Below are 72089 nucleotides of genomic sequence, written 5' to 3' on the forward strand. Positions count from 1 at the left end.
TATTCATCAAGCACATAAATGTAGCTGAAGCATTAGTCAAACCGAATGGAACTACAACAAACTCATAATGCCCATACTTGGTTCGGAAAGTTGTCTTGTAAATGTCCTCCTATTTGATGCATACCTGGTGGCATCTAGATCTCAGATAAATCTTTGAGAACACTGCTTCTCACTTCAACTGATTGAACAAGTCATCAATTCTCGGTAACAGATACCTATTCTTGATGGTTACTTTGTTTAACTGCCTGTAATCAATGCACAATTTGAGATTACCATCTTTCTTCTTCACAAACAATACTAGTGTGCCCTTAGGTGATACACTTGTCCTATTGTATCCCTTGTCCAAAATTTCCTTCAACTGCAACTTCAACTCTACCAACTAGGTGTGATCATCCTGTAAGGTGATTTTGATGTTGGAGCTACCCCTGGCACTAAATCAATAGAAACATCTACTTCCTTGTGAGGTGGCAGCTCTGAAATCTCCTTAGGAAACACATCTTGAAACTGTTGTAGAAATGGGTACCTACTCAAAACATCTACATCATCAACCTCCTTACCTTTGTCACTAGAAATGTGCACTACGAATAACACACACCCTTTCCTGTGACTATGCTTTTCCTACATAGTTGTCACCATCCTAACTGATGTGGCTTTCTTATTTCCCTATAATACTCTTGGTTCCCCATTTTCAACCACACACTCAATGGATTTGTCATAGCAATCCACCTTGGTTCTATGAAGGTACAAACAATCCATGCCCAACAACATATTGTGTGATCCCAATGGTAATACATCCAAATGTGTTGGGGTAGGCATACCATTCAAATCAAATGCACAAGATCTTACCCAATGGTGAACTCACTGCTTTGTACTTGTAGCCAACTACACTAACCAATATTCTGCATGCAATTCCTTACTCAAATCACACTTATCCACCAAGTCAGTACTAACATATCTATAATTAGATCTAAGGTCAATCAAAATAGAAATAACTTGGTCACAAAGCTTACCATCCATCTCAATGATAGATATATGATGGTCTGCATGTTTGTTATCCAATGCTGCATAAATATGAGGAACGCTCTAACCAACATCCCCAATAGCCTGTGCCTCTTGTGCACTATAGATTTAAGGCCTACCACCCTAATTCTATGAACAATCTCTCTTAAGGTGCTCCTTACCGCATGTCCAACACTCCAACCAACCAATACCCTCACCTCTATGTTGTTGTTGTGACCGATGTCCTTGTTTAGCTGCATTGAACCTCTTTTGTGGTGCCACATTTTCTTTCTCGTCTACATTCTAATGCCTTTCCCTTTTTGTCTTCCATTTACCTTTTCCTTTGTCTTTCCCTTTCCATCCTTTCTAAGATTCATTCTTGCGCTTTGATTGTTCATAGCAATGCTTCAATTTCCCAATAAATTCCTCAAGTGACCGAGGCTCATCATACTCAATCTGATCTCTAAATGCTAATGGAAATCCACTGAAAAATCATTGAACTTTAGCCTTCTCATCTTTAATATATGGTACATACCTCAATAGCTCCAGGAACTTAGTCGTGTACTCTTCATTTGTCATTGATCCCATCTTTAGCTGATAGAATTCTTTGGCCTTAATATCATAGTACCTTTCTGACAATTAATTCTTTCTAAAAATCCTCTGGAACTCATGCCAAGTCAATTCATCGATCCTGATGTCTCTAACCTACTTCACATCTTCCCACCAAATGTCTACTTTACCTCTCAAGCTAAAGATATTTATTCTAGCCTTCATATTATCTGTGTACTCATGAAACTCAAGGAACTTCTTCATCCCAAGTATCCAAGCCTCTGCATCTTTCATCTTCTTCTCATCTCCATCAAAAGTAGGTGTCTTTTCTTTCTTAAAATCATTTGGAAATTATCTCCTATCACTCCTCTTGTAAGGATGATAACGATGACGATCATGATGCCTATCAGAATCATAACTAGAATAATACATATCCATCACCTCTCATATCCGGAGTATCCAACAATCTGCCATCTCTAATCGTGTCATCTCTATCCGACATGTGACCACTATGAGACCTATTTCCATATGAACCATTAGTTATGTCCTCCTATCCATGGCTAATCCAGAGTGGCCCTGTCACTGCAATTCTGACAAACTTTGCAGGTGTATAGCATTAATCTCTACTTGTTTCTCTTTTGCCTGCATGATTTTTTGATTGTCTGCCTTACAAATCCTTATTTCTTCCTTCAAGCTTCTCAATGTGTCTACCAAATCAGAAGAGTTCCCAACACCACGTTGCTCGTCTAATTCATAGGGAGAGTCTTTTTAGTCTACCATCTTGCTAGCAATTTTGATCTCTTTCCTGCAAGGAATACTATGTCAGCTAAACCAAATCACAAAAAACCAAAGTACCTTAGTGAAATTCAGGGAGGATATCTCATCTACAAGAACAACCAATCAATGTACTACATGTATAACATAATCATGACAACATATATACATATAATACATAAGCACATAACCATGTAACCATCAGTATAGCTAGAGTCTAATCGTCAATGCATGACCATATTAACTACATGTACCATGACCTCATGCATGACAACAAAAACCATACCAACGTATATTGACAATATGCAAGCACAAACAACATGTAACCAATCATACACTCATGACGACATACTTCATAACAACAACATCCTCTTTCACATGGCGACATCACTACAACCATGAATGACACCATGCATATGCAACAAGCACATAGACCACAAGGATGATTAACACATGTGAAAACGACATGAATGCATGACCAACACACCGTCCATCCAGTCTGATGGGTGAACCATGATCTTATACCACTCTGTAACACCCTCCTCCCACATCTACCCAAGTAACCGGCCAATCAAGGTAAACATGTGACGAGAAGTTACTACGATTGGATTCAACCTCCTATGTGACCTTAAGGAAGTGGAATTGATGGAAACACAACATAAAAACCTTCCACATCAGTTACAAGACTCCCAAGAACCATCCCAACCACTCAAGTAGCTAGCCCCTTGGTCCCACTGATGTTTTTGATCACTTGACCCTCGAACGCTCCCATCATATGGACCTAACAGTGTCCAAGAAGCTCTGGAATTTCTCATGACAAGGCATGCCAACGTCTAGGGACTATTTTTCTTAGTGTTGTGCCAGTGTCCCCGTGATTTGAGCCACTTTTTTAGGCCCAAAGCCCAAGTCACTACCCAAAATTGAATGACAGCTTCAGAACAAAAAGATAACAAGGAAACAATGATGCAAATGCAAATATTTGAATAAGCCCTTAACCAGGCCCCTACTAGCCATGACAGGAATTTCGTCCAAATATGTAATCTACAGGTGTAAACAACATATTTAAGCATATGTATCTCATGCTTATCTGAGAATCGCTAAGAAGCATTGTTCCCTTATATAATTTGTTGCATTATCATCTATTAGGTCACAGATACATTGTTCATTCATTTATAGGTAAAAACGTGATGAGAGCCATACATAGTCACTTTCATAAAACATATACATAACCAACATAATAGCGACATAAATACCAAGGAAATCACAACCATATGGTCTACATATAAACCCGTACCATGCTCATAAAAATACAAGGAGAATTAACCTCATATTCATGCTAAAAAATCCAAACCCGAGATGGGACTACCACATTCCACCTGACCATAGAAGGGCTGAGCCAAATCTCTCTTCATCCATTCACCCCCATGACGTATTCCAATCATGAATGTGGGACTCAAACCAAAATAACCAACCAGGGTATCCCGAGGCTAAACCACCTCACCCTCATCAATAGAAACTGGGATTTATCGTAATCCATCCCGGATCACTAGGCCAACACAATGAACATGTAATAACAAGATTTACCATGATCTCCACTAGATCACTAGACTAAAACAAGCATGGATGCCACCGAATTTCTCCACCTACACCATGAGGAATTTTCCTGTCTCCTAGTCTCTCAGGCTTTATCGAAATCCACATCGGATCACTAGAACCTAAATTAAGACCCACTCTCTAGGATTTACCGCATAGGGATTACTAGGCCCAACGGAGAGAAATCCACATCTTGGCTTTACCAAATATCCCACCATTCACCGACAAGGATTCCTAGGCCCATCAATGCACACAATCTTGGCTTTACCACAACCCATAGTCTGGCTCAGGGGTTACTAGGTTAGTGGATTTACCATGATCCACAGTCTAGTTCAGGGACCACTAGGCCATGTGTTCCAAGGATAATTGTAGGGGCGAATGTTCGCCCTTTGGCGAAATTAAGGGGTTTTAAATTTTTAGTGGGCGAATATTTTGTATCATAGTACATTTTTACAAATCACCTCAAATAGCCCACTTTATTTTAAGGGAGAGGGTAAAAAAGGTAAATTTAGCCCTTGAAATTAGGACTTACAACCTTCCATTCGCCCATTTTCAAGAATAGGTTTTATTTAAGTGAATCCTATGAGCCAAATATCATATTTATAAAAGAGGTATGGTAAATTAATAAAAATATAAATAAATGAGAGGTATGGTAAATAAATAAAACATTTTTTATATTTACTCCATAAGTCACCTTATATACATGTAAGGGTGTAAACAAATAAAAATATAAGTAAAGTGGAGGTATGGTAAATAAATAAAACGTATTTTTATACTTACTCAAAAGGTATGGTAAATAAATAAAAATATAAATAAACTAGACGTATCGTAAATAAATAAAACCTCTTTTTATATTTAGTCCATAACCCTCGTTCTATTTATGAAGGCTCAAGAAAGAGGTTTTATTTAAGTGAATCCTATGGGCCAAATACCATATTTGTAAAAGAGGTATGGTAAATTAATAAAAATATAAATAAACGAGAGGTATGGTAAACAAATAAAACATTTTTTTATATTTACTCCATAAGTCACCTTATATTTACGAACACTCAAAAAATGGGTTATATTTAGGTGAAACCTATGGCCAAAATACTATGGGACAAATACCATGGACTAGATTGTTATTAATACCATGCAAAAAACCACTATTAACCCTAATATTAGAATTAATAAAAATAAAAATGGCACATGGTATTGACCCATGGTATTCACCTCATTAATACCATGCAAAAAACCATTATTAACCCTAATATTAGAATTAATAAAAATAAAAATGGCACATGGTATTGACCCATGGTATTCACCAAAATGGCACATGGTATTGACCCATGGTATTCACCTGGAATGTAGCCTATTTAAATGGGGGAATTAATCCAGCATGTAGCTTATGCTAAGATTCACTAGGACTTTACAAAGTTTTATTATTTAGTGAAAGACTCACCAAGATCTTACAAGATTTTATAATTGAGTAAAATATTCGCCATGCCTGGTGAGAGATTCGCCAAAAAATTATATATACATATTATATTATTGATAAAATCGCCTTCCATTTTTCCTATATACCATGGAGATTCGCCCATTTATTATATTTATAAATTTAAGGGGGTTCTTAAAATTTTCCCTGATGTGTTCTATCATTCGAAGATCCACCTCACTCAACTTCGAATCCATCCGACAATCCAACTCAACCAAAACATGAGAACCCCATCACACCATGGCTATTCGGAAATGGCAAGGCTAGGCTGAAAACACTGTCACACCTGGAAAAACCCATGCCATAACAACAAAAGAACCACATGCAATACCATGCATGCCAAATCTATCAAGGAAAATACACATGCAAATCGATACCTGCAAAGAATATTGTTGTAGTTGCTTGATCCTGCTCTTCCTTGCTTGCTCCTTCCTTCCTCTTGCCTTCTTTTCCTTTCTTGACCCAATGCCAAAGTGATCCAAGAAAAATCTAAGTGTCCAACAGTGAGAGAGAGAGAGACAGAGAGAGTTAGAGAGAGAAAGAGAGAGAGAATAATGAGAGAGCTCCAAAACTGAACTAACAAAAGATTACAAACTAATCCTCATAAGCCTTTTTATCAATGAGGCCTCTATTTTCTTCATTTTCCCTTATTTTATTTCATTTTCCTCCTCACATGCAACATGTGACCTTTCACCTTCCTTTTCTACTAATTTCCTTTATTTTCATAAATAAATGTGCCAAAAATGCCATTTTTCATTTCCAAAGCATTTGTCATTGCCTTTGCCAATTTCCTTAGCCATAATAAACCAAATGAACAACCACTAGGATGTTTTGCCCAACATTCAGCTTGAAATAAGTGTCCCATAAACCGTGGTTATTATTTTTCCTTTATTAAATTTTATTACATGGAATTTTCACCAGGGTTGTTACATTAACACATGAATCTTATCCTTGATAAATTTTCTATTTCATTATAACCTGTTGAAGCCCCGAAAATCGGGTCAACAACAAGGGGGATACCCACCCGGTCCGGACCTTGGTTGGCAGCTCCTTATCCGTTTGGTATAGCGGGTCCGACTGGGGATAATGGGACCAGTTTCCCAATCTAAGGGTGTGTGTGTGTGTGCAAAGTTGGATGTTGCTGATCTAAGGATACTTAAAGCTAATCTAATTCAAACTTTTAAACTAACTTTATGCTATTATAATCTAATGAAAAACATCATATCTAATCTATGCTAACCCGGGGTGTATTTCTTCTATTATGCGATCTAAAAAGATTTCAGACAATAACTGGTAATAAAGATCATTCAGCTATCATAAGAATAGAAATCAATTAAGATGAACTACTTTGCATAAAAAGTTAGGCAAAACAGTTGTGAACAGCATATCGCATAATAAGTTATTCATATATCAAACATAAATAAATGACTCCACCGTACAAAAGTGCCAAATGGTAACTCACACATTCATGCAATAACATATAAACAACTAAAAACTGTATATCACTTTAAGAATATAAGCAGAAATGGTCAAGAGATAAAAGTACCATTTATGACTGATCCTACTCATAAGCTTCAAGCAACAATGGTTTATCTCTCCTTGCTCTAACATCTACTAAGAGTACAGAAGTGCAACATCAGTAGCAGATATCAAATGCAAACATTAATAAACCTTGATCCATCCATTCATCAAAACCCCCTCCGAGGGTGCAAAAGTGCATGTTCTGAGGACAAGTTTTTGACAAATTTCTGGACCCTTCTCCAAATGCATGAGAAGGGTTTAAATACTACTAATTAATTAACTTAATTACATAAATTTAGGATACGGTTTAAATGACCGCCCTTATTCTAAAGCAAAACTATTACTAAAAATTGAATCTAATTCCTAATTATTTCTGCATTTGCTCCTTAAATGTTGCAAGCATTGAACATTCGCCTAGGAAGAGTCAGCTGGTTGCCTTCTGCTTTTGTTTGAGCTACGAAAATAGAAATGGCAAGCGCTGGTACCACTTTTTAGTACACTAGAAGATATTTTTTGAGAATCATCCTCTGGTTGGGCGAATTTACTGCGTATATATTTGGCAACAACCCAAATTTCTCTCAAACTGCTTCTGCTTTTGCTATTTCGGTTTCCGGACTTGCGAATGACTAAGCAAGTTAGGGACTTTGCTCTCTGAACAATTTTCTTAGCGATGCGCGATTAGCGCTAGGCGCTAATCGCGCATCAAAAACTGCCTCTGTTCTTTATTCCGGGCTTTTCTGGTGCATTTTTCTTCTTTAGCGCCTTTTTCCTTTACCGGGTAGAAGTTTCGGGATTTTTGGTAAACATGCTGCTTTTGTGAGCTTTCTGACCCTGAATGTTGAATCACCTATCGACCTCAGCATCTGTTGAGTGATACTCTAGAATCTGTGGTTCTGTTGCATGCGGCATCCGTTTATGAAGGCATCTCTTCTCTGTTCTTCGAGCATTGACGCTTTCCCCTTTTCCTTAGATGTTTCCTGCTCATTGCTTCATATTATTTCCTGTTTTTCATTCCTGCAGTTCACGCAAAGGAAAAGAGTAATGATAATAAATACTGATACGAAAGCTCTAACCTCTATGAATGTATAAAATCATGACACCCATCGTGAACTGACTCTTCGAAAAACACAAAACCGTCCTTCATTAACACTTTGGCATATGTTCATTAATTTCTTTTAAGGCGCGCGCCTAATTTTGGTTTATAGACAACGTTTCTTGAATGTTGAGCCGAGGAAATTTGCGATGGGCGATAGCAGCATCGTGTTATCGCATTACCTAGATGTGTCATCGCAAATTTTTTCAGATCGGATTATCGCAGATCGCGGATATCGCAAGATCACAGCATCGCGGATCGCATGAGTCATTAAATCATTGTGTGCTGCTTATGCGATATTGCGTTATGCGACGTCGCACATCGGCCGTCGGAGATTTCTTAAGATTTTCATTTAAGAGCGCTTCTTAATGTGTGTGATGCGATGAATTTCGCGTCGCTTCTTCGCAGTTTTTATTATGCTCATAAGGGGATGTTTTATCTTCTCCACGCGATGCGACATAATTTCAAGGAGTAGAATACAAAAAGTTATATAAAATGTTTTTTGAATTTTTTATTAAGGGTCCCCATTTGCTTAGTGTTATTGCTAATACTAAACAAAGAGGGGGGTTGTTGGTGGCCACAACAATGGCGATTCACTTGGAAGAACCAGTTATCTCTGCTTTTCTATTTAATTTTTCTAAACTTTCAAAACAGAGAAATTTTCATAAGTCTAAATTTTGTTATGGACAGATAGAGTACATTATGCCTTATCCTATTAATGATATTTTGTTTCAACCTTTTTCTATTCTAATTGCTTGCTTCCTCAGGCTTTGCCCTTGTATTTACATCAGTCATTACTTGGTCTTTTAAAGATAAAATAAAGTCTTCTCTGTGTGCCGGCTTTAAAATATGCTCGTTTGTCGTAGGTAGAGCCTCTGCTGCCAGCAGGCGTCCATAGCCTCGACAGGGTTACCTGTTACCCAGCAATGATCCTTTATCCTGCTTAAGGCTATCTACAACTTTTCAAAGAAAAACCCATTTTGACACTTTTTCCTTTTTTATCTTCAAAGAACAATGTCTTAGTTTGGTAGCCAAAATTATGACACAGTCATTCACTTGATTTACACTTTTGCTGAACAAGCTGGCTCGTGATGAGACCCCTTGTCTTTTGATTGCAACAATCTTGAGTCGTTGCCCTGTTTTGGTGGACAGTATTGGCAAAGTCAGCAAGTCATAATATCTGTGATCATGATAAGCCGGCTCGTGATGAGACCTCTTATTCTTTGAGACATAGTGTTTCTCGGATTGTTCCTCTAAATGCTGCGATTTTCTTTAGCAGGGAGGAAGTCATTGTTTTTCCTTAAGAAAGCTCTGGACGACAATAATAGAGTTTGAAAACAACAGTCTTACAGAGAAGCCTTATTTTGCTATTGATACCTTTCATTGTGCTGGTATAAAACAATTCCTTCGCTAAAGGTTGCTTTCATCAAATTTTTGAAGTTGAAACTAGTATCATATCCAGGCTAAAGTTTTTAACTGTATCTGTCAATAATAAAAATCAGATTTTTCAAAAAAAAAATTGCTACTTATACAAACGAAAGCTCAAAATCTGAAAGAGAATTGGTGTCTTTTCTGCGAATACCTGTAGTAACCACTCACAACTGGTTTTATTATGAAAAAGAAAAGAAAAACCATTCTACAAAATAGAAGAATAATCTTCTATGGAAAATATATTTTAAGGATTAGTCCATTAACAGGCAAAGAATCCCTTCTACCTGCTAAATCCTGCAACACAAATGTTGATGGACCTATGACTTCAACAATCTGAAAAGGACCAAGCCACATCTTTTGAAATTTCGTATGTTTGCCCTTTTCTTCATGAGCCTTATCCCATTTCAAAACTAAATCTCCCATCTGAAAATTTTTTCTGGTCATTATGCTTGAATCAAAAGAGGATTTTATTAGCGCTTGGTGATGAGCATGGGTTTTCTTAGCTTGTTCTCGTTGTTCTTCTAATTTAATTATTTCCATTTGTCTTAGTTGTATGGAGGAAGTAGATACTTCATCGATGTATTGTACTAAAGACAAAGAGGGGATGACTAAGTGAGTTGGAAGAACCACTTCTTTCCCATAAACTAAATTAAAGGGAGAAGTGCCGATTGAAGCTTTCTTCGTTATTCTATCTGCCCATAAAGCATTTACCAAAGCTTTGTGCCAATTCTTTTGGGTCTGGTCAACTGTTATTTTAATAATCCTGATTAGGTTTTTATTTGTTGACTCAGCTAACCCATTACCTTGCGGATAGTAGTTGGCCGAATATTTCAGTTTGAACCCTCTTTTAAGTGCAAACTCAGTCATTGCATTTCCAGAAAAATATGATGCATTATCAAACATTAAAGCCGTTGGCAATCCAAACCTAGTGATTATAAATTGGTCTATGAATTCAATAATATTTTCAGAATTAGCTGTCTTGACAGGAACTGCTTCTACCCATTTAGTAAAATAATCTGTTGCCGTGAGGATGTATCTATGTTGCTTAGAAGAGTGAGGAACGATCTCACCTATTATGTCCAAGCCCCACTGACTGAATGGTTGCTCGATGTTTACCGGTTGTAGTGGCAGGGACGGCTTCTTTTGTCTTCCAGCAGTTGTTTGGCAGACTTGACATTTCCTTACGTAACTGTGTGAGTCTTTGAACAGCGTAGGCCAGTAATATCCTGCATGTAAGATCTTATGTGCAGTAGCATCTCCAGCATAGTGTCCGCCTGCTGGTCCGTCGTGGAGTTCCTGCAAAACTTTTTCAGCTTCAGTTTTCTCAAGACATCTAAGAAGAACAGAATCATAATTCTTTCTAAAAAGAACATCATTTATGAGCTGATATTGTTTAGCTTTCAATCTCAAAGCTCTTTTCTTAGTGTGATCTAGGTGTGATGGAGCATATCCATTCTTAAGATAATAAATGATGTCAGCATATAATGATTCTGCATCGTTTAGGCTTACCTCATACAGTTGCACCTATTTAGATGAATTTTCAGAAATCTGCGATGCTCCGGCCAACATTTTGCAGAAGCCTTGACCTCTTACAATGTTTGCTGGCTTGATCTCAAGGTCGTATTCCTGTAAAGCAGTGATCCAGTTTGCTCTTTTCTCACCCACATCCTTCTGTACTAGAAGATTTCTTACCACTGGAAATGGTACTATGATCTTAGTATGGGTTTTAAGTAAGAAAGGTCTGAAATATTTGACCGCTTTGAAAACAGCATATGCCTGTTTCTCCACGTCTGAATAGTTGAGTTCAGCACCTTGTAAATTCGAGCTAAAAAATACGATTGGAGCTTCCGCTTTTTCTTGATTTGCTTGAGTTAGAATAGCAGCATATGATTTCTCTGAGGCAAATGTGTATAAGATAAAAGATTCTGAAAAATTCGGGGTTGCTAAAGATGGAGCATTAATGATAGCTTGTTTGATCAGGTTGAATGCTTCATGTTCATCTTGACCCCATTTAAAATTTGAATTCTTTTTAATCATGGTTTGCAAAGGAGACACAATTCGTAAAAAATCTGGGACAAATCTCTTTACAAAATTGATTTGACCAAGGAAATATTGCATGGCTTTTTTATTATGAGGTAGGGATATTTCAGAAATTTCTTTGATTCTGTCAGGCTCGATGTGAATACCAGATTTTGACACTATGAATCCTATAAGTTTCCCTTCACTTAGTGCGAAAAAAGATTTCTTTGGATTAAGTGAAATCCCATACCTTAAACATCGTTGAAAGATCTGTTTTAAGTCTCTGAGATGGTCGCTTCGCTTCTTGGAGTACACTGTTATATCATCCAAATAAATTACAACAGATTTATTGACTAATCCCTTGAATGCAATGTCCATGGCTCTCTGAAATGTAGCACCGGCATTGATCAAACCAAATGGCATCTTCCGATATGCGTATGTGCCCCATTTAGTTCTGAATGTGGTTTTCAACTGATCATCGGGATGTACCAGCACTTGATTATATCCTGAAAATCCATCCAAGAAAGACATCAGTTCTGAGCCTGCTACTGCCTGTAATATCTGCTCCATAGGTGGGAGAGGAAAATTGTCTTTTTGACAGGCTTTGTTGAGATTCTGAAAATCGATGCAGATTCTAATATCTCCGTTTTTCTTTCTAACGGGTACCATATTGGAGACCCATTTGGAATGTCTGACGGGGAAAATTATTCTGGCTTTTAATAACTTATTTAGCTCGGTTTTTATCTGATTTTCTAAATTGGGGTGGATCTTTCTCAGTTTCTGTTGGACAGGTTTTTCGTTGTCAATCATAGGAATAGTGTGCTAAATGATAGAAGTGTCGTACGTCTTCAGCTCATCGTAATTCCAGGCAAAGACATTTTTATATTGTCTCAAAAGACGAATATACGCTAGTTTTTCTTCAGGGGCTAAGCCGATGCCTAGATTAACGTTTTATGGTTTATCATCGGTTCCTAGGTTTACTAATTCATAGTTCAGAGTTGAACTGTAGAGCTTTGAATTGGCAGACCTTTTAAACCGATTTTTCAAATCGTATAAGTCTTCTAACTTAACCACCGATTTAGGTATAGCATTATCAGTGCCATTTTGTTGTATTTGTCGATCGTGATGGTCTTCGTTAATTATCTGATTGGAGTAGGATCCTTTGGAAGTGAGAAAATTTACAATATTAGGATCGTTATTGAATACTCTCCAATTTGTAATGTTGTCAGGGATGGATGGTCTAAAGATTAATTCTATTGAGAACCTATCTGGACTAAAATCTTCGGAGGGAATAAGCCTAGAGGCTACGTTAGCCAAAAGGTCTGCACTTGCGTTTTGGAGTCTCGGGATTGACGAAATATTGAATGCTATGAAATGCTCAGTCAGATCTTGTACTAGAGATTGATAGTGTTTTAAATGACTTGATAGGCAATGAATAGTGTTACGTACCTGTTTGGAGACAATCTCAGAGTCTCCGAAGACTTGAAGATACTTGACGTCCAACCCGATTGCTTTGTATAGGCCTTGCAACAAGGCCTCATATTCTGCTGTATTGTTTGTGCAATCGAATTCGAGTCTGCACGTAAGCATGGTCTTATTTCCTTCTGGACTAATCAGAACGCATCCTGCTCCTGCTCCTTCGTTAGATTTAGAGCCATCAATATATAATTTCCAAAACAAAGATGTATTTACAGGTTTATCTACAAAATTAACACACTTTGAATTATCAGTTTGGGAAAAAATTTCGACTTGGGACAAAACTGAATTTTCTAAGTAAGGTGATGTATGAGCATTGAAATTGCTGAGAAAAGAATCTACCGAGTAATTGCCTATGATACTGTTGTTATACGCCACTGCTTCATTTTCTCCCTCCAATTCCGTTACTATGTACTTCTGGTGTAACTCTCGTTCAACCTTTATTTGATTCGGTTTACCATGGTAGGGTAACCACATGTGTGACCAGTCGGTTGAAAAGTATCCATGGAGTTTCTCGGACCAATCCCTGCTAAGAATCAAGCCATAGAATTATGGGATATCAGCCACTAGAATGTCAATAACCTGACATACCTTTGGGTTGGATGACAATCTTATGGTTACTTGATTAAGTTCACCAATCACTTCGACTTGAGATTGATCAAGCTGAACTATGCGCACTGCGAATTTTTGTGGTTGAACATTTAACTTGGCACATATTGATCTGGGTAAAATATTCGTTGAAGCACTAGAATCTACCAAACAATTGTGCACATTTTTATTGAAAATTTCATAAGTGAGAAGGAAAGGGGGAGTGTGAGACCTTGATCTTCCTCCAATCAAGGCGATGTCATTTGGATCAATCTTATTAATCGTGTTGGTTGGAGGTCTTCCCATGTTGTGGGAAGCTACAGCTGTAGGTAAAGATGTAATAGGCACGGCATGTAATTCTTTCATCATTATCTTTTGTTGATGTTTCAATTTGCTCAATTCGTAAAGGGTAATATTAGCCCTAGTCTTTTTCATGTCGTCAATAATATTGTATTCCATTTCATCCAACACTATTAGTGTTTTTGATGGAGTTGTCTGATCTGATTGGACCGGGCTAGGTTGAGTCGCTTTAGTGGTCATTTTTTTTGTTGCGACTTTATCTTTTATTGCAGAGCTTGTGCTCTTCTGCTTAGGGGTAGTTTGGGGAGGATCAAGTTGATTTTTGCTTCGTGTGCTAACCAGAAATGCTTCTTGATCTTCTTCTTGTGGGAGGATGAAATCCCACATTCCTTGTAATTCCACAACTTCTTCGTCATCAGTCTGCCCTTCAGTGGTATTCTCTTCTTCTTCCTCTTCTTCGGATTCGACATTTGAAATAGCGTTGGGTGGTTTCACATCCATTGAAGGACCTCTTTTAAAAGCTCTGTAGGGCTTTTTCGAAGAAGTTTCTGCTACTTGTTTTTTTATGTCAATCATCTCATTGGACATGGTCTTTAATACTTTTTGCAATCCTTCCAAATCGAAAGGGTCTTTCGTTTGTTTCTTCTTGGAGTCTTCCTTGAAGGTGACTTTTTTAGACTTGCGTTCCTCTATCGCAGATCTGTTTTCTAGGGCTATTACGCGTTTCTCTACTGCTATCGCCTCTGTCAAGTTTTCAACTAAGGTTGTTTTATTTGCCCTATCCACGAAGATTGCTAAGTTTGATGGTAAGGCCGTAATATACCATTCACATTGTACTTCTTCGCTGGGTTGGGAAGCAGTGGGAATTTTGTTGAGGATATTATTGAACCGTAAATTGAAATCTTTGATGGGTTCTCTAGCCTCGACTTTAAGATTGGATAGGTCATTGATTAACGTTGCCGTTGATCTGTCATCACCAAACTTGGTAAGGAATTGACTTTGGAAAATGTCCCAACTTGTGATAGACCCGGAGGGTATTGAAAAGTACCATGACCCGGCTGTTCCTTGCATTGTATAGGGAAAAAGCCGAACAACAACATCTTCGTTAGTAACTCCGTTGAGATTGACAGAAAGCATGAAATTGTTTATGTGTTCTTCAGCTAGCATGCCTGCTTCTGGATTGAATTTGGGTAGCCATTTCTCAGGATGGGCCGGTATTTGACTCAAGGGTGGAGGCATTAAGACTGCCCCAGGATTATTCCATGGAGACTGGGCCATCGTTGAGTTGCTAGTGAATGAAAGTGCAGAAGATGATCCCTGTGGCTGGGAAGATGAGGACACTATGATCGTAGATGATTGAAGAGGGGTTGTGGGAGTTCCAGTAAGCGGATGGATGATGGTTTGGAATGAAGATGTGGGTGGCTGACTTCGCGGTGAGGGAGTTGAAATGGACGATGTAGATGAAAGAGTCTCACTGTCAGACTCTTGTGGTGTTTTCCTCGCTCTTTTCCTGGTGGGGAGAGGCAATTCAGTTGGCTGGATGCCAAATTTTTCACTCTTTAATCTGGTCAGGGGATGAGCAGGATTGTACTGCGAAGTCACGCTGCTTTGAGATTTATCAGACCTCTGAGTAGAAATGGAAAATCCCTGGAGTTTGTGAATCAGAGTTTGAACTTCAGGGGGTTCAATGGTAGATTGGTCTGAAATATTAGGGTGTGTAGCAGCGGTTAATACTCGAGCGACTTCTGACTCTGGATTTAAACGTACTGGGGAAGTCGGGGGAGTTGATGAGGGCGATTTACTCTCAGAATGGTATTTAGACTTTGATTTAGGTGCCATTCATAGTTCGGGCCTCCTTCTAGCGCCAAATATGTTGAAGCCCTGAAAATCGGGTCGACAACAAGGGGGATACCCACCCGGTCCGAACCTTGGTTGGCAGCTCCTTATCCGTTTGGTATAGCGGGTCCGACTAGGGATAATGGGACCAGTTTCCCAATCTAAGGGTGTGTGTGTGTGTGCAGAGTTGGATGTTGCTGATCTAAGGATACTTAAAGCTAATCTAATTCAAACTTTTAAACTAACTTTATGCTATTATAATCTAATGAAAAACATCACATCTAATCTATGCTAACCCGGGGTGTATTTCTTCTATTATGCGATCTAAAAAGATTTCAGACAATAACTGGTAATAAAGATCATTCAGTTATCATAAGAATAGAAATCAATTAAGATGAACTACTTTGCATAAAAAGTTAGGCAAAACAGTTGTGAACAGCATATCGCATAATAAGTTATTCATATATCAAACATAAATAAATGACTCCACCATACAAAAGTGCCAAATGGTAACTCACACATTCATGCAATAACATATAAACAACTAAAAACTGTATATCACTTTAAGAATATAAGCAGAAATGGTCAAGAGATAAAAGTACCATTTATGACTGATCCTACTCATAAGCTTCAAGCAACAATGGTTTATCTCTCCTTGCTCTAACATCTACTAAGAGTATAGAAGTGCAACATCAGTAGCAGATATCAAATGCAAACATTAATAAACCTTGATCCATCCATTCATCAAAACCCCCTTCGAGGGTGCAAAAGTGCATGTTCTGAGGACAAGTTTTTGACAAATTTCTGGACCCTTCTCCAAATGCATGAGAAGGGTTTAAATACTGCTAACTAATTAACTTAATTACATAAATTTAGGATACGGTTTAAATGACCGCCCTTATTCTAAAGCAAAACTATTACTAAAAATTGAATCTAATTCCTAATTATTTCTACATTTGCTCCTTAAATGTTGCGAGCATTGAACATTCGCCTGGGAAGAGTCGGCTGGTTGCCTTCTGCTTTTGTTTGAGCTACGAAAATAGAAATGGCAAGCGCTGGTACCACTTTTTAGTACACTAGAAGATATTTTTTGAGAATCATCCTCTGGTTGGGCGAATTTACTGCGTATATACTTGGCAACAACCCAAATTTCTCTCAAACTGCTTCTGCTTTTGCTATTTCGGTTTCCAGACTTGCGAATGACTAAGCAAGTTAGGGACTTTGCTTTCTGAACAATTTTCTTAGCGATGTGCGATTAGCGCTAGTTGCTAATCGCGCATCAAAAACTGCCTCTGTTCTTTATTCCGGGCTTTTCTGGTGCGTTTTCCTTCTTTAGCGCCTTTTTCCTTTACCGGGTAGAAGTTTCAGGATTTTTGGTAAACATGCTGCTTTTGTGAGCTTTCTGACCCTGAATGTTGAATCACCTATCGACCTCAGCATCTGTTGAGTGATACTCTGGAATCTGTGGTTTTGTTGCATGCGGCATTCGTTTATGAAGGCATCTCTTCTCTGTTCTTCGAGCATTGACGCTTTCCCCTTTTCCTTAGATGTTTCCTGCTCATTGCTTCATATTGTTTCCTGTTTTTCATTCCTGCAGTTCACGCAAAGGAAAAGAGTAATGATAATAAATACTGATACGAAAGCTCTAACCTCTATGAATGTATAAAATCATGACACCCATCGTGAACTGACTCTTAGAAAAACACAAAACCGTCCTTCATTAACACTTTGGCATATGTTCATTAATTTCTTTTAAGGCGCGCGCCTAATTTTGGTTTATAGACAGCTTTTCTTGAATGTTGAGCCGAGGAAATTTGTGATGGGCGATAGCAGCATCGCGTCATCGCATTACCTAGATGTGTCATCGCAAATTTTTTCAGATCGGATTATCGCAGATCGCAGATCGCGTTTATCACAGATCGCAGATCGCGTTTATCGCAGATATCGCAAGATCGCAGCATCGCGGATCGCATGAGTCATTAAATCATTGTGTGCTGCTTATGCGATATTGCGATATGCGACGTCGCACATCGGCCGTCGGAGATTTCTTAAGATTTTCATTTAAGAGCGCTTCTTAATGTGTGCGATGCGATGAATTTCGCGTCGCTTCTTCGCAGTTTTTATTATGCTCATAAGGGGATGTTTTATCTTCTCCACGCGATGCGACATAATTTCAAGGAGTAGAATACAAAAATTTATATAAAATGTTTTTTGAATTTTTTATTAAGGGTCCCCATTTGCTTAGTGTTATTGCTAATACTAAGCAAAGAGGGGGGTTGTTGGTGGCCACAACATAACCTTATAGCTATGTTACTTTATCAAGGTAGGTTTGAACAGTGGACGTTTTGCATCGAAAAGCATTTGTTGATCAATATTTGGGCCCACCCAGATTCGAAACTCGGTTAGCCCACCTAACATACTTGAGGGAAGTTGTGTTAGGTTAAAGATTATAGGGGTATTCCCTCCTACCCGACTCAGAACCTCCTAAATTATTTTTTAAAAAAAAGGCCCCACCCAAATTTGAAACTCGGTTAATCCACTTAGTATGCTTGTGGTAAGATGCATTCGACTCAACAGTATAAGGCTAATCACTCTAACTCGACTCCATGCCTCCTCAATGATAGCCAACAAGTCTACCAATTCTCCTATTAAAAAAAAAGAAAAGAAAAACTTATAAACATGCTAAAATTCAAATACTCAAGATTATTTTTATTATTTCGTTAATTTTAATTTTACGTAATACATAAAATTGATTTCATTTTGAAACACTATCAATACAAATTACTTGATGTTTTTTCTTTAAATAATTAACTAAACTTTAATCAATTGTGTTATAAATGTGTAACACTATTATCTTAACAGAATGTACTATTTACCTTCAAGTTAGCATTTTCCATATCATTGGTCCATGATATTAACTAATGTGGGTTGGGTGGGAGTGACTGGAATGTAATGACAATGATGATGATGAACAAGGACAATAAATCTTATTCACTAATTGTTGCATCTATAAGTGAAGAGGTGTGTAATCATATAATTTCCAATACAAATTCTTATGGTGCATCAAAGAAGTTAAAAGATCTATTTGACACACTCAAAATTAGGGCTTGTTAAACTGATGGTCAAACTATTCAACCTTGAGTTCAAAGATGATAATGATCCCTTGGCTCTAGCCTTGAAATCAAAGTCGCCATGCATGATATAGATGTCATTGGAGTGGAGATAAAAATTCCTCTCACAACATTAGTCAAGGCTATCCACCCTGCATACTCTTACTATCTTTAGTCCATGCAAGCTAGTGACCAGCTCAAGTCCATTACCTTTAACTCTCTGGTGAAGAAAATTGTAGAATGAGAGAAATCTTACCGGAAGAGGAAGAAAACAACTCAACCCTCTAGAGAAATAATGTGCCTCACTCAGAAAGGGAAGAATCAATCACTTGATTCTCCTAAAGGCAATGGAAATAAAAAATTATGTGGAAGAAAGAATTTTAGTGACAGGGGGGTAGACACCATCAAGGATAAAGATGATCTTCATTGCATATATTGTCGCAGAGATGGACATGATGCATCAAGATGCGAAATCCCCCAGGAGAATATTAAATAAAAAAGAAACTAGAAAAAGAAACAAATGTAAAACACTAGATCTAACAAAAGGTGAAGCACTTGAATCTATTTTATTATATTGTGGCCCATTGCAATATTGGAGTAATTGGAGATTTGTTTCACACTTCATTTGCTTTAGTGGAGAGATGCATGGCTTCTTGACATAGGTGCAACATGTCACATGACTTTCTAGAGAGACTTATTTGAAGACTTCAATGGCAATATAGATGGAACAATGTATTTTGCAGATAAATCAAGTCTCAAATCCTCAGGGAGTGACACCATTAGGCTTAAACTACATGAATTTCCTAATTTTATTCTACATTATGTTCTCTACCTCACAGAGTTGTGAAAAATCTTGTTGTCCTTTGTGCACATTCACTAGTTAGGCCACTCTCTTCATATCTTCGATGGTAAAGTAGAAATAAGGAAGGGATATGATGACATGGTTGTCATGATTGGAGTAAGGGATGAAAGATTGTTGAAGCTAATTGGGCATTTGTTCATACATAAAATGTTTTATACATATCTCATCATAATAAAGGTACATTTCCATCTAGTTTTCTATGACATGCTAGATTTGGGCATATTAATTATGATAACCTTTGTTTACTTAAAAAACATGTTCTAGTTTTCCTACTATTCCTAGGAAACTAAAGTAATGTGATGTTGTTATCCTTGAAAAGCATAGCAAAAAACTTTTAATGATTCCACTTCTAAAGCATGTATAGGCTTGGACTAATACATTTTGATTTGTGTGGCCCTATGCTTGTTCCTTATGCTAATGGAAATAGATATATGATGACTTTTATTGATGATTTCACCAAAATATGTTGGTTGTACTTTTTAAATAGTAAATATCAAGCTTTTGAAAATTTCAAAATTTTTCATGAACGGATTCAAAATGAAGCACAATCACATATTGGCTCCCTTCGTAGGAAGAATGGAAGAGAATATACTTCTAATGAATTTCAAAACTATATTTACCAAAATGAGATTCAACATCAAACTACAGTTCCATAGTATCCTCAACAAAATGTAGTTAAAATAATGAACAAATCTATCTTGAATATGGTTCATTACATGATATTTAAAAAAATGTAAAGTTGATGTTATGGGTTGATGCAGTTCTATGTGTGGTGTATGTGAAAAATAAATTTCCATCCCATGCTCTTATAATTATCTTCTTATGAGATGGTATGTACACATTCCTTTGGCAAGGAATCTTAGGGTCTTTGGTTCCACCTACTATGCCTTGATTTGGTAAGAAACAAAGAAGCAAGCTTGATGCAAGGAGTTGGAATTGCATATTCTTGGGTTACTTGGATACAACCAAGGAATATTGTCTTTAAAATGACATGAACAAGAAGTTTATTCTTTCCAGAGATGTACTTTTTCTCGAATCTTCCAAGACTAAAAACATTGTTGAGTGATAGTTTGATCATTTGGATAAATTAACTCATGTAAAGGCATATCATGAATTTATTAATGAGATTCCATATCTTGAAGGGGGAATCCCTATCTTGGATCAATATTTGGAATCTCTTTATGAAGCGCCATCTTCCCCTCATAAAGTTTTGGCCACTACATTATTGATCTGAATTCTTGGGAAAACTTGTAATTGCTATGCAAACTTTATCATCAGTTAAAACATATTTTGATTTGTCTCATTTACCCAGTTATGCAAGAGGTTTATGTGTCAAGTTATATGTCTTTTATGTGTCACATGTGAGCAAATTATAAGTTAATTAGCTGCTTAAATAATATGAACAACAAATAAAATTGCAGACATCATACACAACAAACTCACAAAACATAATTGATCAAGGAATTCACCCTCTAGTACTGGGCTACATCTCCCAGGACCTCCATCAATGGCTAGGCCATCTTTGGAATTATTGTTCAATGTCTAATTACAAGCATATACTACGCTCCAATGGCTTTGAAAACTGGGCCATTGGGTTCAGAAAACCAAAAAACCCCAAAAATGACTATTAGATCTCCGAAAACTAACTATAGTTGAACTGTGTTGGACCTCATCCATTGGTGACCTTGAGCTTCTTTAACTTAAACATGGGAATATCATGCACAAAAGTTTTTATTTTCCTATGAAACCTAAACCAATGAGTTCAAAATGTTGAAATCATCTAGGAATGACTATTCATTTTTCAAAATTGGTCAAAAATTTCTCAATATATGCTTCATTCAATTTTTCCCTAGGAAACCTTGCTAAAACTGGAGAAGACTCGAGTTAACACTACAAAAACTGGCAGTCCCGCCAAATTTGGCGGTCCTCTGAAACCGCCGCTAACTTTAATTATGGATTAATTAATGCTAAGCATGATTAGGGCACTAATCGCACTTAGTCGTTTGCGCTGGCCCTTGGTTTTTGGAGCACGGTCGTATGGAGAGGGTGTTGGCCCGCAGGGCTAGCTCCCTCCTCTCCCGCCGTCGGCATTCACGTCGCATTAAATACATGTGATGGGGCCTCCCTTTCAATGTATCCACCGGTGGTTCATTTGTAAAGCATTGGAGTTGGGAGGGGGAGGTCATGGGTTCGACCTGCCCTCCGCCCATCCCATAATACTTTTATCACCCAAATAAAAACATTACAACATTTAAATATTTTGAACTTTGGACATCATAAAATGCGCCATTCAAATCATTTAAAATGCATTTCGATTAATGTGGATTTATATAGTTTGGAAATATGTGATGTATATATATATATATATATATATATAATTCACATAATATTCACCATGAATCAATAATTCCACCTTGGAGGAGATTGGGCAATTTCACCTTCACACAACCAAACTGGCGAATCCTGAAGTGACACTTGTCACAACCTCATTGGGAAAAACTGAAGAAGATTCTCAGCTGTTTAGGAAAACAAATAGCAGGTATTTTCTCCTTCATCCGGACTCGGTTTTCAGTGAAATGAACTGTGTTGCGATTGTCTTGACGAGACGGACGCAGTCGTATAGGTTTCGAGCCAATCTAAGAACTTTTATTTTTGAGCTAAACTTTGGCCCCTAATCCAAATTCCGATCAATTATACTAAGAAAACCCTTCAAATGATGCGATTAAGAGAATTGGAAGGTTAAATCTTGATGCAACTACATCTCAATTAGTGGAGAAACTTGGACCATCTTAGAAAAGGCCCTCAAAATGGCTCATCAAAACACTTGAAAATGTTCATTCTGATGAAGTGAAAAGATAGGAACTAGAGGTTCCAGTAGACAAGATGGATGTGTTGTACATAAATATGATTTAGTTTATTGAAATGATATGGATGTTTCCTATGATTGTGAATTGAATGTATCTACTAATTTTGAACCAACTTCCTTTATAGAAGTTGCTTCTCATGATGAGTGGAAAGAAGTAATTCAGAAGGAGTATGATGATCTCATAAAGAATGGAACATAGAAGTGTGTGGACCCTCCATTTATAACCAAATCAATTAGCTGCAAGTGGTTCTACAAGAACAAGTACAAATTAGATGGTTGAGTTATAAATCACAAAACAAGGCTCCTGGAAAAAGGATTTTCATAGAAGGAAGATATTGATTATGAGAATACTTTTCCCCCCGCAATAAAATGGGCCACTATTCAAACGATCTTTTCCTTTGTAGCTCATAATAGATGGAAAGTTATTAAATGAATGTGAAGATTAATTTCTTGAATGGAGATTTGAAAGAAAAAGTCTTCATGTCTTAGCCAAAAGGTTTTGTTGTGAAGGGACGAAAAAAAATTACATCATCTCATTAGATTCTTATATGACCTAAAAACAACACTGTGCGTTTGGATTGAAAATTTAACCAAGCATCTTCTGAAATTGAACTTAAACACTTCAATCTTGAAGATGCAACTTTATTTGTTAAAAAAGTTGGCAAGATTGTTGTATACCTTGTAGTGGATGTAAATGATTTGTTGATAACAAGGACAATGAAAACTATATTACATCCATAAAGAAAAAGTTGAAGAAGAGTTTTGAAATGACATACTTGAGGCATCTTCACTACTACATGGGCATTGAAGTTTCTCAACATCCAAAGCACATATTCATATCCTAAAAGAAATATATTGGAGAATCGTTAAACAAGTTTGGTATGGTTGAGTGCAACCCTCTATCTACTCTAATGTAACATAATTTAAATCTCACATCAAAAGAAGGCAATGAATTTGAGGATACAACCAAGTATAAACAGTTTGTGGGAAGTCTTATCTACCCCACCATTACTAGGCTATATTTTTCATTTGTCACTGGAATTCTTTCTAGATTTATGCAAAATCCTTGTAAAGGACATTGATTTACTGCAAAATGAGTTCTGAAGTACTTGAAAGGAACTCAAGACTTTGGACTCAAATACTGACAGGTGGATGACCTCAATTTGATTAGATATTCTGATTTTAGACTTTGATAGAGACAAAGAAAATGGATTGTTGGCTTCAGGCTATCTCATGATTCTTAGATCAATAGTTGTCTCTTGGAGGTCACCAAAATGTCAATTCCAACAAATTTCACAACGGATTCAAAATATATGGTAGTTGTAGAAGCAACAAAGGAAATTGTGTGGCTCAAGATAATTATTGATGATTTGCAAGAGAAACAAGTGAGTTCTAGTCATCTTCTAGTTGATAATACTTTTGCAATCAAGTTGGCCATGAATCCCAAATTTTATGATTGAATCAAACATATCAACACAAAGGATCATTGGATTCAATATCATGTAGAGATCATGCCCATTCATTTGAGACATTGTTCCACAGATAAATAAATTGCATATATTTTTACTAAAACACTCTAAAGAAAAAAATTCAAAATTTCAAAATAATACTTAGACTCACAAACACCATTTTGATTCAAAAATAAATCTTAAATATAATACATCAAAAACTTTTGTTATATAAAAATACAGGGAAAAAACACACAAACACCACCACCATTGTCTTTATCTACTTACACATTCTAACAATCAGGGAATTCCCATCCAAACCTGAGACATATTACAAAGAATTTAGCTCATCATGTTCGCCATATAAAGGATGAATCATATTCCATAGCCCCATTATTATAAGGGTCACAATCAATATTATAGCATGGCACATGAACCCTTTAAAGTGAACATTTTATTGACAGCCCATAACCCTCGACAAACCCCCCATATTCACGTGCCACCCTCCACATTTGTTATAATTTTACTAAATCTTGCAAAACACTAAAATTTGACCAACGTTGATCACAAATCTATTTGATGCTAGAACGTGGTCATGTTCCCTCTTTTCAGATGATATGTTATGAGAAGGGGGATGGGGGCCACGTAGCACAACGTAGTTACTCATTTCAATTGCGATTCCAATTCTGATGACCATCATATGACAATGAGACTCTGCCACGTGTTTTGATTCCACTTCCAAAGACGTTATATGGACATTGATGCTACCACGTGTCATGATTCCAATTAAAAGGACGGTCCTATGAACGATGAGACCCTCCCACGTGTTTTGATTTTTTTTTTTTTTAATTACCTTAATTTGCTATAAAATATCCGCGTTGTCTAATGAAGCTTCAAATTTGCCAGGAAAATAATGGAAATTCTAGCGAGATTTTCATAACATCGAGCAACAATTTTAGGAAATTTAGGTTATAGCAATCAAGTTTCAAGATTTGGGCGCTTTTTGATGGTGCTCACTCCATTTCCACAATAAAAAACAAGATTCATGCATTCTTATTGTCAAATTTTCGGAGGAAAAAATGGTTGGATTCAGGGGAATTTTTACCATCCAAACAAATTTGCCGCCTCAGAAAAAACACCTAAAATATCTTTTTATCCTCTTATCTTTAATTTTAAAAATGGCCTAGTTTTCTTTCAAATATACCCTTCTCCTACAACCATGAATTTATGTCAAACGACCTTTACCTAAATTAGAATGGCCTAGTTTGCTTTCAGATACATCCTTCTCCTTATACAACCATGGATTTATGTCAAACAACTTTTATCTAAATTAGATCATGTAGTTAGAAGAGAAGGACCAACTAATTATTGCTAATATGTGTAACCATCCTTAAAACTAGCTTAGATCCACATGTCTATTAAGTTATTTTATCAGTGCACGTTAAATTGGTTTTTTAATTATTAATATATTTTTAAGTATACGTTAATATTAATTTATATTAAAATATTTTATTCATAATACAACATCAATTTTTGTTCTTTTAACAAATTTTTTCCATATATTATGATGATGATGGTTAACGTCCATTGAGACCAAACTTTGGTCTATCAGACCTAAAGAAACAAATTATTTAGTTTGATTTAAGGTTTTATCCCTATGCTCAAAACGCTTGGAGAGAAGCCTCTCGAGCTCACTATAATTTTGACAACGTAAAAGGCTAGGAAGGTCAGTATTGCAACAAAGATTTTGAAATTGAGATCTAATGTGGTTGTATGAGGGGAATTCTAAGAGAAAGTGATTTTCATCCTCGATGTTCGTATTCTCACAGAGATGGAAGAACCTTTCAATCGGTTGTAGCAATCCACCTGCATGCTTAAACTCTGCCTTCACACTCTGACAATTGAAACACCTAGCCACAAACTCTGCTACATCCTTCTTTATATTCGACCAATAATAAAATTTCTTCACTACGGTCAATGTTTTCTGATAGCCTAGGTGACCTGAATATGGTCTCCAATGAAACTCCCTCAAGATCACCTTCTTGAGATTACTGTTGTCTGACACATATATCTTGTCTCTAAATATGACCAATCTGTTTATTGTAAGACAATAGTCCACCTCTTGTGCACCTTCACCTGTACCTGTACTCTGCTGCAACTTGTGCACAATCTCCATATACCTGACATCCTACTGACCTGCCTGCAAGATCCTATCCTGTAATTCTATCCCATAGGAGCTCATAGCTGCTAAGTGATTTACCTGTACCCGCCTGCTAAGAGAATATGCGACCATGTTCTCCTTTCCTTTGATGTACTTGATCTCGAAGTCAAACTCACTGATTGTGACCAACCATCTATCTTGTCGGGCATTCATATTTGGTTGATCAAACAAATACCTCAACCCAATGTGATCACTCATCAACACAAACCTCCTGCAAAGAAGATAGTGCCTCCACATCTTCAATGCATGTATGATCGTTGCTAACCCCAGATCATGTGTTAGTTAGTTGTGCTCGTGCTCATTTAGTTTTCGTGACTCATAACATACCACCTATCCATCTTGCATAAGGACTCCTCCAAGTCCTCTCTTGCAATTATCTGTACATGGTACAAACTCCTTGTCCAGATCTGCAACCTGTAACACCAATGCATGTGTCAACAATTGCTTAAGCTACTCAAAACTGGCCTCACACTCCTCTGTCCATTCAAACTTATTACCTTTCCTCTGCAATGATGTAATAGAATAAGAAATCTATGAGAATTTCTTGATGAATCTCCTGTAATAACCTGCGAATTCCATGAAGGATCTCACCTCATCTACATTTCTAGGAGCTACCCACTCCATGATGGACCTTATTTTTTCTGGATCCACTATTATGCCCTCCTTGTAAATAACATGTCCCAAGTAGTGTACCTCGGTCTGAAAGAAACTGCACTTTTTGAGCTTATTATACAATCGATGCTCTCTCAACAACCTCAACACCGCTGCTAAATTATCGACATGCTCTTCCCCATTTTTAGAATATACCAATATGTCATCAATGAACACAATAACAACATTATCCAAATACGAACCCAACACACTATTTAGCAAGCACATAAATGTAGCTGAAGCATTAGTCAAACCGAATGGAACTACAACAAACTCATAATGCCCATACTTGGTCTGGAACGTTGTCTTGTAAATGTCCTCCTCTATGATGCATACCTGGTGGTATCCAGATCTCAGCTCAATCTTAGAGAACACTGCTTCTCACTTCAACTGATCGAACAAGTCATCAATCCTCGGTAACAGATACCTGTTCTTGATGGTTACTTTGTTCAACTTCCTATAATCAATGCACAATTTGAGAGTACCATCTTCTTCACAAACAATATTGGTGCACCCCAAGGTGATACACTTTTCCTAATGTATCCCTTGTCCAACATTTCCTTCAACTGCAACTTCAACTCTACCAAATTAGGTGTGCTCATCCTGTAAGGTGATTTTGATGTTGGCGCTACCCCTGGCACTAACTCAGTAGAAAAGTCTACTTCCCTGTGAGGTGACAGCTCTGAAATATCCTTAGGAAACACATCCTGAAACTGTTGTAGAAATGGGTACCTGCTCAAAACATCTACATCATCAACCTCCTTACGTTTGTCACTAGAAATGTGCACTACGAATAACACACACCCTTTCCTGCGACTATGCTTTTCCTGCATAGTTGTCACCATCCTAACTGATGTGGCTTTCTTCTTTCCATGTAATACTCTTGGTTCCCCATTTTCATCCACAAACTCAATGACTTTGTCATAACAAACTACCTTGTTTCTATGAAGGTACAACCAATCCATGCCCAACAACATACTGTATGATCCCAACGGTAATACATTCAAATGTGTTGCGGTAGGTATACCATTCAAATCAAATGCACAAGATCTTACCCAATGGTGAACTCATTTCTTTGTACCTGTAGCCAACTACACTAACCAAGATTCTACATGCAATTCCTTACTCAAACCACACTTATCCACCAAGTCAAGACTAACATATCTATAATTAGATCCAGGGTCAATCAAAATAGAAATAAATTGGTCACAAAGCTTACCATCCATCTCAATGATAGATATATGATGGTCTGCATGTTTGTTATCCAATGCTGCATAAATATGAGGAACACTCTAACCAACATCCCCAATAGCATGTGCCTCTTGTGCACTATAGATTTAAGGCCTACCACCTTGATTCTATGGACAATCTCTCTTAAGGTGCTCCTTACCGCATGTCCAACACTCCAACCAACCAGTACCCTCACCTCTATGTTGTTGTTGTGACCCATGTCCTTGTTTAGTTGCATTGAACCTCTTTTGTGGTGCCACATTTTCTTTCTCGTCTGATTTCTAAGGCCTTTCCCTTTTTGGTTTCCATTTACCTTTTCCTTTGTCTTTCCCTTTCCATCCTTGCTGAGATTCATTCCTACGCTTTGATTGTTCATAGCAATGCTTCAATTTCCCAATAAATTCCTCAAGTGACCAAGGCTCATCATACTCAATCCAATCTCTAAATGATAATGGAAATCCACTGAAAAATCGTTGAACTTTAGCCTTCTCATGTTTAAGATATGATACATACCTCAATAGCTCCAGGAACTTAGTCGTGTACTCTTCATTTGTCATGGATCCCATCTTTAGCTGATATAATTATTTGGCCTTACTATTGTAGTACCTTTTTGACAATTAATTCTTCCTCAAAATCCTCTGGAACCCGTGCCAAGTCAATTCATTTGTCTTGGTGTCTCTAACCCGCTTCACATCTTCCCACCAAATGCCTACTTTACCTCTCAAGCTAAATATAGTTATTCTAGCCTTCATATTATTTGTGTACTCATGTAACTCAAGGAACTTCTTCATCTCAAGTATCCAAGCCTCTGCATTTTTCGTCTTCTTCTCATCTCCATCAAAAGTAGGTTGCTTTTCTTTCTTAAAATCATTTGAAAAGTATCCCCTGTCACTCCTCCTATAAGGATGATAATGATCATGATCATGATGCCTATAAGAACCATAACTAGAATAATACATGTATCCATCACCGCTCCTATCCGCAGTGTCCAACAATCTACCATCTCTAACCGTGTCATCTCTATCCGACATGTGAACACCATGAGACCTATTTCCATATGCCCCATTAGTTATGTCCTCTTGTCCATGGCTAATCCAGAGTGGCCCTTGTCACTGCAATTCTGACAAACTTTGAAGGAGTATAGCATTAACCTCTACATGTTTCTCTTTTGCTTGCATGATTTTTTCATTGTCTGCCTTACAATTCCTTATTTCTTCTTGTTAAGAAATTTACTGCATAACATAAATAATTACTGAGAGGAATAAATATAAAAATAACTAGCAGCAACCATAAACACATAAACACAAATGTTTATCCAGGAAAAACCCAACCTAATAAGGTCTCATTAGCATTGGCCAAAACCCTGGCCAATCTGACCAAGTGAGCTTTTACCGCTCACCTCCAGGTCTTGCATTACAATGAAGTCCTTCCAGCCTTTTATAAGCTCCATTACATATAATACCACGGGCAGAATACTATGGGTGCACAATACCATTTGCCCCAAAACAATCACTGTTTAACCTGGTCAACTTTGACTCTATCCCGCGTCAAGTTTACCTAACAATTCCCCCCTTAAACTTGACTTGGGGTTCCTTGACTAATTCCAGCCAAACCTGCTAAGTGAGACAATCCCGCTCACTCTAGCTCTTACCCCCCTCAGAGTTTTTACCCGGGGTATTGTTAACCCGACATCCCCACTATCACCTAGGTCTAACCTAGACTTTACCAGTGATCACCGAGGGGTACACATGCCTTACCAGGTCTTACAGTAGTATGCCCATTTACATGCAATAATTTTGACGTCATTAATTTTTTTTTTTTGTTTATTGCTGCTACGATTCTAATCCATCCTCTCTTAATTTGATTTGCTCAAAAAACTTCTATCAAACCGCTCCAACTGCGAGCCCAACGAGAACCTCATAGATTCTAGCACCGATGGCCTCACGTAGCAGAAAACGAACAATTTTCGAAGCCGCATGAACAATTTTCTTCTGCTGACCTTCTTTAAATAGCCGCATGAATCTTGAACAATTCGTCAGCATGTTCCAAACCAGTGAATATCACAAATGCACTGCAATCCCTGGCAGTTACGGCACTATCTTCCGCACATTCTTCCTTGAGGTTCTTCCGCGTACAATTGTTCCACCATTATTTTCCAGACCCAGATCTATAAAAAGGCTGCATTGATCTCATCAGGCACTATAAACCCTTGGCATCAAAGAATCCCTTTAAAGCCAATATCTGGCTCCGATACCAGTTGTTAAGAAATTTACTGCATAACATAAATAATTACTAAGAGGAATAAATATAAAAATAACCAGCAACAACCATAAACACATAAACACAAATGTTTATCTGGTAAAACCCCAAATCTGGGGAAAAACCCAACCTAACAATATTTCATTAGCATTGGCCAAAACCCTGGCCAATCTGACCAAGTGAGCCTTTACCGCTCACTTCCAGGTCTTGCATTACAATGAAGTCCTTCCAGCCTTTTATAAGCTCCATTACATATAATACCACGGGTAGAATACTATGGGTGCACAATACCATTTGCCCCAAAACCATCACTGTTTAACCTGGTCAACTTTGACTCTATCCCGAGTCAAGTTTACCTAACACTTATTTCAAGCTTCTCAATGTGTCTGCCAAATCAGAAGAGTGCCCAACACCACATTGCTCATCTGATTCATAGGTAGAGTCTTTTTAATCTACCATCTTTATAGCAATTTTGATCTCTTTCCTGCAAGGCATACTATGTCAGCTAAACCAAATCACAAAAAACCAACAACCTTAGTGAAATTCGGGGAGGATATCTCATATGCAAGAACAACCAATCAATGTACTACATGTATAACATAATCATGGCAACATATATACATATAATACATAAGCACATAACCATGTAACCATCAGTCTAGCTAGAGTCCAATCATCAATGCATGACCATATCAACTACACGTACCATGACCTCATACATGAAAACAACAACCATACCAACGTATATTGACAATACGCAAGCATAAACAACATGTAACCAATCATACACTCATGACGACATACTTCATAACAACAACATCCTCTTTCACATGGCAACATCACTACAACCATGAACGACACCATGCATATGCAACAAGCACATAGACCACAAGGATGATTAACACATGTGCAAACGACATGAATGCATGACCAACACACATCCCATCCAATCTGAGGGGTGAACCATGATCTGATACCACTCTATAACACCCTCCTCCCACATCTACCCAAGTAACCAACCAATTGGGGTAAACATGTGACGAGAGGCTACTACGATTGGATTCAACCTCCTATGTGACGTTAAGGAAGTGGAATTGATGGAAACACAACATACATACCTTCCACTTCAGCTACAAGACTCCCAAGAACCATCCCAACCACTCAAGTAGCTAGCCCCTTGGTCCCACTAAGGTTTTGTTCACTTGACCCTCGAACGCTCCCATGATATGGACCTAACAACGTCCAGGAGGCTCTGGAATTTCTCATGACAAGGCATTCCAGCATCCAAGGACTATTTTTCTTACTGTTGTGCCAGCGTCCCTATGATTTGAGCCACTTTTTCAGGGCCAGAGCCCAGGTCATTGCCTATAAATGAATGGCAGCTTCAGAACAGAAAGATAACAAGGAAACAATGATGCAAATGCAAATACTTGAATAAGCCCTTAACCAGACCCCTACTAGCCATGACAGGCATTTCGTCAAACATATCACAAATATGTAATCTACAGGTGTAAACAACAGATTTAAGCATATGGATCTCATACTTATCTGAGAATCGCTAAGAAGCATTGTTCCCTTATATAATTTGTTGCATTATCATCTATTAGGTCATAGATACATTGTTCATTCATTTACAAGTAAAAACATGATGAGAGCCATACATAGTCATTGTCATAAAACATATACATAACTAGCATAATAGCAACATAAATACCAAGGAAATCACAACCATATGATCCACATATAAACTCGACCATGCTCATAAAAATACAAGGAGAAATAACCTCATATTGATGATAAAAAATCCAAACCCGAGATGGGACTACCACATTCCACCCGACCATAGAAGGGTTGAGCCAAATCTCTCTTCATCCATTCACCCCCGTGTCGTATTCCAAGCATGAATGTGGGACTCAAACCAAAAGAACTAACCAGGGTATCCCAAAGCTAAACCCCCTCACCCTCATCAATAGAAACCAGGCTTTACCATAATCCATCCCGATCACTAGGCCAACACAATGAACATGTAATAACAATCTTTACCATGATCTCCACCAGATCACTGAGCCAAAACAAGCATGGATGCCACCAGATTTCTCCGCCTACACTGTGAGGAATTTTCCTGTCTCCTAGTCTCTCAGGATTTACCGAAATCCACATCAGATCACTAGGCCTTAAATTGAGACTCACTCTCCAGGATTTACCACATATCCCATCCCAAGATTACTAGGCCTAACGGAGAGAAATCCACATCTTGGCTTTACCGTATATCCTGCCATTCACCGACAAGGATTCCTAGGCCCATCAAGGCACACAATTCTTGCTTTGCCACAACCCACAATCTGGCTCAGGGGCTACTAGGTTAGTGGATTTATCGTGATCCAAAGTCTGGTTCAGGGACCGCTAGGCCATGTGTTTTATCATTCGGAGATCCACCTCACTCAGCTTCGAATCCATCCGACAATCCAACTCAACCAAAACATGAGAACCCCATCACACCATGGCTATCTGGAAATGGCAAGGCTAGGCTGAAAACACTATTAGACCTAGAAAAACCCATGCCATAACAACAAAAGAACCACATGCAATACCATGCATGAAAAATCTAGCAAGGAAAATACACATACAAATCGATACTTGCAAAGAATATTATTGTAGCTGCTTGATCTTGCGCTTCCTTACTTTCTCCTTCCTTCCTCTTGCCTTCTTTGCCTTTCTTGACCTAATGCCAAAGTGATCCAAGAAAAATCTAAGTGTCCAAGAGTGAGAGAGAGAGAGAGAGAGAGAGAGAGAGAGAGAGAGAGAATAATGAGAGAGCTCCAAAACTGAACTAACAAAAGATTACAAACTGATCCTCAAAAGCCTTTTTATCAATGAGGCCTCTATTTTCTTCATTTTCCTCCTCACATGCAACATGTGACCTTTCACCTTCCTTTTCTCCTAATTTCCTTTATTTTCATAAGTAAATGTGCCAAAAATGCCATTTTGCCTTTCCAAAGCCTTTGTCATTGCCTTTGCCAATTTCCTGAGCCATAATAAACCAAATGAACACCCACTAGGATGTTTTTCCCAACATTCAGCTTGGAATAAGTGTCCCATCAACCATGGTTATTATTTTGCCTTTATTAACTTTTATTACATGGAATTTTCACTAGGGTTGTTACATTAACACATGAATCTTATCATTTATAAATTTTCGATTTCATTATAACCTTATAGCTATGTTACTTTATCAAGGTAGGTTGAACGATGGACGTTTTGCATCAAAAAGCTTTTGCTGATCAATATTTGGGCCCCACCCAGATTCGAAACGCGGTCAACCCACCTAACATACTTGAGGGAAGTTGTGTTAGGTTCAAGAGTATAGGGGTATTCCATCCTACCTGACTCAAAACCTCCTAAATTATTTATAAGAAAGAAGGCTCCACCCAAATTTGAAACTCGGTTAACCCGCTTAGCACATTGGTGGTAAGATGCATTAGGCTCAACAATATAAGGCTAATCCCTCTAACTCGACTCCATGCCTCCTCAATGATAGCCAACAAGTTTACCAATTCTCCTATTAGAAAAAAGAAAAACAAAAAAAACTTATAAACATGCTAAAATTCAAATATCCAAGATTATTTTTATTATTTCGTTAATTTTAATTTGACTTAATACATAAAATTGATTTCATTTTGAAACACTATCGATACAAATTACTTGATGTTTTTTCTTTAAATAATTAACTAAACTTTAATCAATTGTGTTATAAATGTATAACACTATTATCTTAACAAAACACACTATTTACCTTCAAGTTAGCATTTTCCATATCATTGGTCCATGATATTAACTAATGTGGGTTGGGTGGGAGTGGCTGGAATGTAATGACAATGATGATGATGAATAAGGACAATAAATCTTATTCACTAATTGTTGCATCTATAATTGAAGAGGTGTGTAATCATATAATATCCAATACAAATTCTTATGGTGCATCAAAGAAGTTAAAATATCTATATGACACGCTCAAACTTAGGGCTTGTTAAACTGATGGTCAAACTTTTCAACCTTGAGTTCAAAGATGATGATGATCCCTTGGCTCTAGCCTTGAAATCAAAGTCACCATGCATGATATAGATGTCATTGGAGTGGAGATAAAAATTCCTCTCACAACATTAGTCAAGGCTATCCACCCTACATACTCTTACTATCTTTAGTCCATGCAAGCTAGTGACCAACTCAAGTCCATTACCTTTGACTCTTTGGTGGAGAAAATTGTAGAACGAGAGAAAGCTTCAGGGAAGAGGAAGAAACCAACTCAATCCTCAAGAGAAATAATGTGCCTCGCTCAGAAAGGGAAGAATCATCACTTGATTCTCCTAAAGGCAGTGGAAATAAAAAATTATGTGGAAGAAAGAATTTTAGTGGCAGGGGGATAGACACCATCAAGGAGAAAGATGATCTTCATTGCATATATTGTCACAGAGATGGACATGGTGCATCAACATGCGAAATCCCCTGGGAGAATATCATATAAAAACAAAACTAGAAAAAGAAACAAATGTAAAACGCTAGATCTAACAAAAGGTGAAGCACCCGAATCTATTTTATTATATTGTGGCCCATTGCAATATTGGAGTAACTGGAGATTTGTTTCACACTTCATTTGCTTTAGTGGAGAGATGCATGGCTTCTTGGCATAGGTGCAACATATCACATGACCTTCTAGAGAGACTTATTTGAAGACATCAATGGAAATATAGATGGAACAATGTATTTTGTAGATAAATCAAGTCTCAAATCCTCAGGGATTGACACCATTAAGCTTAAACTACTTGAATTTCCTAATTTTCTTCTACATGATGTTCTCTACGTTACAAAGTTGTGAAAAATCTTTTTGTCCTTTGTGCACATTCACTAGCTAGGCCACTCTATTCATATCTTTGATGGTAAAGTACAAATAAGGAAGGGATATGATGACATGGTTGTCATGATTGGAGTAAGGGATGAAAGATTGTTGAAGCTAATTGGGCATTTGTTCATACATAAAATGTTTCATACATATCTCGTCATAATAAAGGTACATTTCCATCTAGTCTTCTATGACATGCTAGATTTGAGCATGTTAATTATGATAACCTTTGTTTACTTAAAAAACATGTTCTAGTTTTCCTACTATTCCTAGGAAACTAAAGTAATGTGATGTTGTTATCCTTGAAAAGCATAGCAAAAAACCTTTAATGATTCACTTCTAAATAATGTATAGACTTGGACTAATACATTTTCATTTGTGTCGCCCTATGCTTGTTCCTTATGCTAATGGAAATAAATATATGATGACTTTTAATGATGATTTCACCAAAATATGTTGGTTGTACTTTTTTAATAGTAAATATCAAGCTTTCGAAACTTTCAAAATTTTTCATGAATGGTTTCAAAATGAAGCACAATCACATATTGGCTCCCTTCGTACAAAGACTGGAAGAGAATATACTTCTAATGAATTTCAAAACTATATTCACCAAAATGAGATTCAACATCAAAGTATGTAGTATCCTCAACAAAATTGTGTAGTTAAAATAATCAACAAATTTATCTTGAATATGGTTCGTTACATGATATTTAAAAAAAATGTAAAGTTGGTGTTATGGGTTGATGCATTTCTATGTGTGGTGTATGTGAAAAATAAATTTCCATCCCATGCTCTTATAATTGTCTTCTTATGATATGTTATGTACACATTCCTTTGGTAAGGAATCTTAGGGTCTTTAGTTCCACCTACTATGCCTTGATTTGGTAAGAAACAAAGAAACAAGCTTAATGCAAGGAGTTGGAATTGCATATTCTTGGGTTCCTTAGAAACAACCAAGGAATATTGTCTTTAAAATGACATAAATAAGAAGTTTATTCTTTCCGGAGATGTAATTTTTCTCGAATCTTCCAAGACTAAAAACATTTTTGAGTGATAGTTTGATCATTTGGATAAATTAACTCATGTAAAAGCGTATCATGAATTTATTAATGAGATTCCATATCTTGAAGGGGGAATCCCTATCTTGGATCAATATTTGGGATCTCTTTCTGAAGTGCCATCTTCCCTTCATAAATTTTTGGCCACTACATTATTGATCTGAATTCTTGGGAAAACTTGTAATTGCTATGGAAGCTCCCTCATCAATTAAAAAATATTTTAATTTGTTTCATTTACCTAGTTATGCAAGAGATTTATGTGTCAAGTTATATGTCTTTTATGTGTCATGTGTGAGCAAATTATAAGTTAAGTAGTTGTGTAAATAATATGAACAACAAATAAAATTGCAGACATCATACACAACAAACTCACAACACATAATTGATCAAGGAGTTCACCCTCCAGTACTGGGCTACATCTCCTAGGACCTCCATCAATGGCTAGGCCCTCTTTGGAATTATTGGTCAATGTCTGATTACAAGCATCTGCTACACTCCAATGGATTTGAAAACTATACCATTGGGTTCAGAAGACCCAAAAACCCCAAAAATGACTATTATATCTCTGAAAACTGACTCTGGTTGAACTGTGCTGGACCTCCTCCATTGGTGGCCCTAGGCTTCTTTAACTTCAACATGGGAATATCATGCACATAAATTCTTCTTTTCCTCTGCAACCTACACCAATGAATTCAGAATGTCAAAATCATCTAGGAATGACTATTCATTTTCCAAAATTGGTCAAAAATTGCTCAAGATATGCTTCATTCAATTTTTCCCTAGGAAACCCCGCTAAAACTGGAGAAGACTCCAGTTAGCACTGCCAAAACTGGCAGTCTCGCCGAATTTGGCGCTCCTCCGAAACCTCTGCTAACTTTAATTAAGGATTAATTAACGCTAAGCATGATTAGGGTGCTAATCGTGCTTAGTCATTTGTGCTGGCCCTTGGTTTTTAGAGCGTGGTCATATGGAGAGGGCATTGGCCTGTAGGGTTGTCTCTCTCCTCTCCCATCGTCGGCATTCACGTCACATTAAATACATGTGATGGGGCCTCCCTTTCAACGTATCTGCCTGTGGTTCATTGTTAAAGCATTGGAGTTGGGAGGGGGAGGTCACGAGTTCGACCCGCCCTCCTCCCATCCCATAATACTTTTACCGCCCAAATAAAAACATTACAACATTTAAATATTTCAGACTTTGGATATCATAAAATGCGCCATTCAAATCATTTAAAATGCATTTGGATTAATGCGGATTTATATAGTTTGGAAATATGTGATGTTTGTATAAAGTACATAATAATATATATATATATATATATATATATATATATATACATACAATTCACATAATATTCACCATGAACCAATAATTCCACCTTGAAGGACATTAGACAATTTCACCTTCACACAACTAAACTGGAGAATCCTGAAGTGACACTTGTCACATACCCATTGGACAAAAACTGAAGAAGATTCTCATCATGCTGACTATACTGCCATGTCATCATTCTGTCTTGTTCTGCAATTTTTTTTATTGTTTAGGAAAACGAACAACATGTCTTTTCTCCTTCATCCGATCTTGGTTTTTAGTGAAACGAATTGCATTGTGATCGTCTTGACGAGACGAATGCAGTCATGCAAGTTTTGAGGCAATCTAAAATATTTTATTTTTGAGCTAAACTTTGGCCCCTAATCTATATTCTAATCAATTATACTAAGAAAAACCTTCCGATTATGTGATTAAGAGAATTGGAAGGTTAAATCTTGATGAAACTACATCTCAATTAGTGGAGAAACTTGGACCATCTTAAAAAGGGCCCTCAAAATGGCTCATCAAAACACTTGAAAATGTTCATTCTGATGAAGTCAAAAGATATGAACTAGAGGTTCCAATAGACAAGATGGATGTGTTGTACATAAATATGATTTAGTTTATTGAAATGAAATGGATGTTTCATATGATTGTGAATTGAATGTATCTATTAATTTTGAACCAACTTCCTTTATAGAAGTTGCTTCTCATGATGAGTGGAAAGAAGTAATTCAGAAGGAGTATAATGATCTCATAAAGAATGGAACATAGAAATTTGTGGACCCTCCATTTATAACCTAATCAATTAGCTGCAAATGGTTCTACAAGAACAAGTACAAATCATATGGTTGAGTTATAAAACACAAAACAAGGCTCCTGGAAAAAGGATTTTCATAGAAAGATGTTGATTATGAGGAGACTTTTCCCCCCGCAACAAAATGGGCCACTATTTGAACTATCTTTTCCTCTGTAACTGATAATGGATGGAAATTTATCAAATGGATGTGAAGATTAATTTTTTGAATGGAGATTTAAAAGAAAAAGTCTTCATGTCTTAGCCAAAAGGTTTTGTTGTGAAGGGATAAGAAAAAAAATTACATAAACTCGTTAGATTCTTATATGACCTAAAAACAACACTGCGCGTTTGGATTGAAAATTTAACCAAGCATCTTCTGAAATTGAATTTAAACACTTCAATCTTGAAGATGCAACTTTATTTGTTAAAAAAGTTGGCAAGATTGTTGTATACCTTGTAGTGGATGTAAATGATTTGTTGATAACAAGGAACAATGAAAACTATATTACATCCATAAAGAAAGAGTTGAAGAAGGGCTTTGAAATGACATACTTGAGACATCTTCAGTTCTACATGGGCATTGAAGTGACTCAACATCCAAAGTACATATTCATATCCTAAAAGAAATATATTGGAGAATCGTTAAACAAGTTTGGCATGGTTGAATGCAACCCTCTATCTACTCTAATGGAACATAATTTAAATCTCACATCAAAAGAAGGCAATGAATTTGAGGATACAACCAAGTATAAACAGTTTGTGGGAAGTCTTATCTACCCCACCATTACTAGGCTATATTTTTCATTTGTCACTGGAATTCTTTCTAGATTTATGCAAAATCCTTGTAAAGGACATTGATTTACTACAAAATGAGTTCTGAAGTACTTGAAAGGAACTCAAGACTTTGGACTCAAATACTCACATGTGGATGACCTCAATTTGATTAGATATTCTGATTTTAGACTTTGACAGAGACAAAGAAAATGGATTGTTGGCTTCAGGCTATCTCATGATTCTTAGATCAATAGTTGTCTCTTGGAGGTCACCAAAATGTCAATTCCAACAAATTTCACAACGGATTCAAAATATATGGTAGTTGTAGAAGCAACAAAGGAAATTGTGTGGCTCAAGATAATTATTGATGATTTGCAAGAGAAACAAGTGAGTTCTAGTCATCTTCTAGTTGATAATACTTTTGCAATCAAGTTGGCCATGAATCCCAAATTTTATGATTGAATCAAACATATCAACACAAAGGATCATTGGATTCAATATCATGTAGAGATCATGCCCATTCATTTGAGACATTGTTCCACAAATAAGTAAATTGCATATATTTTTTACTAAAACGCTCTAAAGAAAAAAAATTCAAAATTTCAAAATAATACCTAGACTCACAAACACCATTTTGATTCAAAAATAAATCTTAAATATAATACATCAAAAACTTTTGTTATATAAAAATACAGGGAAAAAACACACAAACACCACCACCATTGTATTTATCTACTTACACATTCTAACAATCAGGAAATTCCCATCCAAACCTGAGACATATTACAAAGAATTTAGCTCATCATGTTCGCCATATAAAAGATGAATCATATTCCATGGCCCCATTATTATAAGGGTCACAATCAATATTGTAGCATTGCACATGAACCCTTTAAAGTGAACATTTTATTGACAGCCCATAACCCTCGACAAACCCACCATATTCACGTGCCACCCTCCACATTTGTTATAATTTTACTAAATCTTGCAAAACACTAAAATTTGACCAACGTTGATTACAAATCTATTTGATGCTAGAACGTGGTCATGTTCCCTCTTTTCAACTCCACTTTCGGCCCACCATATGTGAGAAACAAAATATTCTGATGATAATGTTATGAGAAGGGGGATGGCCACGTAGCACAACTTAGTTACTCATTTCAATTGCGATTCCAATTTTGATGACCATCATATGACAATGAGACTCTGCCACGTGTTTTGATTCCACTTCCAAAGACGTTATATGAAAACTGATGCTACCACGTGTCATGATTCCAATTAAAAGGACGGTCGTGTTTTGATTTTTGATTTTTTTTAATTACCTTAATTCGCTATAAAATATCCGCATTGTCTAACGAAGCTTCAAATTTGCCGGAAAAATAATGGAAATCTTAGCCAGATTTTCATAAAATGGAGCAGCAATTTTAAGAAATTTGGGTTATGGCTATCAAGTTCCAAGATTTGGATGCTTTTTGATGGTGCTCACTCCATTTCCGCAATAAAAAACAAGATTCATGCATTCCTATTGTCAAATTTTTGGAGGAAAAAATGGTTGGATTCCAGTGAATTTTTACCATCCAAACAAATTTGCCGCCTCAGAAAACAACACCTAAAATATCTTTTTATCCTATTATCTTTAATTTTAAAAATGGCCTAATTTGCTTTCAAATATACCCTTCTCCTACAACCATGAATTTATGTCAAACTACCTTTACCTAAACTAAAATGGCCTAATTTGCTTTCAAATACATCCTTCTCCTTATACAACCATGGATTTATGTCAAACAACTTTTACCTAAATTAGATCATGTAGTTAGAAGAGAAGGACCAACTAACTATTGCTAATATGTGTAACTATCGTTAAAACCAGCATAAATCCACATGTTTATTAAGTTATTTTATCAGTGCACATTAAATTGGTTTTTTAATTATTAATATATTTTCAAGTATAAGTTAATATTAATTTATATTAAAATATTTTATTCAGAATACAATATCAATTTTTTTTCTTTTAACAAATATTTTCCATATATTATATATGAAGTTGAGTTGATATTATGTGTTAAAATAACATTTTTGAAAATTACAAGGTTTAAACATCTTACTTGTCTATATTTTTTTACTTCTAATTACTTTACATAAAATTATATTAGGTCAATTGAACAACTAATTAAATATACATAGCATATTTTTTTTCTTTATACTTACACATAGTCTTCATACTAGGTTAGCCCCCAACTCAATGAAAAGTATTTGGTTTAAACATCTTACTCACATACTTTTTTAACCTCTAATTACTTTACATGATCACATGAACAACTAATTAAATATATATAACATATTAATTTATTTTTTTATAACAAACATTATTTTTTATTTAAAAAATATTTTATTTTTATTTAAAAAAATAAACAAATCTACACATTACTTTCACATTAAACTGACCATTAATAAAATAATGTACCATCATAAAATGTTTTTTTTATAAAATATTTTATTATTTGTCTAATTTATTGTATTAGATGTATCAAGGGTTTCTTTTGGGATTAAAAAGCTAATTTTGAAAGTTTAAATATTTATTTTTTTAAAGTTAAATTTATGTATTTTTATATACATCTTTTATCTTGTATGATTATACAATTTTATTATTTTCCATGAATAAATAAAAAAAAAAAAATATGGGTTTATAAAATATAAAATTAAAATATGTTTATTTTTAAAATAATAATAAAATATGAAATTTAAATATTGAAAAGCATCATATGTAGAAGAGTTACGGTTTTATTGAAGAACTTATTGGTGTGATTTGTTAAGTTTTTTTTTGCGAGGAAACGATGAGTTGGTCAGCATTGTTATGCTCGGTTTTATCTTTAGTGTGCTCAATATTTCAAGGTGTGGTGAATTATTTTCGGCATTTTGTGATAGATTTGGCAGCATATGGTTCGTCCCTGAGGATCTACAAATACATTTCCAATGCGAAGGGACATGGGTGTTTAATGACAATGGGAGACAAGTCCCTGTTGAAGCATCCCCTTTTTAGGAATGTCCCAAATCTGACTATGAATTCAATACCGACCCAAGGAGAAACGAAAACGTGGTAAATGGAGGCCACATTTCAACGGTGTGGGTGAAGAAGGAACATTGGAAAGGTATTTTGTCTTTATTTGTCCTTGTCACATGTTATTTTCTTCTGCATTATTTTTTTCATGGTTTTTCCCTACTCCTTCGGCCCCCATCGTTCTGGGGTCTTTGTGGGTGTTGCGATCGGATAACCTCTATGTTTTGCCTTCACGTGACATCTCTACATTCTCGTAGGTAGAGCTATTATATATTAAACCTTTTGAAATATTTATAAGTAACCACAATGGAAAATCTACCCCTTTTTGGACGAGAAGTGCAGACTCTATTTTTTCTCTAAAATAGTTTATAGAACAAACATGGGGAATGTCAATATCATTTCAATGCTTACAATTTGATGGGAATGCTCTTAATGGTTCTTCATGATTCTTCCCAGCTCAAAGACTACAAAATCTTAAAAATTCAACCATTATTCTGAACTCAAGGTTACATGGGGATGCTCTTGGTGCTAGGAAAGCGAATGGAACTTCAACCTCCTTTAAGGAAGTAGTGCAAGGGAAGGTTTCATCCCATGCAAATATGAGCCAAACCATTACAAGCCCCTATTGAAGTCCTTTGCACCAACAGATCAAAATCAAAATATTTTAGGCCCCTATATTGTAGAAGAAACGGAAAATGCTCCAACTATGGAGGTAAATCTCCCTGAGGTATCTTCCCTCTTCTTTGTTCTCCAATCTAAAGTAGTAATTTGTAGATTTAATGGCTTCTAGCTGATCTGATAATATTATCTTAGACAATTATTAAGGTATTACAGACTCATGTGCATGGATATGCCTATGTTACTTTGTTCAATGGATCGATAAGATTGCGAAATACATAGAGAATGAAGTAGTTAAAGAACATAATAGACAACACACATAAACACAAGAAGTTTAATAAGGAGTTCACCCGACACTCCTGGGCTACGTCTCTTGGTCCAGCCTTCAGTGGTGACCTCTCTATTATGTCTTCAAAAACAGAGTTTTACAATAGTGAGCTCAAATTGAGCCTCACACAACGGATACAAAACAATAAGGCTTTACTTGGATCCCCCAAGTCTCTTTTGAATACACAGACTCTCCTCACTGACTCTCTGTCTCTATTGCTTTGTCTCAACACTGCCTCTGCCTCTGTTTGCTCTTTATCTGTGTCTTTAAAGTCAATTGGCGCTATCTGTTCATTTCTCCTTCTTGGGCTCTCTGGCTTCCTGACCTATGTCCGCTCAGATCCCTTTTTTAGCATTAGCAATCATTGCTAAACGCTTACAGGCATGGTAGCCACTTGTACTGTAATGGAATGGTCATCGGGCCTTTGAAATCCTTCGAAATCGTCGTTCTCTATTTACACAGAGAAATACGTTCAAACACAGAAAAAGTCCACTAAACATTGTTTATCAGACTTCAAATATTGTGAATCCGCCTTATAACTCCTATCGAGTCTGCTTATATAATCGCATCACATCTCCACCGTTGATCTGGGAGATCTAGATCCAATGGCCGTGGTTCATTTCAGACGGCCCTTTCGTATGGGGGTTAACTGCCCGATAAGGGTGGTTTTCTCTCTCCTCAGCCTGGACACTGTTAGCTCTGCTACAGTTCGAGGAGCCAAGGTGGACTCGGTGCTTGATTTTGCTGAAAGGAGATTCTTGATGGCCGCTTTAACCTTCCCCCCCCCCTGCCTCATCCGACTCCCTTTCATCTCCATTTTACCTTTTAACTCTGTGTAATTCCGTGTTTCCTCTGACCCCCGGATGCTAAATTTTAGCCATCATATGACCACGGTAACATGACCACGCGCCTTCCCAAACTATTCCTTACTGTTAAATCCCCATCGTCGATCAGACATCACCCGATCTAACGGTCTCCGCCTTTTCCTCCCGTGCGTTAACCCATTATCGCTTTCCACCGTCCGATCATTCCTGCCGCACGATCCAACGTTGTTTGCTTTCCCTGCTGCCGAAACCTGCACACGCAATAACCCATGGGGAAAGCGATTTGCCGCCGGTCCCATCGGCCACACGTCAGCCGATGAATGGTATCGTGCAGCTTTGTACGAATACCACCCACCTTCAGTAAGCGGTGCGGGGAATACCGCTTACCGCCCATTGTACTATTCCCCGCCTGTTAACGTTTGCACACCTTTCTTGCGTGATGACCGTTGGATCCACTGTGCCCAGATCTAACGGCTCTCATTTGTCCGCTTCCGTTCTTTCCCGATGCCCTCAGTGACCTGTTTCCCGCCATCGATCCATGCGATCCAACGGTTGATCTTTATCCACCATGCCTCCGCCATACGGTCCCTGTCCATAGCCATTCCAGACTCCTAAAGAATGAAGGTGGCCTACAATTATGTACCTGGTGCAGTTAATCCTCAACCACTGCATTTAAGAAACAGTATGGCCGAAGAAAGAAACAGGACAGCCTCGAGCAGATTAAGCATTTATCAGTTATGGAGCATGTTCCATATTACACTCCACAGGTTCGTGAAGTACAGCAGAATATCAGAAAGATCGATTTTGTTCACTGAAACAACAGAAAAAGTCTATCTGTTCATTAAAGCCGGCAAACTGCACCAAAGACTTTATCAGAGAGTTAAGGTGGTTGGTGGTCGATTATGACCCCTCCACGCATAAAATAGCAGAGCAATTTTTGTAAACAAACTCTATATATATACCCAAAAACAAGATGTAATGAGGGTTGATGGATGTTATTGTTGATGTAAGGTTCAACTTCTGGAGACTGTAACTACTGTGATACCTGCAGCGTCTGGTCTTCATTTTCAGCTAATACAAGCTTCTTTTGCTGTTAATTGCTCACTTTCCACTTCTATGTTGTTCTAGGTTGTGCCTGTTAAGCATTTATTCATGTGCTCTTGATATTTAGCATTAGAGGGGCTGTCATCCCACCTCTGTGTTAGAATCTAGTATGTATCATTGAAGGTGTATGCAGGTTTCTGTTATCTTAGTGCCAGAGAGCTGTCATCATGTCTGTGCATTAGGGAATAGATTTACAAACCTCTTTACTGGTCGTAGCCAGCCATCACAGGGTCCTGTGCATCTGCTGGTGTGGTCAGTATTCTTCATGTTCACCTAATCCTCAAACTGTGAGTAGTTGGTGGTCTAAAGCCTTGTAGTCTGGGGGTCTTCACCCATGTCTGGGGTTAAGCATAGTAGAAGTGGTTATCTGGCTTGAATATGATTCATTCCTTCCATTCATCCACCTATTTCCAACATTTTTGTTGAGTTTGTAATGTTCCTGAGCATCTCTGAGATATTACCTAGGAGAGTTTCTTGGGGTGATAATAGACACGTGGCAGCCATTGTATGGGATCGGGTTGAGCCCGACCCAAACCACTTACCGCCCACGGCCTACCCGAAATCCTGCATGTTTCCTTTGTATTACAAAAATTCATTAAACACTAAAATCCCACTCATATCAGATTTGAAATAGTTTTCAATAGCATTAATAAACCCTTTCGGGTCCGTAATATCACGCGCTTTATCCCTTGTATTTCGTTTGTTTAATGAAAATGTGATTTATACTGAAAAAGTGTTGTTTCCGGACTTGAAATATTATCAAATATCATCCATAGTTTTATCGGGTCCGGCCATCACAGTCATGGTTATTATCGGCCCCGCTCCATTGAAATGTTTTGATGCGATGTTGCGATGCGATTGATCGCAATCACACATCGCCCCTACCCCAGGCCATTATAAGCACTCCTTTTCATTTACCGATAGCGATACTCCGATGCAACTGGGGCCGTCAATCTGTGTGCTTGATCGACGGTCCTCATTGACCCCGCTAATCACTGTCACGTATTCCTTGTGGTCTCTGCCAATAGCCTCCCTTTGCCACCGCCGATTGCAATTCGCCGATCGGATCTAGGCCGTTGATCAGCCAGATCTAACGGCTCCGATTCAAAGTTGCTTTGACCGCCGATAAGCCTGTTTTCAATGTTTTCTCTGTGTTTTTGCCTCCTGATAGTGTTATCTGCCTTCTTTAAAGTTTTTCTTAGGCGACAGTTTTGAATGTTTAGAAGATTTTGAAGACTTAGAGGGTTTTCTAGGATCCATTTGGATCACGCCTTCCCACTGAAAAAGGCTTTTGGACCACCAAAGGTTGGTTTTAAGCATCAATCAAGTGAGGATACAACTTTCTCACTTGTCCAATCTCTCTCCATCTTGCACTGCTTGGTTTTGAACCTTTGAGTCCAATTCTGAGGTACTCAAAATCCCCTCTGCGTGTAGTTCTTACCTTCCTGTCCATAACGGTATCTTCCTGCAACTCATTGAGATATTCAGGCAACAAATCATCAATAGAAGGCAACTGACTTTGATCTTCGGGATCTTCAATCAATGAAGGTTCAAATAGTCTCAAGTTCTTTGCATTAACTACTGAATAGATGTGCATGTAAGCTGGAAAATCAAGGCAAAAAGCGTTCTCACCGATTTTCTCAAGTATTTTGAAAGGCCCATACTTTATTGGCTTCAGCTTCTTACCTTCACCTTGCATTCTGTCTTTGCTGACGTATAGCCAGACTTGATCACCAACTTGGAAGCTATGCTCAATTTGATGCTTATCATGCCTTGCCTTGTACTTGTCTTGGCTCTTTTCCAGTTGTTCCTACACTGCCTGGTGAATTTCTTGGATCTGTTCAATGAACTTGGTTGCTTTGTCCACATCACTATGTCCATCCACTGCTATGTCTTTACTAAGGACAAAATCCAAGGGAGACCTTGGTGTAAAACCAAAAAAATTCTCAAAAGGAGATCTATGTGTTGAAGAATGTTTAGCACAGTTGTAAGCATGTTTCACATAACACAAATGCTCATCCCAAATTTTGGGATGCTTGCTGCAATAGCCCCTGAGCAACTGGATCATTGTCATGTTGACCACCTTTATCTGGCCATCTTTTTGTGGATGAAAGGTTGTGCTCTTCTTTAGTCTAGTGTCCATCAACTCCCATAGACTTGACCAAAACTTCCCAACAAATTGGGAATCTCGATCAGATACAATGGAAGTGGGTAATCCAAAGTGAACCCATACATGCTGAAAGAATAACTTTGTTGTTTGTTCAGCTGTAATCTTCTTGTTACAAGGTATTAAAATACACATTTTGCTGAACCTGTCCACAATAACATATAAATAGTCATGACCTTTTCTAGATTTTGGCAATCCCCCAACAAAATCCATGGAAACACTTTCCCAAGGATGAGAAGGGACTGGAAGTGGAGTGTACAAGCCTAGTTTTCTATTGTTGGGCTTGCTTCTAGCACACATGGTACACCCTTTAACATATATAAAAACTTTTTCATGCATTCTTGGCCAATAACATAATCTTTGCAGCTGTGCAACTATTTTACTTACACCAAAATGACTTGATATTAGAGAAGTGTGTGCTTCTCGGATTATGTTAACTCTTTCAGTTTGAGGAATGCATAACTTTCCCAAATGATACAAGAGTTGGTCCTTAACATGATAATCCAATTCTTATACTTGTTTTCCATGACTTAAAGTTGCATATACATCCTTAAAATCTACATCTTGAGCATATTGTTCCATGTAGCTTTCATGCAATAATGAGTTATGCTTAAGTATAGTAGATGCATTTATGATTGGTCTGGATAACATATCTGCAACCTTATTATGTATGCCTTTCTTATATCTGATGACAAGATGAAATTGTTGTAGAAAATCCATCCACCTATAATGTCTTGATTGTTGCAATTTAGTTTGTGAGTGCAAATATTGAAGTGGTTGATGATCAGTATGTATAACTGTTTCTTTTCCCATTAGGCAATGTTTCCACTTTTTCACACTTTGTACCAATGCATACAATTCTTTATCATATGTGGGATAATTAACTACTACAAAATTAAATGTCTCAGAATGATAACATATGGGTTTACCATGTTGCATCAACACTGCTCCCATGGCATAGTCACTAGCATCTGTTTCAATCTCAAATGGTCTTTGAAGATCTAGAAATGCTAGTACTGGTGTTGTACTAATATTTTCTTTCAAGGTGTCGAAGGCTTTCTGCTGTTTGCCTCCCCACTGAAACACCTTGTTCAATCCTGTTAAAGCATGTAAGGGAGCTGCAATCAAGGAAAAGTTAGCAATAAACTTTCTCCAATATTGTGCTGCTCCTAGGAAGCTCCTAACTTCTGTAGCAGATTTGGGTTTAGGCCAGTTCACAATGACTTCAACCTTAGAAGGATCTATCTTCAATTCACCACCCCCTATAATATGACCCAAATAATTCAAAGATGTTTTACCAAATTCACATTTTGATAACTTAACATAGAGATTTTCCCTTTTCAAAACATCTAGAGTCTGCTTTACATGCTTTAAATGTTCTTCCCATGTTTTACTGAAAACAAGAATTTCATCTAAATATACAATTACAAAATCATCAATAAAAGGCCTGAGTACATCATTCATAACTCTCATGAAAGTGGCAAGAGCATTAGTTAAACCAAAAGGCATAACTAGCCATTCATATAGCCCTTGCTTTGTTTTGAAAGCAGTCTTCCATGCACCTTGTTCTGCTACTCTGACCTGATGATAGCCACTATGCAAGTCCAACTTGGAAAAGTAAACAGCTTCTTTCAGATGATCTAATAGATCACCAATGCGAGGGAGAGGATAATGATTGTTGATCGTTATTTTATTCAGTGCTATGTAATCAATGCACATCCTCCACGAATCATCTTTCTTTCTCACCAACACAATTGGAGATCCACATGGTGATGTGCTTGGCCTTATGAACCCTTTTTCGAGCAGCTCCTATACCTGCTTCTTGATCTCTACATTCTCTAAAGCGGATAACCTATACATTCCGTTGTTAGGCAATGGAGAATCTTGCTGCAAATGAATATAATGTACTATTTCCCTTTTGGGTGGCAGACCTTTAGGTTCTTGAAATAGGACATCATATTCTGAAACAACATTTTCTAAATCAGCTTTCTGTTTAGCATCACAGCCTTCAAATGCATTGGTTTTATCAGGGGTCTTTTCCTTTACAACCATTAGTAAAAATTGCTTGCATGAGTTTACAATTCTTTTCATCTGCCCTGAGTTTATGAAAGTGCAGTTATTTTTGAGCTAATGAGCTCTTACAATATATTTATTCCATCTTTTGTGAGTTGATACTTATTTTCAGTTCTATAGAAAATGGCCTTTCTATCATACAAGTAAGGACTTCCTAAAACAATACCACATATATCCAAGGGAACTATATCTAACTCAAACTCATCTACAAAAGTTGACCCAATAGCAAACCTAAGTTTACATTGTCTAGTCACTTGTAGGTTTGCTTTATCACATACCCAACCTAATGGATATGGCTTCTTGTGAGGTGTTGTTAGTAAGCCCAAATTCTTTACAATTGTTTCATACATCAAGTTTACTTGTGAACCACTATCAAATAAAGTATCAATCTTTTGATGCTTGAAAATAACTCTAATATGAAAAAGCTCATGTATTTTCCTCTCATTGTCTTCATTATCAATAGATTGAGCAGAATTACTGGTAGATGCTTCAGAATTTTTACCTTTTATACCCGTGGTTGTGACTGTTGTTTCATCACTTGAGTTTGACCCCAATTTTTTCTGAATAGCAGCAGCAGACTTCTTCTTCTTACCACTGAACTTCTTGGATTTCAGCTCCAGATGCAAAGACTAGCAATGTTCATCATCATGCCCATCCTTCTTGTAGTGAGTGCATGAAGGTTTGTCTTTCTATACAGTGTTTGTCTTCCTCTCCTTCCATTTTTGCTTCTTCTTTTCCTTGTTCTTGCTTGCAGTGGGTTTTGATGATCCCCCAATCTTTGGGTTCACATTCTTGCCTCTAGCCTCTAGATGTGTAGCCTGAACAAATACCTCATCTATGCTAGTAGGGTTAAACATGAGAATAGTGTGTCTCAAATAGTTGTGTAGACCACCTATATACTTCAACAAAGTTTCGGGTGAGTCTAGAGAAATGCCTAGAATTAAAGTTCTTTTTCTAAATTCCTGGGTGTAGCTTTGTACACTTTGCCCCTTTAGCTGGTGAACAGTTTGCCAACTCATCATTGCTTGCTGCATATAAGCTAGTGGATAGAATTTTTTTTTAATGGCAAAAACAAATTCATTCCAGGTAGAAAGAATTTTACCATGCTTCTTCAAATCAGCTTGTGTCTTGCCTTCCCACCACACTAAGGCAGTTCCTCCAAGGTGAAGGCTAGCTAGCTAAATCTTTCTCCTTTCTGAATTGATGTTCTGCACCCTGCAATATACATCAATCTGTCTAATCCAGTTATCTAGCTTTTCTACATTTAATTCACCATCATAAATTGGTAAATCAAATTTAACATCTAATATTATCACAACAGCTTTCTTCTTTTTCTTTTCAGGGCTAGTTTTATGTGAAGAAGATGATGAGGATGGCGATGATGGAGTAGATGGTGGAGAGGGATTCTCTTCTTTCTTTTTGCCTTCTGGATGGCCATCTAGAAGAGGTTTCTCTGCTCCTTTTTTTGTTTGAGATGATGAAGTGCTTTCACCTTTGCCTTTCTTAAATTCTCTATACATCTCCTCCACCATCCTCCTCTTAGGATAGACTCTTCCAATTTCTGGATTCATCTCAACAAGTTCTCCTTCTCCTAGTTTGAGGTTTGATCTAGTTAGCATTCAACATTCCAGCACAAGCTTGTCTAACCTTAGCAAACCTAAAGCTCTGATACCACTTGATCTGATAATATGATCTTAGACAATTATTAAGATATTACAGACTCATGTGCATGGATATGCCTATGTTACTTTGTGCAATGGATTGATAAGATTGTGAAATACATAAACAATGAAGCAGTTAAAGAACATAATAGACAACACACATAAACACAACAAGTTTAATAAGGAGTTCACCCAACACTCCTGGGCTACGTCTCCTGGTCCAGCCTTCAGTGGTGACCTCTCTATTATGTCTTCAAAAACAGAGTTTTACAATAGTGAGCTCAAATTGAGCCTCACACAACAGATACAAAACAATAAGGCTTTACTTGGATCCCCCAAGTCTCTTTTGAGTACACAGACTCTCCTCACTGACTCTCTGTCTCTGTTGCTCTATCTCAGCACTGCCTCTGCCTCTGTTTGCTCTCTGTCTGTGGCTTTAAAGCCAATCAACGTTGTCTATTCATTTCTCCTTCTCGGGCTCTCTGGCTTCCCGACCTCTGTCCACTCAGATCCCTTTTTGAGCATTAGCAATCATTGCTAAACGCTTCTAGGGATGGTGGCCACCTGTACTGTAACGGAATGGTCATCAAGCCTTTGAAATCCTTCGAAATTGTCGTTCTCTATTTACACAGAGAAATACGTTCAAACACATAAAAATTCTGCCAAACACCGTTTATCAGACTTCAAATATTATGAATCCACCTTATAACTCCTATCAGGTCCGCCTGTATAATCGCATCACATCTCCACCGTTGATCTGGGAGATCTAGATCCAATGGCTGTGGTTCATTTCGAGTGGCCCTTTCGTACGGGGGTTAATCGCCCGATAAGGTTGGTTTTCTCTCTCCTCAGCCTGGACACATGGCAGCCATTGTATGGGATCGGGCTGAGCCCGGCCCAAACCACTTACCACCCACAGCATACCCGAAATCCTGCCCGTTTCTTTTGTATTAAAAAATTCATTAAACACTGAAATCCCACTCATATCAGACTTGAAATAGTATTCAACAGCATTAATAAACCCTTTCGGGTCCATAATATCGCATCGGTGCTTTATCCCTTGTATTTCGTTTGTTTAACGAAAATGCGATTTATACTGAAAAAGCGTTGTTTCCGGACTTGAAATATTATCAAATATAGTCCATAGTTTTATCGGGTCCGACTATCACAATCATGGTTATTATTGGCCCCGCTCCATTGAAATGTTTCGATGCAATGTTGCGATGCAATTGATCGCAATCGCACATCGCACATACCCCGGGTCGTTGTAAGTGCTCCTTTGCATTTGCCGATAGCGATACTGCAATGCAACTGGGGCCGTCGATCTGCACGCTTGATCGACGGTCCTCATTGACCCCGCCGACCCCTGTCGTGTATTCCTTGTGGTCTCCGCCAATAGCCTCCCTTTGCCACCGCCAATTGCGATTCGCCGATTGGATCTGGGTTGTTGATCGGCCAAATCCGACAGCTCCGATTCAAAGTTGCTTTGAACACCGATAAGCCTGTTTTTCAATGTTTTCTCTGTGTTTTTGCCTCCTGATAGTGTTATTAGCCTTCTTTAAAGGTTTTTCTTAGGTGACATTTTGAATGTTTAGAAGATTTTGAAGACTTAGAGGGTTTTCTAGGATCCATTTGGATCACTGGCTAAAACTTAAAGCTTTAATATAATGGATTTTCTCCTTATGGACTACAAATTGTGACATACCTTTGCTCAAAAGGTTTTTTCATAGTCCAAGTTGAAGTACAAAAGGATCTAGATTATGCTCTTAACAAAGGGCCTTGGTTCCTGGGTAGAGTCGATTTATTCATCACTCCATGGTTTCCCAATTTTAATGCCAACACTATGGTGGTTTTTTCTATGTCGATTTGGGTGAGGCTTCCAAAGCCACCCCTTCCATTTTTGCATCATAAAGTTCTTGAAAATTTAGGAAACACTAGATAAATACAAAAAAATAGATATGGAGAGAACTAAAAATGGCATCTTCACATTGACCAAAATATGTGTGGAGATTGATTTAAGCAAAGGGATCCCAGATCATATAATTTTGAAACACAACAACTTCCACTCGTCACAAGTTTTTTATTATGAGAACACAACATTTTGATATTGGGTATGTTTTCAGACAAGACACTTATATAGTACATGTCCACAGGTAAAGAAGAATCCTAAGAAGGAGAAGAGGCAATCTAATAGACCAAAAGGATGGAAGTTCATAGAGATTTGTCCTTCTGAGGATGAAAAAGAAGATATCAAGGAAATTCAACCAGAAAAAGAAGAAATGAATGATATGGCTCAATAGGTAGAGAAATCGAATGAGAATGTTATGGTTCAGTGAGGAACAATCATCATTTAGCATAAAGGAATGGATCATGAGGTATCGTTGACATTGGATGGAATTGGAGGCTCAAAAGGAGCTTGGACTCTGACAAAGAAGTCCCACATGTAGGATGAGGATTGGCTTTGGTTCTTGTGGAACAAAATTCCGATGGATGGCAAAAAGTGCAAAAACAAAAAAGAAAATATTAGCACTAGTGCTCAACCTTAATTTTCTTTTCTCTTTTTATGTTGCTTTATTGGCTTATGCTTTGTGGTTCTTAGTCATAAAAATAAACTTTCTATTGTCTTTTTATACTTTTTAGCATCATCTTGTACTTTTTGATTCCATACGCATACACACTATGTGTGTCTACAAAATGTAATATTATACCATTAATAAAAATTTAGGTTTTTTAAGCAGAAAGGAAAAAAAAAGATTGATTTTTTTTTTGTTAATTAAGAATAAGCTATGATAAGATATTTAATATATAAGGATATGCATATAAACATAAATAATGAGTGAATTTTTATAAGGACTCAACTTGAGATGTCATTGGCAATGACATGACAAGGGTGCATTGGGCATACTTGATAAGTTGCACATCGAGTCCATGTGTTTTGGTAGGCTTGGTAATCAACTTGAGGTAATTAGTGAGATGGTTGGGATGGTGTAATAGCATGTAAGGTAGGAAGACTAAGCATGTTTTTTTGATTAGTATGGATGATTGACAAGGTGTAGCATAGTTAGCTTCAACAGAGGATGACACAACTCATATATATGATAGATAATGTGTATTATTCATGGTGAGGAAACAATCATTATTATTGTATCAAAAATATGCAAATTCTTCATAAAGGATGGAAATGATATTCATTAACTACCCTATGTCAGTTTAGATGGATGATAGTATGGTTTCAAGTTGGCTACTCAGATGTTCAAGTATGCTTGGCTCAAGGGAGGCAACAATAAGTTTCCTATTGTTGGGTGGCGATGACATAACATCACCTATGATGAAATGGGTACTTCAACATTCTACACAATTGAAGGTGCCTCACTTGGGTTTGATAACGAATAATTTGGATTAGATCATTATATCAATTTTCATCCATCTTGATGCTTTCATAGTGGAAAAAGTGGAGGAATCAACTCACAGGACCTTTTTTGTCAAGCCTCGATAGGCAGCCCAATTAGTCGAAGCCCTCCCACTAGTCCACTAGCCCTCTTTCATGAGGCATGGGTTCAATCCTTCGATTCTTCCCAAGATAGGCTCTGATAGTCAAGTCAAATAGGAATGTGTGCCTTGGCCTGCCCGTGGTTCATTACAATGAAAAAAATGACCATTTTTATTAGTGGGTCCAAATATGGAAAATTGGGATATAAACCTTTCCAAAGTAGATTAAGTAATCAATTGGTGCTTTTTGGGGGTAAAACTTTGTTTCTTGAGTGCAACCCTTTTTAGCAATATTCTACACACAAATACCTTTCCAACGGTGGAAGAATCGCCTCAATTGGAGTCCATATGCAAAAGTTGTGCCACCCAAAAGTTGACCTTTCTGTTTTGACCACCATGATTCGAGAGGATGCCACGTTGGCCCCCACTATTCATGGAAAAGGGGATAGCCACATGATCATGTTGAAGAAGACTCTAGAAGATTCCATATGTAACTCTAGTTAATAGTTGAAGGAATCACACTTAACCACTAGTAGGCTATTGGGTTGTGTTATAATCGAGCCACTACGAGGAAAAGGGGGTTCCATTTTATTCGAGCGCATTTTGTTCCATTAATGAGAAAAATAGCCAAGTGTGGATAGGGAGAGAGAAAACAAAAAGGTTGTGTACACTATAACAACCCACAGGCCACAGGTCTCACTTATTTGTACTTGTATCCATTTTCCATTCAAAGAAAGAGAGAAAATAAACCTCACCTTCCAACTAAGTTTTCTCCCAAAAGGGTTTCCCAAGTTATATCTTGTGTCAATTGTGGTTTGTGAGTTTTATTTATTTTATCTATCACATGCATAAGCATAACACAATAATTAGTGAATCTGGAAATCTAAGGAGAAATTAACCCTCATAGTGTAGATTTTGGATTTTAAGTATAATTTCATTGGATATGTTGTGAGGAACTATCAAATGGAATATCCATGACAATTTACAGACCATACTGGTAACAAAGCATGTTTCTTTGGATATATTGTGGGTATTTATAAGATAACTAGACTAGCTAATCCAAAGTTCATAAAACCCTAACCATGGCCAATGAATATGTTAATAACCTTCAAGATCCCGTAGAAGTCTTAGATATAAACCATAATGTGAGTGTCCTTATGGAATACATGTCAACAAAGGTTAGATTAGGAGAAAAATAGACATATTGAGAAGAATCAAAGAGGGAGTCTAAGAAAGAACCCAAAAATTATTAGCCTAGTTTGAAAGTTGTAAACCATTCATAATCCCTCTTCAAAATGGATGTGAAGGTTGACATCAAGTCATATCAATGTGATATGATGCTTCGAAGTTAAATCACTAGTTGCAACAATTAAAAATTTATTGTAGTATTAATCATAAAGAAGAAGAACAAAATATTTCATTTGCTTAACTAAAATGAGAGGGCCATTCCCTTGACTAGTGGGAAAACCACACAAAGACCTTGAGGTTATATGGAGGTCATCTAGTTACTAAGTGGGAGGATTTTAAAACCCTCATAAAGTCACAATTTTACCCTATTGGGTATGCAGAGGACAAGTGGATCTAGTGGCATTACTTTAGGCAGAGACAGGGGTGGTGGGTGTGTGTTATATTCTTTCCATGACTACCCCATGTGTGGTGGGGGGGTGGAAATCCCCTTGTACGTTGGCGATATCCCCCCTACACGAAGTCCGAGGTAGCACCCCAGATTTTTTTTTTTTGGACCCTATATTAGGTGGACGGATCTACCTATGGTTTTGTGCATAGATTCCGCACATGGTTTTGGGCATGATGGTTTTTTGTCCATGGTATTTTGTAGATCCAGTCAAGGGAACTACCATTATGTTCTAATCCAGGGTTAATAGACTGGGGTTCATGAATGCTTCGACATGTATATATATGTATTGTAACATTGAAAGGAATATATTGAAAAATCAATCTGGTAGTCTTGGTTTTGGGATCCAGGGAAAAACATTTGTGTATATTTGTTTTATGTTTTATGCTCTCACCATTGTTTATTTTATATTTTTTAGAATTCGTATGCAGGTAATTTTTGTACGAGGTTAAAACCTACATTTGGTATCAGAGTTGTTTCGGCTTCAAAGAGACACCTTCACTATTGAGGGGTTTTGCTTGGGCCTGTGGTAGACCCTGTTCAGTGGGAGATCTGCGGGATTGATTCTTGTGGTGAAAGAAGATGGCGAACAATGGAAAGATAGAGATCGATAAATTTAATGGTAAGAGTTTTGATTTGTGGAAACTCAAGATGGAGGATCTGCTGGTGGATAAAGATCAGTGGATCGCAGTAGATCCGGGTACTAAACCACCAACAATGCCAGCTGAATATTGCGCGAAGTTGGATCAAAAGGCAAAGAGCACAATACGATTATGTGTCTCAGATTCAGTATGGTTGAATGTATCAGGGGAAGCTTCGATGAAGGCTTTGTGGGACATGTTAGAGACTTTGTACCAATATAAGTCTCTGGTGAATGAATTGTTCCTACAGAAAAAGTTGTATAACCTGAGGATGAAAGATGAAGACTCGGTGATAAAGCATATGAATGCATTTAATACTGTGGTAAGCCAGTTATTATTTGTTGACATTAAAATTTTAGATGAAGATAAGTGCATCAATTTTTTGTGTTCTCTAATAGATTCGTGGGATAGTCTGGTTGTTGTAATAGGTAGCAATGCAACTGCCTTGCAGTTTGATGAAATAGTCTCATCCTTATTTTCAGAGGAGATGAGACAGAAAAATATGGAGGGATAGAATGGTGATGCCTTGTCTATACGAGGATGGTCCCAAGATAGAAAAAAAAATAATTACTTGAGTGGGAGATCTAAATCTAGAGGTAGATCTAAATCTCTAGGAAAACCTGTAAAGGTGTGCTGGAAATGCGGAAAGGAAGGGAACTTCAAAAGGGACTGTAAATATAAAGCCCCTGAGAAAGGAAAGAGAACTGATGATGTTCCTTCTACATAGGTGAAAACCATCTCAAATGAAGGTGGGGATGTGTACTTGGCTTCTTCTTAGATCATGAGGTATGGTTGATTGACTCGAGTTTATCCTTTCACTTCACTCCCCATAGAGAGTGGTTCTGTGAGCATGAGAAATATGATGGTGGTGATGTCTTCTTAAGGGATGACAAGAAGGATAGAATTGTGAGTTGTGGAAAAGTCAAGTTGAAGTTGCAAGGTGGAAGGATTAGAAAACTTCCAGGTGTTCTACATATTCCTGCATTGGCCAGAAATCTGATTTCTGTAAGCAAGTTGGATGATACAGGTGTAAAACCAGTGTTCGAGAAAGATACCTACAAGATGGTTCAGGGAGCACTAGTATTGATGCAGGGAGTTCAAATTGGAACTCCATAAAAGCTTTAGGGTAGCACTGTTATTGATGGGTGCAATAGTTATGTGGTTCTTGAAAGTGGAGCAGAAAATCTAGTGGTTTCTGAAGAAAAGACCATGCTATGGCATCAAAGGCTTGGACATATTGGAGAGAAAGGCCTTCGAATACTTCATTGTAATGGTATGGTAGAAGGTATGTCTAATTTCTCTTTGGACTTTGATTTCTGTAAAAATTGTGTATATGGGAAGAAAAATTGGGTGAGTTTCCTCTCTGGTGCTAAGAGGGCGAAATAGATATTAGAGCTTGTCCATAGTGATGTGTTTGGACCTGTGTCGGTTCCATCACTGGGTAAGTCTGTATACTATGTATCATTTATAGATGACTTCTCAAGGAATACATGGATATATTTCCTCAAGAAGAAATCTGAAGTCTTTGACAAGTTTAAACAATTTAAGGCTCTGGTGGAAAACCAAACAGAGAAGAAGATAAAGGTGTTGAGGATAGATAACGGTGAAGGGTTTTGCAAGAAGGAATTTGAAGAGTTCTGTAAGACATGTGGTATAGCACGACATAATACTAATCCATACACGCCTCAACAAAATGGAGTTGCAGAAAGAATGAACAAGGCGTTGATGGAAAAGGCAAGAATCATGCTCAGCGTTGCCGGTGTAGGACAAGAATTCTAGGCAGAGGCAGTGGAGACTGCATGTTACATGGTCAACAGATCACCTTCATCAACATTGGAGAATAAGACTCCACAAGAGGTATGGATTGGTATGAAACCCTCTCTTTCACATATGAGGGTATTTGGATGCGATGCATATGTGCATGTTACAAAGGAGAAAATAACCAAGTTGGATAGTAAATATGAAAGGTGCATCTTTATTGGATATAAGGATGGTTTAAAAGGTTATAAGCTTTGGAACCCAGAAACAAGGAAGGTTGTGTACAACCACGATGTGGTGTTTAGATAGGTGAAAGATGTTATTAAACATGAATTCCTACCAAAGCAACCTGAGAAGATAGAATTTGAGCTAAAGGAGGAAGAATCAGACTCTACAACATAAGAGGAATCAGAAGATGAGGAGCCACAAACTCCAGTTGTGAGAAGATCAGTTCGAGAAAGAATGCGTCCAAAAAGGTAGAGTCCATCTGATTTTTGTTCAAATTTTTCTTTATCTATTACTGATGATGATCCAAGAACTGTCAGGGAGGCAATAAATTCAAAGGATGGAAAACTCTAGAAAGAGGCCATGGTTGATGAAATGGCATCTTTGCACAAAAATGAGGCTTGGGATCTGGTGGAGTTGTCGGCTGGAAGGAAACCCATTAGAAGAAAATGGGTTTTTAAGAAGAAGATGGATGCATAAGCAAGGTGGAGAAATACAAAGCTCGGTTGGTAGCAAAATGTTATTCCCAGGTGTCAGGAATTGATTTTGGTGATATTTTTTCTCCCGTTTCCAAGGTAGCTTCTATTAGATTACTTTTATCTGTTGCTACTTCTTTTAATTTTGAGGTAGAACATATGGATGTGAGACAACATTTCTTCACGGGGATTTGGGAGAAGAGATCTACATGAAGAAACCTAAAGGCTTTATGGTGAAGGGTAAGAAAGCCCTGGTATGCAGGTCAAAAAATTCTATGTATGGGTTAAAAAAATCACCAAGCCCTAGTATGCAGGTTAAAATTTTTTATGTATGGGTTAAAAAAATCACCAAGGATGTGGTATAAAAAATTTGATACATATATACGGGGACTTGGCTTCACCAAAAGTGAAGTAGATCACTATGTGTATTTTAAATTAATTGGTGATTGTGTTATTTATTTGGTCTTGTATGTGGATGATATGTTGCTGATTGGAAATAACAAATAAATTATCCAAAAATTGAAGACCCAATTGTCCTCCAAATGTGACATGAAATATCTTGGTGCTGCAAACTATATTTTGGGCATGGAAATTAAACGAGATCGAGAAAAGATGAAGCTCTGGTTAAACTAGAGGAAGTATGTCGAGACAATATTGCAAAGGTTTAATATGCATGATAGTAAACCAGTGAAGGTTCCTATTCCTATAGGTGTAAAGTTATCTGCTAAACAGTGTCCCAAGACACAAGAAGAGGAAGAGGAAATGTCCTATGTTCCATATGCAAGTGCAGTCGGTAGCCTGATGTATGCAATGATTGGTACTAGACTAGACATTGCACACGCAGTGAAAGTTCTGACTAGTTTATATCAAAACCAGGGAAGGATCATTGGACAACAGTGAAGCAGGTTTTCAGGTATTTGCGTGGCACTAGTGATTATGGTTTGTGCTACCAAGGAAGACTAGGATTGGACAGAGTTTTGGACATCCGTGGCTTCATTGATGCAGACTAGGTTGGAGATATGGATCATAGAAGATCTACAAGTGGGTATGTGTTTAATCTATTTGGAGGTGCAGTCAGTTAGATGAGTAAGAGACAGTCTATAGTGGCCCTTTCAACTATAGAGGCAGAATACATGGCAACCACTCATGCAAGAAAGGAAGCAGTTTGGTTGTAGAGATTGTGTTCAAGTATGGGGTTAGTAGAACGAGCTATAAGGATAGACTGTGATAGCCAAAGTGAAATTTTCTTGGCAAAGAACCTTGCTTATCATTCAAAGAAAAAGCACATTGATGTTTAGTATCACTTTGTGAGGGATATGCTTGAGGACAAAAAGGTGTTGTTGGTAAAGGTTGACACTTCGAAGAATACTGTAGATGCATTGACAAAATCTGTGAGCACTGAGAAGTTCTCTTGGTGTAGAGAAACAGTGGGTGTTGCAGGGCCGGATCAATGACTAAGCTCTCTCGTAGAAAGAAAAAAACAAGTGGGAGAATGTTGGGTGTGTGCTATATTCTTTCCATGACTACCCCATGCACAGGGGGGTGGTTGCCCCCCATGTTGATGGGTATGCAAGGGGGTGGTAACTCCCTTGCATAGGGTCCGGGGCAATGCCTCGAGTTTTTTTTTTTTTTTTGGACCCTATATTAGGTGGGTGAACCTACCTATGGTTTTTTGAATGGATTGCGCACATGGTTTTGGGCATGATGGTTTTCTATCCATGGTATTTTGTAGATCCAGCCAAGGGAACTGCGATTATGTTTTAATCCAGGTTTAATGGATTGGGGTTTATGGATGCTTCGGCATGTATATATATGTATTGTAACATTGAAAGAAATATAATGAAAAATCAATCTAGTAGTCCCGGTTTTGGGATCGAGGGGAAAATCTATGTGTATATCTATTTTATGTTTTATGCTCTCGCTATTGTTTATTTTCTGTTTTTTAGAATTCGTATGCAGATAATTTATGTACGAGGTTAAAACCTACAAGGGCAAGAGTGTGTAGGAGTACACCACATAATTTATAAAATATGGTCATAATGTTGGGTATCTTGCCAATGAACGCACAAATGTGCCCTCATTCTTGATAATATGCTACCCTGCGTAAAACCCGAGCTCTCTAACATGCCATAATGATTGTATTGAATGAGGTACAAACCCAATGGAAGATAGGGGTTCCCCTAGGTCTGGGGAAAAACCTTGAGAGAATGATAAATATGTAAGAAATGCAATCCCCAAGGATAGCCTTATCAACTAAAAGAAGCCATGTAGTCTTCTCTAGAAACCACAAACTAGTATCCTTAGGATGGGGGAAATACTCACTATCATGAGATAATCTGTGTCCCTCACATTTACCTATAAAACCAGTTGACACCAAACCAATAATTATGAGGAATTTAAGAGATTGCATATAATGAGTGTATTTAAACCTAAATTGTCTACTATCGAGATCATTTGTAGGCTTAATGTTGGATTAGACTTGGAGAGTTGTAGGCTCAGAGTCTGACTAGAATAAATCTTTCCCAAGTGCAACCATGGTGTGAGAAAGACCAATAATAGTTCGCTAAAGAAGTTAGAGGCCAAGGGTGTGAGGGAAACATCAACACCTTGCTTGGTTTTCCTATAAGACTCTCACAGGTTAGAGTCAAAATAGGTTGAAGAAAAAAATAACAACCTATCAAACTGTCTTAGAGACATAATCACTTCCCACACAGAGAGAATAAATAGAATGCCCCATCCATGAGTGAATTGTTGGAGCCTTGACCCCATGCCAATGCTCTAAATTTTGAGTCTGAGCAAAGAGCCATTGGGATGATAATGCAAATTAAAGCATTTGAGCCTCGAGCTATTGCAATCCTTCTCTGCTTGACAATCATTGAATGCCTCCTTAATGAATCAGAGCTAAGAGATAGGAAAAATGGGAGGGAAGATTGCCTTAGGGGATATGAAATCCTCCATGGATGTATGATAATCCATCAAGAAACACTTCTCACAGATGAAATGATGTCTCAAGTTAATCACAAGATGGTTGGATGGACGACTTCCCTATGCTTCCTACATGTTATCACCTAAACCATTATGGGGTTGTGTTACAATGTCCCCCTAGTATGTAACTTGGTAGAATAGTGATAGTGCGCCCCCATCCCTCTCTCAATCTGAGTACACCATCCAAGGGTATTTTATTTTAATTTAATTTTATGACTTTTTAAAAATAAATTGATAAGCAAAAATATCAACTCTCTATCTTGACTACCAAAAATATTATATGCATATTATGTAAAGGTTAAATCCCTATTATTGATAGATGGATGGTAATGATCTAGCCTTTATAGAATATGCATGGAATATTTTTAGTAATAGTCACAGATAGAGGGTTCACATTTATTTCAAAGGTAGTTACACCCTCTTTACTTTTCAGTTTAATTAAAAAATGTTATAAAATTAACTTAAAATACACTATATGTAAAATATTTTGATTGTGAAATGAGTTATGGTTTTTTTAGCATGTGGTATATGGTATTATAACAAATCCTATGTGCATATTAAGAATCTCCATAATAAAGTGGGGTTGAATCTCCTTGTTTAAGAATCTTATTGCATGTTCTTTTTAAATGTATATATTTTAACTCATTAATTTTTTTAATCATAATAATAATAATTTAAAATAAATTTATAATTTAATTAATTACATTTATAGGCATGTCTATTTTGGAATAAGACTTCCAAGATTTTAATTTAATTATTAATAATTATTAGGTAGACCGTAGGGATTTAACTTCCGTGGTATATCCTAAAATGAGTTATGATTATTTAGGCATGTGTTATTGATAAGACATTGTATTGGCTCCTACTATTATAGCAAAGCCTATTTACAAATTAAAAATCTTCTTGATAAAATGTGGGTGAATAACATTGTATTGGCTCCTGCTCTTATAGCAAAGTCTATTTACAAATTAAAAACCTTCATGATAAAATGAGGGTGAATCTCCATTGATAAGAATCTTATTATACATCTTACATTTTTTTGTAAGTTAGCACTCCCAAGGATTTGAACCAATGACCTATCATAAGGATTGCCTTAACAATGCACCAATTCACCCTCAATCCAAAGCACTGTGGGCATGATACATCTTACATTACCAAGATTAAAAAATTCATAAAAAATAACTAAATTATAACTTTGCTTCAAATTAATATTAATAATTATAAAAATAATATATATATCTATAGATGAAACAAAATTCTTAATTCACTACCCATTTTACCTAGAGATTTTTAACCTATAAATTAATTTTGTTATAATCTTATGGTTTAATACCATCATTTATTAATACGACACGCCCAAAAAACCATAAGTCATGTTCATATGACACACGTTTATATGTCATTTTTTAATTAATCAATTTAATTAAGAGGGAAGAAAGTGCATAACTACTTTGGAGATAAATCTCCATATGTGATTTGTGACTATTATTAAAAATATTATGGAATATTATATGGATATTAAATCCATATTTTTTTTAAACAATGAATGTTAAAATCGTGTTATGAACCTAATAATTATTGATAATTAAGTTAAAATTTTAAAAACCCTATTCCAAAATAAACAAATTAAAAAAATTAAAACTAGCATAGATCCATCTTAACTTCAGATAGAGGGATCAAATCCCTCTAGATACAAATCTTCCCTTAAGTTTTGCACTTAAAAAAAAATGTGCATTTAAGGATTTGATCCCACTTGACACTTGATAGATCCAGAGTTAAGATGGATCTACTCTTGAAATATTTGCAAGTTTGTGATTTTTTGTTGTTTAAAATAGATTTTTGAATGCATAAATGGATTCAACACCTTGAAAAACCTTTGGGGCACACATATGCTGCAAATTAAATAACTTAAACTCGAGATTTAAAATTAGCTGCTAGATTTTGGTTAAAATTAACCAGAATAAATACCTTGAAAAAGGTCATTTTGTCTCTTATATATATATATATATATATATATAATTTTATTTTATTTTTATGTGATTTAACTAAGTCAAAATGTTTAGATAGTATAATTTGATCTGGACTCAAACAGGAACACAACAAATTATAGAGATAACCATAAACACAGATATGCAATGGAAATAATACTTCATTTCATTAATGTAAAATACTGAAATATGCTTACAAACAGTAATGGAAATAAACCAGCTAGGGCGATGGTAGCTTATCTCTGAGAAGAGATGTGGTGGCTACATGCCTCTGAATTGTGTTACAATGAGGCCCGAAGGCCTATTTTTTGTTGAGAAACAATGGAAAACCATTAACATTCCAAAACCTAACCCTAGAAGATGAAACGCCAAACTGTGGGCCCCGTTTGGGTAAATTGGTACATCAACTTCCCGGGGTCGTAACTTTGGCATACGATCTCTGTTTGACGCATAAAATAGTTTGTTAGAAAGATCTATCTGAGCAATATCACTTTGGGAAAGGCAACATTGGTTCATGGACCCATGTTGCCCCTAGATTTCCCAAAAAACGTCGTTTAGGGCCTCAAAACGGCTCTAGAAGTTCAGGACCCGAAAAACTGCTAAAAATAGTAAGTTGTGCTACAATTAAGGAACTGAAAATGCTAAGAGAAACAATGGTGGGGGTCCAGGTGGACTTGGCAGGTGGCCACCAATATCCACCTGGATCATTCCTCCCCCCTTAGGAAGTAATGGTCCCTATTGCATTGAGTTCCTCCATGAGATGAGGAAACTTTTGCTGAACTTGGTCCCTGGTGAGCCACTTGCCCTGGTGAAGGAGTTGGCTTGCTTTGACAACTCGATATAGTTGGATATTCTGTTGGCGAGTGTTCTTGATCTGTGTGTCCATGATCCGATCAGTTGTAGCTTGTTCCATGCAATCTAGATTTAATTTTGTGGGTGTGAGCTGTTCTACAATGGCGGATGTGTCTAGCAATGGTGGAAAGTATGGCCGAAGGCAGTCCACATTGAACACGGGTGTAGGCCAAGGAATGGGGGAATGCTGAGCTCAAATGCATTTTCTCCCACAGCCTTAGTAATGGTGTAAGGACCATATCAGAGTGGTCTCAGTTTCCGATAGGCTCCAGAAAGGCGTTCATTTTGCAAATGCAACTAGACTTTGTCACCCACCTGAAACTTGTGTGGCACCCAATGTTGATCATGTCGCTGCTTGTACTTGGCATTTGATTTCTCCAGAATGTCATGGACCTGCTGGCGAATATGTTGGATGTGCTCAATGAAGCTGGTTGCCTTGTCTGTTTCGGACTAGACATGAGCCGAATCTGCGTGAGTAGCTGCAAGTGGCATGGCCACATCAATGGGGCATAGTGGCTGGAATCCCAAGCCCACCTGAAAAGGGCTGTGGCCAGTCGAGCTGTGAAGAGCTCGGTTATAGCTGTGCTGAACATAGGGGAGGCTCTCGTCCCATGTGTGTGGATGCTTTGAGTTGTACATGCGCAAAATGTGTACAATCATTCTATTGACACCCTCTGTTTGGCCATCAGTTTGAGGATGGAAGGTTGTGGACTTAGTGAGTTTTGTGTCCAGCATTGACCAGAGACTAGACCAAAATGTACTGAGGAACCGACTATCCCGATCTGAGATGATAGACTGTGGGATCCCAAAGTGCACCCACACTCGTTCAAAGAAGAGTTTCGCAGTGGCTTCTGCTATGATATTCTTCTTACAGGCCGCCATAATGGCCATCTTCGAGAACCTGTCGACGACCACAAAAACACAGTCATTTCCATGCTTAATGGAAGGAAGGCCTGACATGTAATCCATGGAGATGGATTCCCAAGGTCGACTAGGGGTAGGCAGTGCAGTATAGAGGCCTTGATTCTTGATGGCCGGTTTGGCAATGGCACAAGCAGTACATGATCTGATGTATTTCCCGACATCCTATCAAATATTCGGCCAATAGAAATAATTTTGCAGTACTACCACCATTTTCTCGACCTCGAAATGCCCAGCAGCCCGACTATAGTGTGCTTCCCAAATCATCTCAGCACGCTCGCTTGAAGGAACACAAAGGTGACCCAAGTGGCATAACAAGGCATCCTGGAGGTGAAAATCTGGAACATGTCGACCCTCCAAGAGTGTCTGGTATGTGTGGCCGAATTCTGGGTCACTTTTGTAGAGAAGTGGCCAATCAGAAGTCTCGTGCCCACAAGAGTTGAGCACGGTGGTTAACGCCATGATCGGTGGTCGACTGAGGCAATCTGCAACATTATTGGTGTTGCCCTTCTTATATTTGATATTCAAATGGAACTGTTGCAGGTATGTAGACCACTTCTGATGGCGATCATTCTGCAATTTCCCTTGGATCTGTATGAACTATAGGGGTCGGTGGTCTGTGTGGATGATCGTTTCCTTCCCCAAAATGTAATGCTTCCATTGTCGGCAGACCTGCACAATGGAATACATCTCTTTATCATAAGTGGGATACTTCCGGACTGTGTCTGAAAGTGTTTCACTGTGATATGCCATTGGATGCCCATGTTGAGTAGGGATTGCCCCAATAGCATAGTCAGAGGCATCTGTCTCGACCTCAAATGGTTGTTGTAAATCTGGTAACGCGAGCACTGGTGCCGTGCAGAGGCGATCTTTCAACTCTATGAATGCCTTCTGTTGAGATTCAGACCAAAAGAATTTTGCTTTCGCTCCTCCCTTGGTGACTTGACTCAAGGGCCAAGTGATATGAGAAAACCCCAACACGAACCTGCAGTAGAAGTTGGAAAGACCTAGAAAGCTACGGAGCTCTGTCAGAGTGGTTGGAGATGGCCAATCCCGAATGACTTGGATCTTGGCTGGATCCACATGCACCCCCTTTTCATCAATAATGTATCCCAGATATTGAACCTGGGTCATGCCAAAAGTGCATTTCTCCAAATTGGCACATAGCTTGTGTTGCTGCAGTGTTTGGAGAACCTGTCAGATGTGGTGGAGGTGCTCTTCCCAACTCTGGCTGAAGATCAGAATGTCATCCAAGTATACCACTACAAATGAGTTGGTGAATGGCCACAAGATGTCATCCATTAGCCTCATGAAGGTTGCAGGAGCATTCGCCAATCCGAAAGGCATAACCAACCATTTGAAAAGGCCCTCCTTGGCTTTGAAGGCAGTCTTCCACACATCAGAAGGTTCGATTGGTACCTGGTGATATCCTGACTTCAGATCGATCTTGATGAAATATTTTTCCCCCTTTAGTTGGTCCAGGAGGTCATCAATCCACGGGATCGGGTACCTATTATGGACAGTGATCTTGTTCAGCGCCCGATAGTCAATATAGAGTCTCCAAGTCCCATCCTTCTTATGTACCAACACAATCGGGCTCCCACAAGGTGATGAACTCGAACGGATGTGACCTTTGTGTAGCAACTCCTGAATTTGCCTCTTGATTTCATCGTTCTCCAGAATGGAGCACCGATAAATTGGTCCATTGGGTAGTGGTGCACTTGGGGTCAGATCGATGGAGTGCTTGACCTGACAGTGCAGAGGAACCCCTGCGGGGGAGGTGAAGATGTCTTCGTACTCCTCCACGACCTTGTCCATCTGTAGTTGTTGTGTAGAGGGGCCCTATCTGGAGGCCGTGGCCACCGTCTTCTTCTTTCCTTGAGGGCGTATCATCAGAAAAACAAATTTCCCAGTTTTGGAAATGATCTTACTGCGTTGTTTTGCAGTAATCAAAGAGATGGCGGTAGGCGGTGCTACCTATGGTATCCTGTACAACTTATTTCCCTATGTAATAATAACAGCACGGGGCCTTGATTCATACACAGCATGTCGCTTCCACAAGTATGGTTGTCCTAATAATAAATCACAAACTTCAAGGGGAGCAATGTCACACAATACCTCATCTATGAAGGGCTTGATGTCATATGGAAGGCGACACTGCTGGCTCACGCGAAGATCCCATCCTTGGTGAAGCCACCCGATGGTGTACGATTGTGGATGTGCTGTGGTCGATAGGCCCAACCGCTTCACGACCTCTGTCGAAATGAGGTTCTTTTGGCTCCCGCTATCGACAATGAACTGTAGCGGGGAGCCCTTTACCCACATATGGGAGTGGAAGAGACACTCCTCCTCCTCTGGATCTTCGGGTTCATTTTTCTGGATCTTGGCGGTAGCAACAATGGCGTTGGGATCCGCATCAATGATCTGCTTCCCTTTGTCATTCCCCTTGTCAAGTTCTAACTCAGAGTCGAAACATGCATCTGATTCTGAAACCTTTAGCTCAGCCACCAGTGACTGCTTGGCCCGACACTCACTTGTGTTGTGAGTGGAGCTCTTGTGGAATTCACACCATTTTCCCATGTCCTCTTTCAGCTTCGTGGCGCTGTTCTTTGCTTGCAGCTTTGGCAGGTTGTCTTGGGCTGCCCTGCCTTGGCTTTGTCCTTTGTTTTGTGGGTTAGGGGCACCTTTCCCTTGCTTCAGATTTGCAGAGCCAAAGTCTCGCTTCTTTTGTTTAAACTTCTGCTCGACCTTGACGGCATATCGGTATGCTATGCCGAGCGAGGAGATGTTCAGGAATTCTATTTCTTCCTGGATGTACTTGTGCAGGCATCCACGGTATTTGAGTATCAAATGCAGCTCCGTATCCTTGATACCCAACATTGTGCGAAGGGTATGGAAAAGATTGGTGAACTCCGGCATGTCTTGGTCCCTTCCCTGCCGCAGCGTGGTCCACTTTATGTATTCATCCTCATAGCTTTCGACAGGGTAGTACTGCTCCTTGATGGCATCCCGGAATGAATTCCAGGTGGGTGCGGTTGAAAATAGTGAGCTGGTATTTTCATCCTTCTGCTCACAGTAGGTTTCCCACCAGTCCTTGACGTGGGGGGTTGCTTTGAGAAGAGCGAAAACAATCTTTTCCCGATTCAAAAATTCATGAACAGAAAAACAACCCTCTAGCAGATTTAACCATTTATCTACGGCATCTGCGTCTATCTGACCCTCAAATATGGGGATTTCAAAATTAACTTGTACCTTAAAGGGCGTGGCATTTCCAGAGTAGCTGCTGGAAGCCGATGCGTTGCTTCTGGGTAGCCGCTGAAGGATTTGGGCAAACCTGTCCATCATCGCGTTCTGTTGTCGCTCAAGGGCTTCTTTGAGCAAGATTTTGATAGGATCTCCTGCCCCCTCGTCTTTCTTCTCATCTGCCATGGGAGGCTGTCGGGATTTGCGAGGCTGGTCTTGCAAAGGTTCGACCAGTTCAAGCCCTAACTCCTTATATCCTGACCTCGTTGGGGACATGCAAAGAAAAACAGAGAAAAAGCAGACCGCTCTGATACCACTGATCCAGACTTAAACAGGAATGCAACAAATTACAGAGATAACCATAAACACAGATATGTAGTGGAAATAATACTTCATTTCATTAATGTAAAACACTGAAATATGCTTACAAACAGTAATGGAAATAAACCAGCTAGGGTGATGGTAGCTTATCTCTGAGAAGAGATGTGGTGGCTACATGCCTCTGAACTGTGTTACAATGAGGCTCGAAGGCCTATTTATTATTGAGAAACAACGGAAAACCATTAACATTCCAAAACCTAACCCTAGAAGATGAAACGCCAAACTATGGGCCCCGTTTGGGTAAATTGGTACATCAACTTCCCGGGGTCGTAACTTTGGCATACGATCTCCGTTTGATGCGTACAATAGCTTGTTAGAAAGATCTATCTGAGCACTATCACTTTGGGAAGGGAAACATTGGTTCATAATCCCATGTTGCCCCCAAATTTCCCAAAAAATGTCGTTTAGGGCCTCAAAACGGCTTCGGATGTTCAGGACCTGAAAAACTGCTAAAAATAGTAAGTTGTGCTACAATTAAGGAACTGAAAATGCTGAGAGAAATAATGGTGGGGGTCCAGGTGGACTTGGTAGGTGGCCACCAATATTCTAGGACCAGTTCTGGAGAACCCAATCCTAGAGGGTAGAAGACGAGGACCAAAACCCATGAAAACGCCATATAATTTCCCTACATTTGTAATTTGCTGCCCTAATCTTCCAGAGAATAATGTTCATGGACAACTTTGGTGTGTCCTTAGATTGTTCCACCACAAAATCTTGACATGGAGTTCTTTTGGGATATGAGAACTAAAATAGGGGTTAAGAACCTCCTTAAAGGATGTGGGCCTTGCATTTGAGGCTTCCCCCTTACACCTAACACCTCCATTTAGTCATGCAACGAGAGATATGGAGGCATCTTTCTTGATGCCATAATTTCTGAGAAAATCCACCATATTGAGTTACTTGCCTTCAAAAAGGAGCCTCATTGGCCCCTCATGAATCCCTGTCTGCTTCTGAATGTTAGTAGCAAGCATAAATACAAACCCTCTTCTTCAACCATGATGCATAGAGACTTCTCGAACAGTGACTTGACAAAAATTGAGAATTTTTTAGAAGCTAGGTTTCCAAATCCTTGATTTGTTGGGATTGAGCCTTACATGATCCCCACGAATCGAGGAGTAACATCAAATAGCTTCTAAATAGACCTGGGTACCAAGTTTGACTAGAAAATTATGACACTAGTTTGTATGCCAATTTATTCATGCCAAGAGAGACTTGAACTGGCATTTCGTTAAACATGTTATGGGTAAAATCCCCACACTTGACCTCAACATTCTCCAAGGATTTAATGTGCCTGAAGGCCTCCAAAGTAGCCAAGCACCCACCTCTCTACTCACTGAAAACCCCTTCTACCATGCCCATCATTACCAACTTGGAGACATCAACCAACAGCGAGATCTCTATCACGGAATTTAGTGTGGTAATTCTCCAGAAATGGTCCCACACAGGCATCCATGACGCGTTGGTTCCATCCATAACTAGAGTTGAAACATGCCATCGGTTGACCAAAATTTTTTGTGAGAGCCCCCCTCCTCTGTAATTCTCGTGGTTTGTGGTGGCGCATTTCCAGGTGCTGGAAAAAACCTTGAACCCTAGCTCCTTGCACAATCTCCATTCCGGTGATTTGAAAAACCCAATATGTTACTATATGTTAAAGTTAAGATTTTTTTTTTTTTTTTATATGTATATTCAAATTGGAAAGAATAATGTTATTGATTGTTGTTTTATGGTTCTATTTTCCATTTACTTTTAAATTAATTAAATTAAATATTTTTTAATGTGTATATAAACTTAACAAGTTAAAATTATTGATAATTCTCCAAAAGCGTTTCTATATCAACCTCAGGTGGAAGTAGGGTGGTTGATTTTTTTTAAATATAATTGGATAGGTGAGATTAAATTTGGGGGAAATATGCCCAAAATATTCTTCGTCTTAGTCACATATCTACAGCTATGCCACGAGGGAGCATGGAGCAACAAGAAAAAAATTGTTACATGCTATTTTTTAAAATAAATTCAGGTTCGAGTTATTTGAAACTAAGCCAGGCTCCTCATTTCTCTACCACCTGCCTAGACATTTGATTACATCGAAGGTGTCGTTGTGGTTAACGCAAATGATTCAATCAATGGTTGGCCTTCCATACCTCTTCTTCCCAATCAATCCTTCGCTACCTCTGTCATTCCATTTAGAGTCGGCCCATTGTTGTACGCTATTGAGGTTTCCCACTACTACGACCCTAGATGAGGACAACAAAAAAACATTATTAAATCACAAGCGATTGGGTGGGCCTGTGTTGAATATGGCTTCTTCTAGGTATTTGCTTTAAAAATTTTATAACAATTTAATTTGCATTCCTAACTCCTCTGATTTTGACCAGGATACTATGTTTGTGCATATAATTATAAACATGATGGTATTGCATACAGGGCATAAGCTATATTTAAGATGTTAGATGAGAGACAACCCCTCTACAAATGTATCTACATTACAAGAGACCACAACATTTGTGCACGTGAAAATTGTCGGC

Source organism: Pinus tabuliformis, chromosome 9, assembly GCF_031772625.1.
Source record: "Pinus tabuliformis cultivar Carrire ecotype Pingquan chromosome 9, CPIR1, whole genome shotgun sequence".
Taxonomy (NCBI): Eukaryota; Viridiplantae; Streptophyta; class Pinopsida; order Pinales; family Pinaceae; genus Pinus; species Pinus tabuliformis.